The sequence below is a fragment of the Mangifera indica genome, chromosome 14 (genome assembly GCF_011075055.1).
Source record: "Mangifera indica cultivar Alphonso chromosome 14, CATAS_Mindica_2.1, whole genome shotgun sequence".
In the NCBI taxonomy this organism is placed as follows: domain Eukaryota; kingdom Viridiplantae; phylum Streptophyta; class Magnoliopsida; order Sapindales; family Anacardiaceae; genus Mangifera; species Mangifera indica.
Genome location: NC_058150.1, coordinates 14,375,201 through 14,438,172, shown reverse-complemented (window position 1 = coordinate 14,438,172; position 62,972 = coordinate 14,375,201). Strand labels below are relative to the sequence as shown.

General features: G+C 32.2%; 6 protein-coding genes across 6 annotated transcripts; 2 read left to right on the top strand and 4 right to left on the bottom strand.

The window, feature by feature from the left end:
- Positions 1-6,315: 6,315 nt before the first annotated feature.
- On the bottom strand, positions 6,316-7,565 carry LOC123195700. The gene is made up of 2 exons (XM_044609508.1): positions 7,086-7,565; positions 6,316-6,652 (listed from the first exon to the last, which is right to left on the bottom strand). Exons 1-2 carry the CDS (start codon positions 7,406-7,408, stop codon positions 6,316-6,318), a joined length of 660 nt encoding a protein of 219 aa, XP_044465443.1. The 5' UTR covers positions 7,409-7,565.
- Positions 7,566-22,847: 15,282 nt separating this feature from the next.
- Positions 22,848-23,427, bottom strand: LOC123196915. Its single transcript, XM_044611061.1, has one exon. The coding sequence runs from the start codon at positions 23,319-23,321 to the stop codon at positions 22,980-22,982; it is 342 nt and encodes a 113-aa protein (XP_044466996.1). The 5' UTR covers positions 23,322-23,427; the 3' UTR covers positions 22,848-22,979.
- Positions 23,428-28,400: 4,973 nt separating this feature from the next.
- LOC123195699 lies at positions 28,401-30,347 on the bottom strand. Its single transcript, XM_044609507.1, has one exon. The coding sequence runs from the start codon at positions 30,345-30,347 to the stop codon at positions 28,401-28,403; it is 1,947 nt and encodes a 648-aa protein (XP_044465442.1).
- A 3,343-nt stretch (positions 30,348-33,690) lies between these two features.
- On the top strand, positions 33,691-37,238 carry LOC123196487 (probable uridine nucleosidase 2). Its single transcript, XM_044610549.1, has 9 exons — positions 33,691-33,926; positions 34,024-34,139; positions 34,301-34,360; positions 35,025-35,210; positions 35,298-35,402; positions 35,736-35,832; positions 36,389-36,496; positions 36,588-36,723; positions 36,897-37,238. Exons 1-9 carry the CDS (start codon positions 33,878-33,880, stop codon positions 37,003-37,005), a joined length of 966 nt encoding a protein of 321 aa, XP_044466484.1. The 5' UTR covers positions 33,691-33,877; the 3' UTR covers positions 37,006-37,238.
- A 1,798-nt stretch (positions 37,239-39,036) lies between these two features.
- LOC123196488 (MATH domain and coiled-coil domain-containing protein At3g58340-like) lies at positions 39,037-44,544 on the bottom strand. The gene is made up of 7 exons (XM_044610550.1): positions 44,266-44,544; positions 43,824-43,867; positions 42,028-42,139; positions 41,416-41,585; positions 40,123-40,396; positions 39,866-40,032; positions 39,037-39,369 (listed from the first exon to the last, which is right to left on the bottom strand). The coding sequence occupies exons 2-7, from the start codon at positions 43,861-43,863 to the stop codon at positions 39,218-39,220; spliced, it is 915 nt and encodes a 304-aa protein (XP_044466485.1). The 5' UTR covers positions 43,864-43,867; positions 44,266-44,544; the 3' UTR covers positions 39,037-39,217.
- A 3,427-nt stretch (positions 44,545-47,971) lies between these two features.
- On the top strand, positions 47,972-57,465 carry LOC123195698. Its single transcript, XM_044609506.1, has 7 exons — positions 47,972-48,163; positions 49,008-49,070; positions 49,522-49,596; positions 55,008-55,079; positions 56,028-56,217; positions 56,708-56,802; positions 56,962-57,465. The coding sequence occupies exons 1-7, from the start codon at positions 47,972-47,974 to the stop codon at positions 56,986-56,988; spliced, it is 714 nt and encodes a 237-aa protein (XP_044465441.1). The 3' UTR covers positions 56,989-57,465.
- Positions 57,466-62,972: the final 5,507 nt, after the last annotated feature.

Below are 62,972 nucleotides of genomic sequence, written 5' to 3'. Positions count from 1 at the left end.
AGTACAAGAATCTTGAGTGTCATCATTATGGCAAAAAGAGGCACATCAAGAAATTTTGCTACAAGTGAAAAAGAGAGAACAAAGGCAACAAAGGTGATGATAAGCAAGAAAAGAATAATACAAAGAATAATGACTAAGTTGCTACTGTTAGGCCTAATGATCTTATTATTGTTTATGATGAAACTGTGGTTAACATTACTTCCTAACATACTACTTGGCTGATAGATAGTAGTGTTTTTTTTTCATATTATATCCTAAAAGGAATTCTTCACATCTTATACTTCTTGTGACTTTGGCACATTAAGGATAGGCAATAATGGTCAAGCACATGTTTGTACAAGAGATGTCTGCTTGGAAACTAGCATTAGGACACGGTTGATACTTAAGGATGTGCAACATATACCTGATATCTATTTGAATTTGATTTCAATTGGTAAACTTAAAGATGAGGGTTACTGTAACACCTTTAGTGAGGGTCAATAGAAACTTAGCAAAGGTTCTTTTATTGTGGCCTATGGTAAGAAATCTTTTAATTTGTACTTGATGCAAGTCCTTATTGTTAAAAGCACAATTAATATGACAGAAGATAAAAATTTGTCAAGACTATGGCATCGAAGACTTAGTCACATAAGTGAAAAGAGACTTGACTATTTGATAAAGAAAAATCTACTACTTGGAGTGAAAAGTCTAAGGTTGAATAGGTGTGCACATTGTTTGGTTGGAAAATAAAGAAGGGTCTCGTTCAAAAATTATCCACCCTTCAAGAAATCTAACTTGTTTAACTGGTACATTCATATGTTTGTGGTACATTAAAGGAAAAGTCACATAATGGTACACTATATTTTGTCACCATCATTGATGATTGTTCGAGAAAGGTATGGGTTTATGCTTTAAAGACAAAAAACCAGGTACTTGATATGTTCAAATAGTTTCAAGTGTCAGCAAAAAGATAAATAGGAAAAAAACTAAAATGCATCTGATCTGATAACAATAATGAATATGGGGTCTATTTGATGAGTACACTTCCTAAAACTCTTCAATTGAACGACATGGTAGAAAGAATGAATAAAGCATTAATTGAGAGAGTAAAATGCTTGTTTTCAAAGGCAAAGTTACTACAGTCTTTCTAAAGTGAAGCTTTGAATACAGTTACATAAGTGATCAATCTATCTCCTACTGTTTCCTTGAAAGGTGATGTTCTTGTTAGAGTTTAGTTTGCTAAAGATGTTTCTTATAACCACTTGCGTATTTTCGATTACAAGGCATTTGTGCATATTCAAAAAGATGAAAAGTCAAAGCTAGATACTAAGACTCGCTATTGCATCTTTCTTGGTTATGGTCAAAATGCGTTTGGGTATCGACTATATGATCCAGTTAGGAAAAAATTTGTTGGAAGTAGAGATATGATATTTGTTGAGGATCAGACTATTAAAGACATTAAAAAAGTACACAATATAGTTCCTCAAGCTAGTGATAAGCTAGTTAATATAGATCTGACTACCTCAACATATTTGCCTAGTTCAGTTCATGATGGTATTCAATATGGTACATATGATGATACTCATACAGATGATTATGATGCTCATGTAAGTGATGTTGATGATTTGCAACATGCACCTATAGTTCTTCTAACCGATTCACTTTGAATGTCAACTAGACAAAAGGATACCATCTATAAGATATTCTTCTAGTGAGTATGTGTTTCTTACTGATTAGGGAGAGCCAGAGTGTTATGAAGAGGTTATAGAAAGTGAGCAGAAGCGACATTAGATTAATGTCATGAATGATGAGATGAAATTTCTATATGATAACACATTTGAGTTAGTAAAGTTTCCTCAAGGTAAAAGATCTTTGAAGAACTAGTGGGTTTACAAGTTGAAGCAAGATACAAATACTTCAGTTCCACAATATAAAGCTAGATTAGTTGTTAAAGGCTTTAGTAAGAAGAAATAGATTAATTTTAAGGAAATCTTTTCTCCAGTTGTGAAAATGTCCTCTATCAGAGTTGTTTTGAGTTTAGCTTCTAGTCTTGATTTGGAGATTAAGTAGATGGATGTGAAAACGACATTTCTTTATGGCTATTTGGAAGAAGAAATTTACATAAAGCAGTCTGAAGGTTTCAGGCACCAAGGAAAATAGAACTATGTCTACAAGTTGAAAAAAAGTTTGCATGGCTTAAAACAAGCTTTGAGACAATGGTATAAGAAGTTTGATATTATTATGCGGGAGTAAGGTTTTGTGAAGACTACTTGTGATCATTATGTCTTTGTGCAAAAGTTCTCTGATAATGATTTCATCATATTATTGTTATATGTTGATGACATGCTAATTGTTGGTTATAATACTTCTCGTATTGACAGGTTGAAGCGTGAGTTAAGTAAGTCCATTGCCATGAAGGACTTGGGGTCAACAAAACAAATTCTTAACATGCAGATAACTCATGATAACAAAAGCAAGAAGTTATGGCTGTCACAAGAGAAGTATATTGAGAAAATATTTCAGAGATTTAACATGGACAAGTCGAATCTAATAAGCATTGCTTTTGTTACTCATTTTAAGTTGAGTACTAGTCAAAGTCCCTTCATAAAGAAAGAAAAAAAAGATATGCATAAATTTGCTTATGTTTCTGTGGTTGGTAGTTTGATATATGCAATGGTTTACACACATTTAGATATAACTCATGTTGTTAGTATAATTAGTCTGTTCCCCTCTAATCCTAGTAAGGAACATTGGAAAGTAGTAAAAAGGATCATAAGATATCATCGAGGCACTTTTGATTTGAAGCTTTGCTTTAGGAGTTAGAAGCCTATTTTTGTTAGGTATACAGATTCATATATGGCAAGAGATATTGATTTTAAGAAGTCTACTTCTAGTTATTTGATTACTTTCATCAGTGGAGTAGTATCTTGATAATCCAGATTATAGAAATGTGTTATATTGTCTACTATCAAGTAAGAATTCATTGTTATAACTGAAGCATGTAAGGAGATGTTATGAAGGCAAAGATTCTTGCAAGAGCTTGGCTTCATGTAAAAGAGATATATGTCACTTTGTGACAGCCAAAGCGTTGTTCATCTTGGTAAAAATTAAACTTTTCATGCAAATCAAAACACATCAATATGAGGTATCATTGGATATGTGGTGTCCTTAATGACAAGTTGATTGTGTTAGTATATGCCCTAGGAACCATTTTTGTTGACAGTTTCGGGGACATTTTAATCTTGTATGTATATTTATGTGAATTATTAATAAAAGAAGTAGTTTTTTTGTTCATATGCATAAGTTGTTTCTTTTATTTGCAATGATATAAAGTATGTATGTAAACTGTTCGGATGACTCACTTAATATACAAACTAAGTCATCGAATTGTTACTTACGAACATGACATAACTTGGACAATTATATCACATAGAAGGCATATTAAATACCTCCATTGAATGTCATGAAATGACATTAGTGAGGGTGACGATGATGATTATGCCATTATGTATTGGTATGGATTAACATTTAAAAAACCATTTTTTAAACATGATTGTCGTGTCACATGGTCATTAAATTGTAGTCAATGACTTATCATAAGATCATACTAATTTATGAAATAATCCTTTGACCTGAGACGTCATGGTTAGATCCGATATGGATACGTGTGATTCATGTGGCATATATATACAAGGTTAACCATATCTTGTAAAACAAGTCATATTGGTCATATGTTATTTGTATGTGGAGAAGAATGATGGTCAAGATTGGATCTGTTGACTTGAAAAGTATTGGATTCTGAATATCTGCTAATTCGATTCGAATCTAAAGTTTAAAGCGAACATTAATAAATATTGAAAATCGAATCTCTAGTCAGAGTATAATGTAAGTCATACGAAAGTGATTCATTATGACATATTCTGAATATTTAAATCGATGATTTGTACAAAATTGAAATTAGGACTTCGACAATCCATGAGTCAAAAATCGATATAAATTGGACAATAGAAGAATATTACCTATATTAGTTTCGATGGAGTATTTCTTTATCATGGTTTAGGAGCTATGACACATTACTAAATATTTATCACAATTGTTGAGTTTTCGATGCACCTTCAGATTATCTGAAAAAGGACTCACAGTTGTACCACGATGAACCTAAAAGGTCACACTAATAAACCAAGCTTTCAAAAAGGAGGATTAATTATCCAAGAATGGCTAGCACCTTCCTAAGGATAATGAAAATCATATAAAATGTTATATAGGAGTAAAAATAAGATTTTAAAATTTTAGATGTTAGTGAGATGAAATTAAGGTGGCTAAGGTATATATTTGATATACATGTATGGTAAGACTTCAAATTATGAATTTGTTAGGGCAAATAAAAATTTTGAAATTGCAAAATGGGTCACCATTATAAAAAGTGTATTTTAGCTCGTTTTGAACTAATATAAGCATTCTTGCAGTTTACTTTCTCTTATAAAACAAACTAAAAGCTCTCCCCTCTCTATAAGATTTGGCTTGGAAGGTTCACTCTTTTGAAGGTTCTTCAAGTGAGGGGCTTAATCCATCATCCTATATCCTTATAAGAGGCAAAGGAGTAGGTAAAAGTTTCATCCTTCTCTTATATGCTTTAATCATGCTTTGATTCTTGTTTTATATACGTGCATGGCATTCATTGTATCTCCTTCTTCACCTATCATTTCCATATTGAACTTGAGAAGATTCACACTGATGGTAATGGTTTCGACATGTTGATGAAGTCATTACCAAGAGAGAAGTTTGAGATTCGTCATGTGATCGTCTGATTGGCATCTTCCACCACATAGTTAGGAATGGGAGAATTGTTGAGCTTTTGGGTCCTTTCTTATATGAAGAAATCCAAATTTATTTAATGAAAACCCCAACCCACTATATTCATAAATTAGGGCAAAAGAAGGGGCAACATGCACATATAAATAATAAACAGAAGTCAGAAAAAAAGAAGAAAGAAAAAGAGACAAAAATGTCGTCTTGGGTTTTCAATGCGCATATGTGGGAGATTTTCTTATTCTCTCAATTTCACCATTGGATCTCTATGATATTTGGAATTCTGGTAAAAGACTCACCATTCTTCATTCTGAATAGTGGAGATCACGTTTTATTTTTCAAGTAAGCAGTTATTTATGTTGGAACGTACTAGTTGTGTTGTGTAGTTCTATTTAGATGACTCTTAAAAAACTGTCTCCTTCTCTTTCATCTACCGTTGGATTTCTCTCAAATTTTGACCTTATTTTAGGAACATTTGGATTTATTTTTGGGATGATGACTTTTATTTTTTAGTTGTAATATGAGATATAGGCTTTCGAGTTTACTATGATATTTATTATTTTTGTACAGTTGTGTTATTTCTTTGCTTTGTTGCTTTAGAGAATTATTTGGGCAAAGCTCCGTGGTTTTACTCTTCACATTGAAGAGGTTTTCACTTTAAATTGTGGTGTTCTTTTCTACTATATTTGCTTTTGATTTTTGGTGTGATAAAATCATATTTTGATTGATAATTTGCTGTCACATAATTCAATCGAGTATGGGAGAGTTCGTTTTTGGTATTTCTAATTTAATTGTTTTCTTCTCAATAGAATTGTGTGTTTAAAGTGGACAATTATACTGATGAGCATTCCCATTCTCATTCCCTGCCCTCTTGTAATCCATGCTAATATAGTAATCCCTAACATTGTGCAACTTCCATTCTATCATTGACTATTAGGCTGGTGGGAACACCTTCTACTACCAAAAATTTCTTTGGACGTTATTGTATTTAAATATTCTCAAGACAAGATTATCTAGACCTTCAGGTCTGTTCTATTATCAAAGAACTCCACCACTGATGTACAAAATTTACTTCGGATATTGTAAGGTTGAATTCAACACCAATATATGATCTTAAAATGATTTCTATTTTTATGACTAGTCCTAAAACCAATGCACGCATGATAAAAATACATCATTATAAATGTCGTTACTTTGAGTGTATCTAAAAAAGAAAGACCAATTTTAGCAATATTGATAATTGATTAGATTCAGAAGTGATTATACATCAACTATGGTACAATCAGTTTTGTCTGATTTCCTAATCTATTAATTTTAGTATTCTATAACTTGTATGTATATAAATCAAAAGTGATGTTAAGGTTAGATTGATTGATTGCATGGATAATTTTGTGAGAATTTGTGTAGTTTAAGATTTAAGAATTTTAATTTTAGACCTCAAATAAATTCTTTACTGTGTAATGAGTATATAACATTATTCAAATAACTAAATTTGCTCTATAGCTGACTTTGAATACAATTCAAGAATTACTCATTGTGAACACCACAGCAACAGAAGGCTTTGTGGTAATGGAACCGGAAGGCAAAAAGCTGGTTAACATTTGAGCCATCAAACTTGCACTCAGCCACACCAACACTCCGTTTATTTTTCCTCCATGGAAAAACTGTCAGGCATTTTCCAGTACTGCCAGAAACCCAGAATCGGAACCCACGATGGTTCAGCTTCACCGGTGGATTAATGGACTTCCAGTCAGCCTCGGCCAAGCTTTCCAGGGAGCTCAATGATCTCAGACTCACCTTTTCGTTTTTGTCCACAGTGAGGTAGCTTTGCCCACCAGAGCACTTGTCCATGTAGTTGCTAAACCTGTAAAAAAAAATCAAGACCAAGCTCCAGGTTTTATTTTTCCAAATTTCTTTTTCAGATAAAATTACTAATTTAAATATGCTCTTTTAAACAATCCTGAGGAAGATTTTTGTACATATATCTGCTCTTAAGTCTCCTTACATAATATGATTTTGTTCCTTAACCTAACAATTCTATTTCAGAACTAAATCACGTAGATTTTCTTATACTATTTAAAACGAGTATCACAAATATATTGAGTTGGAATTTGCAACCGCTATGACTATAAGGCACTGCATAGACGAGGTCTCTGGGTGCGAGCCCCGCTTCCCAGCGAACGGATGGAAGATAGGACGGTTTTGGTTTAACCTATGAAAAATTGTTCTAGGATTTCTCCTAAGGATAATAATCCTGCTATATATATACATTATTCTCTTATATGAAAAATCCAAACCTGTGGTAGCCAGAAGCTGAACCAGAAGTAGACTTCCACCCAAAATAAGAATTATATTCTTCAGACTCACCACCTTTGACATCCGGAACTGAGTAAACTCCCCTGTCGTTCGCTTCCACATAATCCGACTGCAAGGCGCCCACAATGAGACTGTCATCGAATCCTGTCATATGGGGATAAGCTTCACTTGCAGGACATTTACTTGAATCACATTTAGAGCACTGGCTGCAAAGCTTGTCACTCCTCAATGCTTCAGCACCTTTAAAATGGCAATGGCTCAATAACAAGCCAACCAAGCACAGAGACAGGCAGAGCCTGAACATGTTTATTTATTATTGAATTTGTTTGATAAAAGTTTCCCTTCTCTGGTTAAATAGACTGAGGTTGTTGTTCTTGGTTTCATCAATTTCTTTGTTGGCTAATTGAGAGAATAGAATTTAAGTCGTTGATTCTGAAGGGGTGGCGATTACTTGTAGTATTGTTCTTCGTGGTTATTATCATTTGGTTTTGTTCTTTGATAATTACAACATTTTTTTTCTCTAGCAGCTAGCTAGTTTTGTTCTTATCATAGTTAACCATTCTTGTTTATTAATCTACGCATAGGTAAGGGTGTATCCAACTTGAGCTCACACATATCAAATCCATGATTTGACTCGAATAAATTGATCTCAAGATCTTTGTTTATCTATCCGATTACATTATTTATTCTATCAATAATATTATTCATTTTTCTGACGATATCGTTCACCTCGTCAACAACACTCTGGTGACATTGTATTCCAATATAAATAAACTCAAATTTGAACTCGAATTGAACATTTTATTGTCAAGTCACCCTTATGACACTGGAGGTACATTCTTTACACATGTACGGCAACAAGAATCTGAAGTCACATTCTTTTGTGTCTCTTAATTTCTTAAGATTATAATTTATAAATGTTTTTGTAGTTTTAAGTGTAAACAGCATGTTTGTAAGGTTATAAGGCATCATTAACCAGCAGTGTAGCAAAATTAAAATTTTTAAAATTATCACAAATCTTAAAACCTATCTAAGATACCCGTTTTTTGCATAGATTCATATGGGTATGTAAACAACATTATCCAACCCTCTTGAGGCGACGCCTTAGTATTCATGTGGAGCACGAATGAGAGATGATCCAGAAAAAAGGTTGTTAGGGTTTCTGTCAACTAGATCTTAGAAATTAGATCACGATAATAAAAGTTTATGTCAACAAGATTTTAGGCATAGAGATGTGTGTTTAGGATGTATGTGTTTAGGATTGCTCTTAAAAATTTTGACTTAAACTAAACACTTTTATTTATAAAGTGTGCATGAATCCTAAATTAGTTAGGACTCCAAGTAGTCCAAGAGTTCTTATTAAATTAAGGCTCTTAATTTATTGAAAATTTTAATACATAGGAATCCTAATTAAATTAGGATTTCAACTCAGTCTAAACTTTCTATCAAACAAAGACTTTGAATTTATTGAAAGTCATAATACATAGGAATCCTAATTTAATTAAGATTCCAACTCAACCTAAACTTTCCTCTCAAGCAAAGACTTTGAAGAATTCCTTGTTTAACAAAAACACCTTACTCACGAGTTAACTTAGCTAGTTGACTCTCATTAGTCATTTGACCTTGCTCGGTTGGACTCCTAAGTGGGTCTAGCTAAAACCATGTAATGCATTTGCACAATGCCATGCGACACCGTGCACACCAAATAATTTCAATCAAAACACATCTATATGTTTATCTTTTTCCATGATCTTAGGATTGTTGTCAAACGATCTTTGCCTTTTGGTTTGTATCAACCCCTTAATGTATATAATCCATAAGCTCTCTATTGAACCAATAGTGTCTAAATTTAGATCAAATTCATACATAAACCAAGATTGGTTTCTAGTAAAGTATCATGGCCCTCCGGAGGACAGAGTGTCAACAAATATCTCTATAAGCTTTTACAATATCACAGTTACGTACAATTCAATTATTTTGTCAATCGATATCTCTCAAGACTGAGATATAGAAGTGTGTCTATCTTAGTAATTCCTCAATATGAGCTAATACATATTAATAACTTACACAAATTATGCTACAACCTCATCCTGCTATGATCACAAATTCAAATAGTCATAAATATCTTTCAGCATTTCCATATGAGATATCTTCTTATGTACTCAAGAGTGATGAATCATTTGTTGATCAACCATAGTCTCCATGTATCTCACAATATGGTCATTCACTACCTTTATGATACCCTTATTACGACGACATATTAAATAATGTCAAGTCATACCGATCTTTACATGAAACGGTCTAGCAACCTCAAGTCAAAGGATCACATGCACTCGTGGTGTTCAGAGGATCTATTCCATAGACATTGAAACAACCATTCATATGGATATCCTAAGGTAGAGTCAGTCTAATGAACATATCTATAACGTGCATTTATGTATTGTACTAAGTCATCAACAAACAATTTCAACACGTGAGAACTATCACCACCTTTCTGTGCGGTCGCTCAACACTATAATAATTCTATCACCATTATATGTGTCATTGGTTATTATAATGTCGAGATTATAAACATTTCTAGAATGGTCTTTTAATATGCACACAGAGTTCCCATAGTTAATTATTTAATCCTCTCGTTACAATTATACCATTTTAAGCGCATATTATTTATATAATCATATAATAGACAAATATATTAATTGAATAACTATAAATTATTTTATTAATTAAATAAATAAATTACAACTATAAATGTCAAATCAATTGACTTCAGGTATTTATCTGAACAATGTTCTTTGTTTTAGCGGTAAATTTGTTTGTCTTTTATTTGAACCAATGTAAATCAGTTATTTCCTTTTTCTGAATTATATCAAGTACGCAGATGAATCTAAGACATAAAAGGCAAGTAGAAGAGATTCTGTTTTTGAAATCAAGCACATAAGCATGATATATACTTGATCAGGTTTTTGATTCTGGTACATATAAGAATTAAAAAGAATAGAATGGAATATTTTTCAGGGTTTCCATAAATTGATTAAACACAAGTGACTAACTACAATGTTTTTAGATCCAGGCCTTGACTTGATCAAAGGGCGGTCGGTAGGTTGAGTAGACTGATGGTTTCAATATAACATAATTAAATTTTAAAATGAGGTTTAATCACGTTACCATCATTATAACAATAAAACCAGTCTTGTTAGGTGAACACGGACCTAAAGCAATTCGCCTGGTCTGATCCTGATCATGACTCAGATTAGATTATCACCCATTTTCAATCGGATTTATCCGATCAACTAGTACAGATTTTAAAACAGTAACTGTAATGTTATGTTTAAAAAAAAAGAAATTAATCCCAAAATTCGGTGGTGGAGATATCAACGTATGTGGGACACTTTTCTTTTTTACAATGAACAAAGCAAGCATAACATCAACAAATCTTTTAGCATTTTTGTCTTCGCATCTGATTTTTTTTCATTTGTTTGAAGAGCAGAAAATCAAGGGTACATACATATGGGGATATTGGATGTAATGGTTTTGGGCAAATTTTGGCACAAAAAAATTTCCACGGTTGGGCCTATATCCTGATGGATCTTACCGTCTTCTTGGCCCAATATTACTAACTCAGAATAAATATCCTTAGATGAGTTAGAGCTTAGTTCAAATAACTGTTAGTTTGAACTAAGTTAGAATTCAAAAAAGACAATTCAAGATTAATTTGACATTGATTATATAAAACTCAACTTGATGCGAAAACAATTTAACTTAGTTCAAACACAGGATTTAATTGAATCTTGAGAGGAAAAACAAGAAGTAAGAAAAAACAAACATGAACATTTAGATGAAAAGAGACTTCTTGTCTAGCAAAATGGTTCATACAAAGAAGCATACGCAATTGTTCACATAAATTCTATTGTTATGAAATCGGAAAAAAAAATTAATAATATGAATGAATACTCCACACAAAAATACAAGATTTATGTGAAAAATCTAATACAAAAAAAAAAAAATCATGGACCAAAGTAGGAGAAATTTTCACTACTGTGAATTAATGATGTTGGAATGTGAAAGATACACTTTCTATATATCTTTTCATGCAGTTAATACAACTTTTTATATACAAAGCTTAGTTAGCAAATGTTTGACACATGTACTTGCAAGTAGAATGTCCACAAAGGGAAGCACCTTTCCTACCCACATGTCGCACCCACTTCACCAGAGGTTGTTGCTATTCTATCCGTTGCCAATTGTGTTTACTTGGGTGTAATGTGAAATTTATCTACCAAGTCATTTGGTCTATATTGTGCAGGTGTCATTAAATCCCTCGCCCTCCATAAGAGATTAATGGGGGGCTATTCTCTCTGCTACCACCACAAATCTCCCTAAAAATCCACATCTCGAAACAATATTTGCCAAATTCGAATAATCCTTTACAGGATTCGGGTCTCCACTAAACAACATCTATATGGATCGTGCTTACCTCTACAAAACTTAAACAAAGTCTAAACACAAGAATAACATCCCAATAGTCCCTTTCTTCCTCTCTCTCTCTCAAATGTTGAATATTCAAGCTTGTAATTTATCCACTGCTCACAAAATAAACCCCAACTCTCCTTCCTACCAACCAGTCAATAGATCAAGAAAGGTTTATTCTCAAAGCATATGCTTATTCAAAGGAATAATTCCAACGCATATTCTCATTATATCAACACATATATATTCATAAAGACTTACATCTCTTCTTCTTCTTTTGATTCGAAACTTCTTAATGATTAAGCTTTGCAGCTTTGGATGTGTTTGTTGATTGTCATCTACTCAATTTTATGTCTTTCAGATTGTCTTTTTGTGAAGATGGTGAAGGACTATTATATGGTTAGATGACCATCAACAAACATGTTCATGGTTATTGCATAAATATTTGTTAATTCTCTTGTTTCTGTATTTTAAGAGGTTAGTTTTTGTTATCTTATTTAATCTTCCCCCATCTCTTTTATTTTTTCTTTTTCTTTGTTTTTTTTTTCTTGATTAATAGGTGAATCTTATGTGCTTCAAGGTCCATTGGATCTTTGTTTTAATGTCTTTCAATGTTTATGTTTGTATTAGTTTTGTAAGATTGATATAGTTAAAAGAGCATGAAGAGACAAAAATTTATATTCGTTTATTGAAAAGAGTTGTTTGATCAAGGTAGATTCAAGTCAACTTAAACAAGAGTTAATTTAATTTTAACTTAAATCCAGAACAACCAACTCAAGATTGAGTTCAACTCATTTAAATTCGTGAAAAAGAAGAAGATTCAATAGAAGGAAGAAAAAAAAAGTCTATGACAACACTAACATGGTGAGAAAATTCAAATTGAGTTAAGCTTGAATTACAATTTTTTCAAGTCAAAGTTGACTCATTTGAGTTAAATTTTGATCTTGGATCGAATCCACCAGCACATTTGATTTATAAAACCAATGAGTTCCATAACTATATAGAAATATATGATTTTATAAAATTCACCTTTGTATCATTGGTCATATGCTTGATTAAGAAGTGATTAAAAAAAAATTGGGATGCATGCGAAGAAAATTTAACTTTTTTTTCTTTACAGTTAGTAATTATATATTATTGGAAGGGAAAATTAATCAGTTCTTGAATTAGACAATACAATATTGCAATATGAAATTGCATCCGTCTACGGTGGATTCTAACTAAAGCAATCTGAACAAGTGTCAACTCAAACTGGCTTTACTTGATTGGTAACTAGTAACACTAAAAAAAACGAAGAAAAGTTGTTATAGAAAAAAAATAATTACCAGAAAAAAAGAATTTTTAGAGAAAATACAAAGAGTGTCGGCAAAGTGAACTCTAGTGTAGCAACATCGATAAAATGTTGAACTTGAGCTATAATTTGTTCAACTCAAATTTGGCTCGTTCGAGCCAAACAACAAGCCACGCCTAAGTTGGCTTGGATCATGTCCATCCCCAGATTGGCCTAGATACCTACATATACACTCATACATATATTTATTTAATTACTTAATAGCACATCATCTAAACACCCAATTAAATACTAAAAATTGAATATATGTAATTTTATTGAGTTAATTAACAAGAGAAACCAGTATTATTCCAGCGTTTATTAGAAAAGATAAATATTACTCGAAATTCGAAGTCTTCATGATATTCATAAGCCAAATGGAGACCAAGACCATGAATGTATTTTTAATAAATAGGTAAAAACAAAATTGCATTCATTATTCTTTACATAAATATAATATATAATATGTTATCATATAATTGAATATTACTTTATATTTAATTTAAAATCATCAAATTATATAATAATATATTATCTATATATTTAATTATATACCAAAAGTTTATACACATAATTTTATTGTTATTTAAAAGATTATCACAAAGGAAAAAAAAACACCAATTTTCTGCCGATGCCTCTAAGTGGTTGCACAAAGGATCATGTTATAATTTGTTACTGAAGATCTGAGAGTTTTTCAAAAATGTGGTCCCTTTTATAACCATTATAAAAACGTACAAACATTGAAAGTTGTTGCACAATATAATAGTTTGTAAAAATTATAACACAAATCATTGAAGATCAATTGGGCCCGGCCACCGAAGCATGAAAAAAAACTCAAGTATGACAAAACCTGGCCTGACACTGTAAAGTATCGGGCCAGACCCATGGGTTTATCGGGTCGGGCTTAGAGCTTTAATATTAGACCCATGGATTGGCTCGATCCGACTTAACACTGTTTATAAAATAAAAATAAAAATTTTTTTTTTTTTCTTCCTGCTCTGCTGCGGCAGAAGCAGAAATCTGATTCTGCCACTTGGCAGAAGAATCTTCTGCCACCAATTGGCAAAAGCTGCTTCTACCAAATAGCAGAAGCCAGAAGTTGTTACTTAATTATTTTTTCCAAATTTTTTTAATTAATTTATTTTTTATTTATAAAAACCTATTCAATTTTTCATTTTCACTTTCAATTACAATTATAAATTTTTGAAACTCTCAGTCTCTGAAACTCTCAGTCTCTCAAACTCTCAATCTCAATCATTTTATTATATTTTTAATCTCATTTTATTTTAATTTTATTATTACAAATGGATCCAATGTCAAATGAATTCAATCTATTTGAATATTATCATGCTAGTGCTGATGATATTATTGATGATGCACAATGTGGAATAGGTGGAGCACCAACAGGTGAAAATAGTACAGGTACAAATTCGCATTATTCGACAGAGAGAAAAAAAAAACAAACGTCAATGATATGAGAGCACTTTGATAGAATAGAGAAAACAATAGACGGAAAATTAATTCGTCGAGCAGTATGTAAACACTGTGGTTCATGTTTAACATGTGCAAATACAAGTGCATATGAAGATTTGGATGTAGAAGATGAGTTGATAAATGTTATATAGTAGATATATTTTATTTATGTTTTGTAATTTATACATTATGTAAATTAATTTATTTATACTATGTTATCAATTTATAATATTTTTTATCATGTAACCACAGTATTCCTCCGCCACAAGTGAGGGATTATAAATAAAATATTCGGAGTATTGTCCTCGGTTTTAACAATTGAAAAATAATTTATGTTTAAAAATTTTAATTAAATTTTTTTTTAAATATTGATTAAATGGGTCGAACCGACCCGATTAAAGCTCGGTTTGGCCCAATTAAAGCCTGTTATTATATAGGTCGGGTCTTGGCCCTTTATATTTCAATGGGTCGGCCTAACCCGAAGGCCCATTACTATTTGGGCTTAGTCTGACCCATTAACCCAATGGGTCGAGCCAGAGCTAGCTCGACCCAACCTATTGACATCTCTGAGATGGCCTCTAAATTGTTGCACAATATAATTCGTATTTTTACTTATTATTAAAGTGACCACATCTTCGATAAAATATACAAACATAAAAAAGAGAAAAGAGATTTTTTTCAGTATTTTTTTTTTATTGAAGATAGCCAACCAATACAATTAAAATTATTTGTTATAATTTGTTTTAGAAGCAAGATAATTTTAATAACTTGAAAATGAAGTTTAGTTATTTTAATTAGGAAAATTGAAAGTTTGATTATTTTTATAAAAAAATTTCAAAATTAGTGCCTTCAATCAGAAAAAAAAAAAAAACCAAGTTTGATTATTTCAAAAGGAAAAAATGTGATACCTGAATATATTAACTCTTGTTATCTCGTAGGAATAGACCAAAAAACTATGTTCAACCCAAGGTTTGTTGAAATTATCAATTCCCACTTTTAAGTTTGAAAAAGTTGATTTTCACTCATCATCTACTTTCATTAGTGAAAGGGTATAAAGGTCCTTTTGCATTGATTTTTCTATTTTATCTATTTTCTCTTATTTTATCTATTTTCTTTTTTTTTATTCTTATTTATTTTTATTTTCCTCATTATATAATATATTTTGACTTCTCAAAGTTTTAGGAGGTAAATTACAAGTTGTAAAAATATGAGAGATGTTAAGGAAATTTTAGGGGGGTTTTGAAAATTCAATAAAAGTTAGGGTGTTTTTAAAATTTTTAAAATACCAATATATTTTTCCATGGTTTCAAAAATAACTATTACACCTTAAAAAACTAACCAAAATACAACACCTTAAAGTTTGTTAGAGTTTTAAAATTTTTTTAAATTAAGTAATAAAGAGTAATATTATCCGTACTTATTTTGAGTATATAAATAGATACACACTTATATATATCATTATATGATTAGATGTTACTTTATCTTTAATTCAAAATTATTTAAATCACAATATAACATATATAAATTTGTACCCATTTAAATATTCAAAACAAATACACATAATTTTATTATTTTAATAAAAAAACAAAATAATCATTTCTAAAAAAAAACTTAACAAATTCATTAATAGAAATAAATGACAAATAAGAACTTAAATTTTTAAAACTTAAATTATAAAAATTTATTGTTTCATCAAACCTGAGTGGAAAATGGTTACAAATTATACAACTGTTAGCTCCATGTTCCATTTAAGCATTATTATATGTGTAATTGAATCTCAAAAATATATTCATATAATTTGATATGATAATTTTAATTTAAGGATTTTAAAATGGATGAAAGGCAAACAATTTTATTCCCATCCACACGTCGTAAGCATAGTTTTGTTCTATTCAAATTTACTTGAGTTTGTCTCTTTTCTCTGTTTATTTGGAACTTCGTAAAGGACAAACTTGGTGGGCGAGCAGGACCCAACATCAAAGAGACGTGAAAGCAAAACAATGATATAATAATAATCAATAATTAGCGAAAAGCAGAGTAAATTTTAAATAAAATGATAGAGGCAGTCCAGATTGGTGATAGAATAAGTCATAAAAATAAAAATAAAAACTAAAGATTATTAGTGAGAGACACGTCAATTGGGTTGGCCTAAATAAAGGCTCAATCTAAAGTACGGAATTTAGGACTAATCTATGGGCCTTTTGGTTTTGGGTTAGATTATAAGTTTTAATATTAAATTAATAGGCTGGTTAAACCTGGTTTGATATTGTTTAAAAAATTAAAAATTAAAAAAATGTTCACAGTTGTTTTTGCTTGTGGCAGAAACTATCGAGGCTTCTGACATAAAGACAAAAATCTTCAACGCCTATTGGCCCAAGGCTAATACCCATTGTTTATTTTTTTTTAAACCAGTCCAAACGACCCTCATTTTTTATTTTATTTATAAATCTTTCAATATCTCAATTTTAAATTTTTTTATTATATTTTTAATCTTATTTTTTCCCATTAATTCTCTTTAAAAAATTATCTAAATTTATAAATAATAATTCTTTATATTTATAATTTTATTTTTATTTCAATTTTATCATTATAAAATATTATAAATAGATCTAATATCAAATAAATTTAATTTATTTAAATATTATTATATTCACATTGATGATATTATTAATGATATATAAGATGAAATAGGTAAAACACCAACAGGTAAAAGTGGTATAAATACATATTTGCATTTGACAGAGAGAAAAATAAAACAAATCTCAATAATGTGAGAATACTTCGATCAAATAGAGAAAACGATAAAGGAAAAATTAATTTGCCAAGTATCATTTAAACACTGTAGTTCTTGTTTGATATATGCAAATACGAGTGACATAGGATATCTTCACTGACACATTATTGATTAATGTAAAAAAACTTCATATACGCTTAGAGGAAAAAAACAAATTGCATTCATTCAATCGCAATCTGTTGGTCCTGATGCTAGTTCAGTAGGAGGTCCAAGCAGTTTCAAACACATAAGAGAAATGTGAACTTTCACATACGATTAAATGAACATCGAGACTACACAACAGGTATGTAATTGCTTCTGATCAACTTTTTAGTTATATAAAAAATGAAATTTTAGAATTGATGATGCGAAATAGTGTTCAATTAGCATTTAGAAAAATTTCTATGTTAACTCTTAGGTCAGACATTCTGAAAAATTATAAATTAATACAATTAAAAGTTATTGAAAAATTAAGTAATTTTAATAGTATCATTTCAATAATTTCTGAGTTATACAATATTAAAAATCAAGATATAGAGTATCTTTATTCAACTTCTTGTTATATTAATTATGATTAGCAGTTATGCAAAAAAAAAAATATTACATTTGAGAATTTAGAATATCTACATGATGCTCTTACAATTTATTGTACATTAACAAATATTTTTTAGAAATATAAAATTAATAATTATATTTTTTAAATAACTTTTGATAATGTCAAAAATAATGATAAAGTTAATGAATATATGTGTAATAATTTATCCTTCCTATTTAATGAAAAATTATTTCATATTAGATGTGCATGTAATGTTATTAATTTAATAACGCAAGAAGGTTTGAGTTTGACTAAAAAACATATGCAAGTAATTAGGCATGTCATTGCATACATTTCACAATTCCTATTACGAGTACAAACATATCATCAATTATATAAATCAATATGGTTGAGAAGAAAAAAATTAAAAATAGATACTAAACCTTGGTGGGATTCAACATACCTTATGTTGTAAGCGTGTGAAGAGTATGAAGTTTCTATGATACGACACTTCGATATCCAACCAAAAGATTCAACGAATCCTTTTTTTTTTCATAGATCAAAATTGGGTGATAGATATGACTCTAATGAATATGTTAGAGTTATTGAAAACAGCTACAAACCATTGTAAGGTATGTATAATCCAACAGTTTGTTCAATAATATAGAATATGGTAAAAATAAGTGATATTTTTAAAGAACATGAGTCTTATGGCTCTCATTATACTTTCTAAAATATATCTAGGCAAATGGAACAAAAATTTTAAAAATATTAGAGTGATATTCCTTTATTTTATTCTGCAGTTACTGTTTTAGATTCTAATACAAAAACTAATGGACTGCAAAATTTATTTGATGTTATTAATGAAAATTTGTCAATTAATAGCAAGTTAATTTTGTTGAATATGTTCAAGATTTTTTAATTGAAACATATAGCATTTATAAATAAAAATATAGAAGGACTAGACAAAATTTTATTTCAGAGGTAAGTTCTGGTAGTTTAGGCAAAAAAAAAAGTCGCTCATATGATCTCTTTTGCACAAAGATAAGCAGTCTGTAAGTTAAAATACAAATTATGGTCAATTTTATAATTATATTAATATTGATTATTATTTAGAAATTGTTTAAAGATATAATACTAAAAAGTTAGATGTTTTGGCATAGTGAAAAGATAAGGTAGAAACTTTTCCTTTGCTTCATGTCATGCTCGAGATTTACTAATACTTCCAATGTTCACTGTAGTATCAGAATCCACTTTTAGTGCAAATGAATGCGTGTTGGGTGATAAACAATCTAATTTACATCTAAATATGGGCAAAGATATAATGTATATGAAAGAATCTTTGAAAAATTTAGAGATTTTGATGTTGAATATGAGTAGATAAATAGTATGCTATATATATTTTATTTATGTTTATAATTATACTGTATATAAATTAATTTATTTGTACTATATTTAAAATTTTAATATTTTTCATCATGTAATCACTGTATTTTTCTATCACAAATGAGAGAGTATAAATAAAATGTTCAAAATATCGAATTAGTAAAATTTATTCAACCCACATTCAACTGGAAAACAGAACCTAATAACAATATTATCCTATATCTGAATCATCTGAGAAATGGCTTCCACCCCTGAAGACAAAAAAAGAAACCCATCAAAGAAATAAAGTTGTTGAACCATGCTTAGTCAGCAATTGAATTTTCATAGCCACGTGAACTTTTTAAGATAAAAAGACTCAAACTTTCCAACTGACTTACCTAAGGAAACGTTTTTCAACAAGTTAGCATCAAGCTAATAGCATAAAGATCCATTTTCTCTGAACAAGGGTACAGAAATAATCAAGAATAATCCAACATTGTTCTGACACTAAACAGTGTAGAACTCTAATGCTGTGTGAATGGTTTCAAATAATTACAAGGAATACGCAACTGAGAAACACTAAGAAAAAAAAAAAAACGAAATGATAAAAGGAGAGAAAGGACTCACAACCCTCTTCTTCTCCTTCATCTTCTTCTTCTTCTTTTTGTTCTTGAGCTTCTGAAAACCCTCACTAAACCCTGAGCTCAGCTGCTCTGTTCATTTTCACTTTGAACTCTCTGAGTTTTAATGCAAAAACAAAAATATTCCTGTGGTTTTTGAAATTAAAAAAAAAAAACCCCAACTGTTAATAGACCTCATCGACAATTAGAATTTACAGTATTATGACCCTACCCTATCTCTTATTTTAACACCATAAACTTGTTCTTGAACAACTCGTAGCCGAGCATTCCTTTTGCACTATTAGGGAGTTGAAATTAATAGGGAACATTGGATTCAATTGGCCACTGCTCCTATGAATAGGATTGACTACAGATTCAAATCATAGCACATACTTTTATAAACCCGTACAATTCTCTTGATCGAAATCAGACAGGTTTTAAATGAAAAAAAGAGAGAAATCAAAACCAAGTCAAGGTTATATAAATGAATCCCTTCCTCTTAGGCCAAAAGATTTTAACATTTCTAAAGGAACTTAAGTTATTCACTAACGACTTTTAGCAATTACATGAAGGTGGAGAAATAAGCATCAAATACTTGCTAGTTCCTTAGAAATTTTCTATTTCTGAAAAACTTTGAAATACATTACAGGAAATGGTTAAATTTTCATTCTCTAAGTTTTTATACATATATTCGACAGAAATGGTGAGAGCAAAACCAGATAGGGAAGACAAAACAAAGGATTTCTTTATATCCTTGTTCAAGCAAAACTCTTGGTCGAAACATTTGATTTTGTTTACTATTAAAATACTATTCAATTTGGACACATATTTCATCACCTTTTTGTTAGTCTTAACATCCTAATGAATGTGGGATGTCTACCAAATATCCCTTCCATATTTTGTTAATGTAGGATATATCTATAGGTGTTACACTTCACCACTTGGCAAGAATGTGAGACTAAATTCTTTATGTTTTCTCAACTCAATTCCCCTTCTTTAAGGAGCTTAGTTATTATTTCTTTGTATTAATCAAGGTGAATCGTAAGAATAGAGTGATGAAATCAACCTTACTTCAATTAAATGATGTGTCACCTCGGCTGAATGACCTGAAAAACAAAAAGTCAAATTTCTATGCCATTGATCTGTCGCTGTAATCAATGGGATAGGATGGAGAAAGTTGAGGATATTCGAAAGAATTAGCACATGTTACAACAATAAAACAAGCCTATAGATTATAGGCCCAAATGGGCTACAATGGCCATCCCAGCCCCAGCAATGTAAAAACAATTTGACATTAATTTTCCTTTGAAGTTTTTCAAATACAAGGAAATTTTAATAATTTGGAATGATCAATAAGTTGTATATACGAAATTATTTTAAAAAATTGTTGTATAGTAAAACTTTTCATTAGTCAGATTCATGAAACAACACCATAAAAGATAGTAAACCACTTTAAAGCGATAAACTATATGACCAATGATTAAAAAATATTATCTACATACAAATCAATTTGACAAACTCATAAAACCCAACAACAGGAAGAGTATAATTTGGCACACCCAACTTCTTACAATACCTTTGATGTGACAAACTCAATCTCTTTTATGAAGAATATTATTTGCATGTTCCATCTCTATGACTATGTATGAAAATAATCATTTCTTATCATATATGAATCATATAATTATACTATTTTTCTATATGAATCATATTTCTAATCTTATTACTTTTGGTTGATAACAAATTCTATATGAAGCGTTTTAACGTAACGAAATTGGAGTGAATATTAGGTGATTTGGAAGACTTTTACATACAATAAGATAAATGATGTGTTTGTGGCTAGCAGGCCAGTTGCGGTAGTACTTATTTGACCAAAAATGTTAATTGAAACATATAATAATAGATTTGGTTAACTAATTGATGTGACATTTTTCAGTCTAAATTAGAAACATTCAAAACTAATTGCTCTTGACTTGAGTGTACTCTTTTACCATGTAGAGTCCAAAATGACTACCACATAAAATTAATTTATAATTTTACCAAAAACCACTCTAGACTTTGCCCTAATTTTCAACTGATAAAAATGCATTTACTCTTTTGTAACTTTTTTACTATAAATATTAATAGTGGGTAGAAAGTTATCTGACTGAACAATGTAAAAACAGTTATGTCATCTTTTCATACTTCAAATTTTAATATTATTGTAACTGAAATTTCACTGAGACTATTGAGTCGTTGGTGTAATTTTTTTATGCCAACAAAATATAGGTGGAATAACCAAAAATATAGGGTATCAAGTTAAAGACAAAGTATTTGAGTACAGCTTGCCAAGAATGATCTTGTATAATTTTTTCTCTAATTTTTAAAATTATTTTTTCATTCTTTTTATTAGTTTTGTGTTTATTAGGAGAGAACGAACACAGTAATTTTTGTTTGAGACAAATTAAAAAACATATATGAAACTCTAAAAATAAATAAATAAATATTTATAAGTTAATAATAATATTATAAAATTCAATAAATTATTACAATAATTTTCTCTATTTTTCATTTTCTAAAGTCATTGCATTGCATTGCATGATAGATTTATTGTCAGTATTTGCAAGCACGGCAATGCGATAAAATTAACAAGTATTTTTTAGAGCCCACAAAAATCTTGGTTGGAACCACGAAGGATTCAAAACCAGCTACAAATAGCTGGCAAATTTGACCTATTTCAACCTTTAAATAGAAATTTAAACCGTGCATAACATGATAATTCATTATTAATTATTTATTTTTAACAAAGGCAAATCCAAATTGAATTAGTTAGTTTGAGTTTAAAATAAATTTATTTTAAATGAGTTTAAATTTGAGTTTAAACTTAAGAGTTTTTATACTATCAAGTTAAAACTCCAATTTAGGGATATTCAATTTATCCAATTTGTGAGTATTGAAAATTTTGATTAAAATTAATCAAAATGATATTATTTTAAACAATTTTAGTTTGATTATAATATTATACTAAACTTAATTTAAGCTCATTTTAATATTATAATCAAACTCAAACTAACTTTTAAGCCAAATAAAGCTCAAATTGATCCAAGCATAAGTTTCGCGCAGTTTGAATTCACTACTATTCTTAAGCATTTACAAATATCCCATTACAATTAAACTTCCAACTATAAAATTCCAAAATTAAACCAAACAAAAGATTGCTTCAAAACATTAATTTGAGACCATATACAATTACAATTAAACTGCCAGTTATAATATACCAAAATTAAGCCAATCAAAACATTAATTTGAGACCACATATTAATTCGAGAATTAACCTTTAACACAAGAAAACATTCTATGGCTCCTAAACCTCACGAGTTGCTTTGCCACCTGAGGAGAACCGCCACTGCCACCGCCGCCACCACCATCATGAATTCCTCCAGCATTGCCATAAAAATCTCCAACTGACTTGTGTCGCCGGTGATGTGAGCTCTCCTCAACCTTCGCATAATCACTTGAATGTTCATTGAAATGCGCAGAATTTTGTGTAACATAAAAATCAGCTATGTTGTAATTACTTTGATCTGGTTTTCCTGAAGAAAGACACTCATATTGACTCCGAATTTTGCTCTTCTTGATGGCCTTGAACACCATTGGAATAAGCCCCTCCATGAAAGAAGAAGAAGAAGAAGAAGAAGAAGAAGAAAGGAATTGAATTATTGAAGCAAAACAGGGAATGAAGACTTTGGTTTAATGGGTTTGGTGGGTGTGTGAGGGGGATATATATATACTTCTCAATAATTCCCTCAAAGTCTTGAACACGTCATGTTGTTTTTTGACTTTTGTCACATAAATATAGAGGCAAATTCCACAATCTTGAAAGAGATTATGATGTACAAACAACATAAAACAAGAGGGCAAATAAACTTTATTGGAGAAACTATTTAATTTGAGCAAATGGTACGAGTTTAATTTGGATTTTGTATTTGTTTATGTAGAAGCAAACAATCTGAGTTGAAGAATTAAATATACATGTAGATAGAACCTGTTGGAATATGTATATAGATATTATAGAATGGATTTAAGTCAAGCCAAAACAACTATCAATTCGAACTTGTAAAAGAAAAAAAATCGTTGGAAAAGAAAAAAATAATTGTTAAAAAAAACGAGAATTGAAACAAAAACGTAATTGTTGACAAAACAAGTTCCGTAGTAATAGTATTAGCGAGATGTCAATCTTGAGTTAGATAAATTAATTTTTTTTCAACTCAAATTTAACTTATTCAAGTAGAACACCAAACCGAACCAAGTTAGGTCAGTTTAAATCTACCCTAATCTTACTTTCAAAAATTAAAAAGATTTTATACTTAGATATAGATGAAAACTCTCTTCAAATACGTTTGTACTTTTATTTTTTTATAAATATTGGGAAAAAAAATCCTTTCTATCAATTATTTTATAATTATTAAAATAAAATTTCATAAATAACAATATTTTTGCCGGAATTTTGAGAATATGTATTATCAAGACGACACTTTAAAAAATGAACCATATAAATTATATATTCTTATCAATAAACCAATTGTTTTGATCAATTAACATAAACTTTATATTAATTTTTTAAAAGATAGTGTCCTTTCATTAATAAAGTGTAATTTCTATAAATTTTTTAATTGTTCACTAAATAATGATACCTTTTTGCAAAAACTCATTACAAACACTAAAATTAGTCAAGAAGAAAAATTTTAATTTTAGAGTTAGAGAATTTATGATCGAATTAAATAGATTTAAATGTATATTAATGTTTATTGATATATTCGTATTGAAATGAGAGATCTCATGCTTAGACTCTACCAAACATGTCCCCAAAAAAAAGAAAAACTTTATTAATTGGAATAAATAATAAATAATATATCATTTTCAAGGTCAAAATAATTAATTAATTCTGCAATGAATAATTTTGGCTCCCGTTTTTCAAGTCCAAGTTGAAAGTTTGGCAACAATTGAAAATTCTTTCAAGTTTCATTACCGTGAACTTGAGGAAGCTCACCTAATTGCTTCATTATTGATGAAGATGAAGACTCAAAATAGTGAAAATTAAAGTTAATATTGAAATAAAAATAACTTCTAACATATTAAAACTAATTCTAGGTTGTTATTATTACAATGTCAAAATTGTACTATGAAAATTCAATTAGTAAAAGTCTAACAGAGTCAAAATTAAAAGGAATTGACCCAAGTCCTTAATACTAACGTCTGACGCCGTTATATTTTATGTCTACGTTAATTCTTGCATGATAATTATAAGGTGAATTGTTGTTGAATTAGATGATCAACCACATTCTTGTCTAGTAGAGATGAATTCAAGTCATGAAGAGCTTGAATAAGAATCAATTCGAGTTTAGTTCAAATCTAGAATTATCAATTTAAAGTCAAACTTAATTTCTTGGATTGATGAATGGTAACATGAGTGAAAAAAAAAGTTAATAAAAAATAAAAAAAATAGTCGAAGAAGAAGAATTTATAACAAGATGAGCTTTGGTATAACAACACCACCAAGACATCGATCTTGATCTAAACAACAATTTGAACTCTATTAAACTCGAATCATGTCCACCCTTATCATCTACCAAAGTAACTATAATCATCTAAATTATCTGTTCAATGCTCAAATCTAAAACATGCAAGTCAAAATTGAATTTGGTTCACTCAATTAGTGAACAATGACACCCAAGAAGAATCACCAACCAAACAAGATCTAGTGTAACAACGCAAGCAAGATGCTAATCTAACTTAGATTGTATCCAACCTTATCATCTACCAAACTAATTGCGTGCCTCTTAGACTTTTAGTTAGATGCTTAATGCTCCAATTTGCAGCAGTCAGTAGACTTTTTTGACAAAAATTATACTAAAATTCTTCTTAATTAGTTTTGGCAGTCGGTAGAATGTCTATATATATATAAAATAAGAAGAATCATTTTGAATAGAGTTTCTATAGGAAGAAGATAATCCCACAAGAAATTCTTTAAACATATTTTAAATATAAGAAAATAATATAGGATATTCTTAAAAATGTAACGATATTGACATCCTAACAAGATAAATAGTATTATATATTGAATGTTAAATATATATAAATATTTTAAATTATTTGAAAATGGTAAAAGAAAATAATTTTTTATATGAAGAAGATAATCCCATAAGAAATTCTTTAAACATATTTTAAATATGGGAAAGTAGATATTCTTAAAGATGTAATGATATGGACATCCTAACAAGAAAACATAGTATTATATAAAGATGTTATATATATATATATATATATATATATATATATATATATATATATATATATATATATATATATATATATAAAACATTTGTTATGGTTTGAAAATGACAAGAGAGGATTTGTTAAATAAAAAATTAATAGATTTGCTTCGTGTTTTAATCTTCTAATTTTCTTTTATTAACAACTAATTATTGTGTTATAGTTTATAAGATTAATATTTTTTTTTAATCAAAAACCTCATCCAACTATGTCAGATGAGTAAACTTTAGAGTATAGTAATTAGACTCATAACAAATACATCGGATAAATCAAGTATTTGTTTTGTTTTGATACATCCCTAATAAACTTTAAACTATTCTTATTCTAACTTTTCACATATAAAAGATCATGTTATTCGATTTATAGTCTTTCATAAGAAAAACTTTTTCTCTTCACCACATAGGATAACCTCTGAGATCTATAAGATCAATATTAGAGTAGAAGAGATTCTTAGTAAGTTTGAGTTTTTTTATCCTATTAATTTTATAATGATGTTGACATATGGACCGGCATGACTTTAAAAATTGAATTATGATTTTACATAATTTATTTTATTTAATTTATAATTAATTTGGTTTAATAATTAAAATGAGTTTTAGTAATAATTTGAATTTGAATGATTATCAATTTTTGATGATTAAAACTAGCTGATCCAATCTAGGTGGCTTTAAAAAACTTAGGGAAGCATAGCCCACAAGAATGTTATACAGGTTGCTTGTAGTGAATTTGTATATCTAGAGATAAAGAAATGACGAGGCAACTACTCCAATACAGATAATCCTGAGATCATCTTAAGTTTGTCAATTCAAAATTGCATATATTTTATTATTTATGAAAATTGTTGCCATCATTTTGCCACGCATTGTTGTTTAAAATAATTATTATTTGGTATATATTTATCATTAATCCATATTCCATTTTATGTCATCCAAGTTTTGCTTTGCTCTTCTCTTATTAAAGTCAAAACTACATCAATCACCTTCTTTTTCCCATAATTACAATGATCAAAGTTGATTGTTATGTTATTAAGCCAAACCCACCTAAAGTTTGATTAAATGACAGATTCCTATCCTTTAAATTTAAAATATATATATATATATATATATATATATATATATATATATATATATATATTTTTCTACCCATTTGTCAAAATTCACTAATTTTAACAAACAAACAAAATTTATATTATTTTGCCAAATATTATAATAATTGTGTAATTAACTATCATATAATTATGTTAATTCGGGTTTTTAATCATTGACCCTTAATCCTAACTCAATTTAAATTATAACGTGTCAAAATCTGTCAATGCTAACCAAACTTAAACTATATTCGAATTGACCTTACACAATCTAAATTGATTTATAATTGTCCACTGTTTCCACTCTTTCAATGTTATTAGTGTTTAAATTTTTACCTCATATTACCCTAATCAATTATTAACAAAAGCACAAAACATAACAGTTAGTTTTGCTTACAAATGACCCAACATATTACATACCAACACTCTTTAACGATTGTGTTGGACATTGCATCTTTTCACTGCCTTTCTGAATTGACCAAATCCTAATCAAACCAAAAAGAACAATCAACCTACTGTCATTCTAATCCCTTTCTCATATGTGCAAGCATTCATCAGGAAGCTTGAGTGACATGCCTAGAAACAACTTAGCATAAACAATAATCACTCATCTTCAATGACAGAATTGATCTACCATCTGTGATTCAGAAATCTCAATGAAATCTCTTTCTAGGGAACTCAAAAATAAATCTATCCTTTATCAACAACTTTCCCACCATTTAGTTGTCAGTCATACCGTACAACACACCATTTATGAGGATAGACAAAGCAATTTAGCCAATTCAATAGTGTATCCTACCCAAGCCTCTTCTCTGTGTCTCACATCTTCATCAGTGTCAACATCTTTCAACTGTTAAAGTCAAAATAAGAAATTTTCTATAGCAGCGTTTCCATCCCGATGAAAAGTAGTTGAGCATATAACATAGTGAAAATTCTAAAATCTTATGAGAAAGAAAAACTAACCTAGACCTTGCAAAAAAGGGAGAAACCATTTTTAACTCGATGCTTGTTGGAACTAAGAATTGCTAGCACTTACCTCTTCTTATGCAATCCGCAAAAGTTATCGAGGAATTGCAAAGCATGCGCAATGGAATTGCTGACATTATTCCAGTATAAGTTAAATATAATTCAAAAAGCATTCCATCGATATGAACAGAAAGATCTTAAATGAAGAATTCAATTAAACTGAGGTGAAAGAGTAATAGAACAATTAAAATACATGAGTGGTATTTAATTGATGATTTTTAATGACCACTAAGAAGAATCACTTTTGATTCAAAGGTTAGTTCGACTTAACACCAGTGGATTGAATGAGTACAAGAGAAGAACACAAGTCATACTTTAAATAACTGGTTCTTATAGCATAGAGTCCAATCCGAATCACCTGAAGCTGTGAGGCCACCTCCATCCGTGCTAATAGACTCTGCGCATGAACAAGATAGTTGGGAAGGTAGTCTTTCTTCAAATTTCTCTCTAGTTTTCAGTTCAGTATCAACAAATTCAGCTGATCCAAAACCATGTTCAACATTGAGCCCTAGATTCTGACAGCAATTCAACCGATCATTGTGATTCTCACTGGCGTCTTCCTCTTCATCTGATAAGTATCTGCAACTATCAAACTCATCCATCTCAAAAATCCGACTCACCAATCCTTCTCTCCATGATATCCTCATCTGTGATTGTGATACATTCCCTAAAGTAGAAGTAGACACCCAAGACGACCGGTCATCCAATACTTTCTGGAAGTGGGAAAGATCAACAGAATTGGAAGCTATTGCCAAAGAATCAAACTGAAAACTTGAACCGGTTGGATCCCATATTGATTCATGGCCCTTGGAAGATAAACTTGTCCTCTTCAGACTTTCAGTGATCGGATCAAGTTCAGAATCAAATTTATGTGGTTTACCAGCTTCTGCTTTTAAGTGCAACAAACCAACACATCTATCAGAACTTGAGTCAGACTCTGGAGTTTGAACAACATTTCTGCTTCCCAACACATCCATGGAAAATGGAGAATTCTCTCGATCAAAATCACCACAGAGCTTCATCTCTTCTTCCAAACCTGCACCCTTGCAACTAGGTGTACAATTGGGAATAGACAAAACAGCCTCACTGTCATGAAAAGGCCACAAGATTTGTTCACCTGAAGAACACATAGAATTACTCTTCTTCCAAGCACTAACACAAGCACTGCTTCTAGTATTGCTACCATTACATAAATCTGAAAAATTAAACTCATCACCGAACACACTTGAATTAGGAGAGTGAATCTGATATGAACATGACCCAAATTCAGAATTCCCCTTATGATCCTCTTCCACCTCATTGCAAGGAGACAAAAGCCAATGCATCGAAGCCTCAGCAGGTAAAGGCAACATAAGATCACTAGAAGAATTATCAACAACTCCCGGAACATTCTCTTTATTGCTAAAATCATCTTCATTAAAACCACTAATATCCTTAACTGCACCAAAGTCTAGCACATTATTTTCTCCTACAGTAAGAATTCCTCTAGGCCTACATTTTCTCTTGTCAGTGACACCAGAAACAACATATCCAGCCCCATAACAAGCGGGCGTGGTAGCTGTAGCCACTGTCGATGAGCCACATTGTGTTTGAATCTCTGGAGACACAGAGGCCTGAATAGGAGGAGTTTTGTTTTTGTTCCCACTAGGGTTTGACAACTTCTCATCATCATCCAGATCAATTTCTTTCTCATTTACCTTACACAGAGGAGTGAAATTCACATCATCAACATCAAAAACCCTAATCTCAGAACCAGATGACGCTTTATTTACTAGACCGCCCCTGGTATCCAAACCGGAAGAAACTTTAGATTTTGACCCATTTCCTGAACTGGGTTTTCTCCCAGACTGCCATTGATACAAACAAGGCGGGTTTTTTCTAACCTTATCCCCATTCCCTGAAATGGGTTTCTGCAAAACACTACGTTTTAAAGGTTTTGAAGGGTTGGGAGCCGATTTGGGGGTGGTTTTTCCGAAAGTTTTGGTTTTTATTGGCCTATCAATGAAAGGGGTTTTGGCATTTGAATTAGAAGAAGAAGAATTGGAAAGAAAGAACCTGAGACAACCCTTTGGAGCTTCAAAGCTACTGTTATTGCTGCTGCCGCTGCAGTTGCTGTTGCTTGGAGTGACAATAGTGGTGTTGAGACGTTGCAATGGGTTTCTGGAAGAGAGATTTTTCTTTGCTTTTGGGTCAATTTTTGAGCTTGTTCTGTAATGGGGTCTTGCTGATTTTGATGAAGATGATGGTGGGTTCATTTTTTTGTAAGAGAGACAACAGAGTGAGATCTAGTGGAGGTTCCCATCAGATTTGATTTGAAATTCAATGAAGAGGGAAAGGGTTGATGGGTTTCTATTTACCCTTTTTGTTAAGAAATATTATCAGTTTTACCCTTGTAGTTGCTTTTTGTCTCCTTCTTGTTTCTCTTTTAGGGCTTTAGTCTTGACCAATTGCCCATGGACTGATCAAAATTAGGTCCAATTTATCATCTATACATTGATCTTCATTTAACAATCAATATATTTAATATATTTTAAATAAATTATCAGTATTATATTAATTAAACCACCAAGGGAATTTAGTGTGAAAATATGAGGAGACATGAAAGAAAAGTAGACAATTAGTTTTTAACATGATTTGGTCGGAAATCTCAAGAGCTTATGCACACAACAATGTTATTATCTAAGTAATGTAAGTAAGAAATTATATTACAATGTTGTAATGCTAATTGAGAATTTGAAGTATCTCTCCCTTTAACTTTTTCATTGTCTAAAATTTATGTTAGTGAATAGTAAGATTAGATATACAATAGTTATATAAAATGCATAAGTTTGTGGTTTAGTAGACACTTTCATAATCCTAGTGTAATAAGAGAGTAATTGTACTATAATTGTATTTGTTGAAATTAAGAAAATTGATTTCAAGACAATAAAAAATTATTATTTAATATTAGACATATTGCAAGTATCATCACTTATATAAACATGTGTTTCTTATTTGTAGATTATAAAAGAGATAATATTTTATTTAAAATTTTTTCGTGACTTATGGGTCAATGTGACACTTATCTAATAGTCACTAATCATCTTCACATTTTGTAATACTTACCGGTTTGATTAAGATAGAATGTTGATTGCATAATATAAACATATATGTCATAAAATCATATTTAAACATATATGACATAAGATCATGTTTGAATAGACCTAGGAATTACCTAAAACAAATGTCATATTGCAAATGTATAAAAGACAAAAATATGGTGATCTCTCTTATTTGGTTTCTCTCTTTTAGTGAATGTTTCTTTCCTTTGGTATTAAACTTGTATTGTTATGTCAATTTAACAGAATTCCAATATATTTCAAGTCGGCATTTTCCCAAAGATGTGGATAGTTTTATTTGTTGAGGTAAACGTGTCTGGGTTACTCATTTTGAGCTAAATATTGACTTCTTCTCCCTCAATGAACCCACATTTATGAAAAACCAAACCAGTCGGTTCGAGGTTCAAGGGCATGTTAATATTAGCATGCTTTTGTCATTTGTTGGGTATGAGCAATACAATCAAATCACAAATTTTATTTGTATACGAACTTTTGATCTGATCGACATCAAATCCAATTATTAAAATATTGAATTTTATTATCTCATATAAACGTGTGTATAATTTCTTTAAAACCAAAAAATAAGATTAAATCATTTAAAAATTATGGTTTGATTTAGTTTGTAAAATAGTTTGATTTGAGTTGATAAGTTTTTAAAAAACAATTTTGAGTTTAGATCACAATTTGAGCAAATTTTTCAACTGAATTAAACTGTAAAATATATTTTTTAAAAATAAATATATATAATTATATTTAGGAGAATTTTCAAGCAACAATTAAGTGTATAACTTTTTTTTTAAATATTTACTTTGTTATTTTCTTTATATGTATATTATATATATTTCGTATTTATTTTATATGTTTATATCATATTATAAAAAACTATAATTTAATTAATATTATTAAAAAATTTCAATATATTCAACCCATAATTCAAATTGAACAAGATCATATTTTTTTTTAATTTAATTTAACTTGGTTTAAAATTTAAAATAATTTAATTTAATTTAAAAATTTTTAAATCAATTTTTTAATTTGATTTGAAATAACTCTCAAACTATGTAAAGTCGCATCATATACACTCCTAATCTCATATTCCCCACAAGACACAGAAGGTTAGAATTCAATTATTAAACAAAGTTATGCAAGTAACTTGTGTGAAGAAGTATCTTAAATTATTTTTGTTCTCTCCTTTTAGCACATGTTTCTCTTTTTCTTCTCTTTTTTTAAATTTCAGAGAACTCGTAATTATGTTACTTTTTCATCGGGGTTTGGAGCCTTTGTCTAATGATTGAAGAATCAATTGTAACAAGATACATAATTTGTACACAGATCAAGTTAGAATAAGAATAAAATATTCATCACTCATATATATATTTAAAAAAACTCCATTTGATCATTTAACCCTATAACACCTACAAAATTATAGTTTTATTTTATTATATGTCAACAGAGAAAAATTATCGTAACATATTATATCAAAATTATGAAATCAATGTAATACTCTATTGATAGATTTATAAAATCATATTTGTATCATGAATATTTTGATATAATATCCACATATAACTCTATATATTCATTGAGATTGAATTGTGGTAGGGGACAGACCTTGGATCCTTATCATAGACTATAGAAACACTTATTAAGCTCCTTTTCAAGATACTACTATATAATTTAATATTTTGTCGAAAACCTTCTTGGTGATAAATAAAATCATCATGTATTAGGTTTTTGAGTAATGGGTTAAAATACATTGAAAACTTATTTGTATCTCATTCGTTTACATTATTATCATTTACCCACATCATACAATTGATATAAAATAGTTTCTATCGACTTTTTTTCACCCCTCTTATATAAGAGTTAATATTACCAATTTGTAGTTGATGTCCCAAAATTTGCATCAACATTCAAGAACTTTGTTTTCTTATATAAATCCTTATACCATTATTCAAGAATTGGCTAATTATGATTTTCTAATATCAGGAGAGAAAAGCTGCAAAGGGAGGTCACCATTCACCAGATTAGTTAGCCAGATTTGTTTTCCAAACCTAAAGAAGGAAAAGTAAATTTTTTAAAACTTAATCTTAAAAAAATTATTAATTTTTTAAACTAAAGAGAAAAAATGAGATATAATTTTATTAATTTTAATTTTTTTGTAAAATAACAATTTTAACTTTAATTTTAATAAAATATTTTTAGATATATGAAAATAGACTCAATCTTATATAAATATTTATGTTTTTAAAATCTTTCAAATGAGTGTTTACTTTTATTTCAAATATAGGAATAAACCTTCTGGCCTATAATTTATTTATATTATTAGTAGTAGAACTAATACAAACTTTTTTTTTTTTTTAGTAAATTAACAAAAAAAATAATTTAACTCTTAAAATTATAAATTAAAAAAAAAAACTCAAAAGGGCGGAAAGTAGTGTTGTCTTATCAAAGTTCAGGTGGGAAATCAGTCATTCGTTCGGCTATCTGAAAAATGGTCCCAATATCCTGACAACAAGCATGAGACTGCACGGCACAATTTTCTTAGTTGCTTTTAAGATTTTAACTGTCAATCGACGACTCTGCCATCTGAGTTCTGAGTCTGACTCATCAATCACAAAACCTAAATTAAAATATAACCATGGCATTGTTTTATCCACTTCACAAGAAAGAAAGAAAGCACAAAGATGGTTGCAGAACCGAGGAAGATCATCATTGACACTGACCCTGGTATTGGTAAGTCAATCTTCACCATCAAGTTGTTGTTGTTCAAGGTCTGGGTACCCATAATTTTTATCATGGAAGCAATCGTTTTGACTGCATATTGTTTCAGACGATGCCATGGCAATCTTTTTGGCCTTGAGGTCACCGGAAGTTGAGGTCATTGGACTCACTACCATTTATGGCAATGTTTACACGACACTAGCCACAAGAAACGCCTTGCACTTGGTAGCTAAACTGTGCTAGAACTCTTTGTTTTCTATGTTTTTTTTAAGTTTGGTGTTTTCATGTGTAAGTTCAAATGAGTTGATTTGAAATGGGTCAGATTTAGATTTTTTTTGCCTGGTGGGGATTTAATCTTTTTGCGGTGTCCTGTTTTTGTGGGTTAGTTGGAGGTTGCTGAGAGAACTGATATTCCAGTGGCTGAAGGATCTCATGTCACTATCACTGTATGTGTTCATCTCTTTATTCTTCAGCATTTGTACTTTTATTTAGTTGATGAATACAAGGTTTTTATGTTGAGCTTTTGTAAAAGCGCTTTTTATTCTATAACAAAATGCTGAGCTTTTAGTTTATGTATATGAAGTACTTCTGGTCATGTGCTGCTGGCTTAATTCGAGGAATATTTCAAAATAGAATCTTGGTGAAGCTCATGATATTCTTATGTACCCGTAAGTCTTATGGCTAGTTGTTACTGTAGGTGACATAGAATCTCTATAAGGAATATGAAAAAAGAATGTTGAAAAATTGTCTAGAGGCCTTTTTTACACATTTCAGCTTTTGTTTTGTTCCTCAGAAATGGAATTATCTTGATTCGAATGTTCTGGCAGTAACTTTTAGGTATCCTCCTGTTTGCTTTGTTTATAGTTTCTTTAGTTTTCAGTCATAAAGGCAAATTTTCTCTGAAAATCGATGGGTAGTCCCAATTTGAGGGATTTATTTCTGTCCTCAAATCCAAGTATTTTGATTCATCGGATAAGTTGAACTCATTTCAATGACATATTTATACACTGTTGTTAGAAACTGTTGGTGTGATTGAACAGCAGCGGCTATGTTTTTGTGTGATTGAGTGTTATAGTTCATCATTTTAGTGAAATACTGTTTCTTGTAAAGAAAGGTACGAAACTTCGAATTGCTGATTTTGTCCATGGTGCCGATGGACTTGGAAACCAAAATTTCCCTCCACCAAAAGGTAAGGCAATTGAACAATCAGCAGCTGCATTTATAGTTGAGCAAGCAAAACTTGACCCTGGGAAAGTCACTGTGGTTGCGTTGGGACCACTAACAAATCTTGCACTGGTCAGTCAGATTTTTCTTTATCTGGGTTGGTTTTCATTATGAGTTTCATCTAAGTTAATTACTGATATATATTCTCTGCTGATATAGGCTGTTGAACTAGATCCTGCATTTGTAAAGAACATTGGACAGATAGTTCTCCTTGGTGGCGCTTTTTCGGTAAATGGCAATGTAAATCCAGCAGCAGAGGCTAACGTGAGTTCTCAAATCTGATTCTTCAGATGTCAAACTGTCTGCATATTCAAAAAATTTATGTTTGAAGTGATTATTCTTTATGTTAGATCCTGTAATAGTTCGTTAGATAATATATTACCGTGCTTCTATATGTATCTAAAGTTTCTTTGACACATACTTGAATTAAGACTTCTCTCATTTGATTGTGTGAGTTGCCTTAAACTTGAATGAACTACGCAATTCGAAGTAAGCTCTGGAAGAAAAGTTTCTGTAGCAGTCTGTGCAACCGTTCTCTTTCTCTCTCACTTCGGTTTTACCCTGATATTCTTTCTAATTCCCGGACTGAATGGGCAGGTTTTTGGTGATCCAGAAGCTGCAGATATTGTATTTACATGTGGAGCAGACGTTGTGGCTGTTGGTATTAATGTCACTCATCAAGTTGTTATGACGGGTACTTGTTCGGTAATCTTGTGTCACGTCATGTAATCGAACAGTTTCCACCATTTATCTTCTTCATGCATTTATGAGAATATCGTATGCCATGTTGCTAAATTATCCCCTGATTGTTTTGGTCAACAATATGAATACCATACTGCAGACCATATTTTTGGTAGTATTGTGTATCTTACAACTCAGTACTCAGTAGCAGCCCACCGACTTGTTCTGATTTTTACTTTAATGTTGCATGCCTGCCTGCCTGCTTGCCTAACTCGTAACCATGGAACAATATGATCTCTTGATGCCCTCAGAGAGAATTTTTTTTTTATGTTCTTGTTTGTCAATTAGAGAACACCACTCAAAGAGCCTTAGTGCAGCTAGTTGGGGCTGCCTCTTAAATTCTTGCTTGAAGCCTTTATACTTTTATGGGTGATACATTTAGAATATACAATGGCTCAGTAACTTATAACCTTGCTATGAGGCATCAGTCACAATTGTAACTGGATATTGGTCAGTTGATTTGACTCCACCACTTCGATTCTGTTTTGATATGTTTCATAATGTTTTAGATGCTGATCGAGAGAAGTTGGCACAGTTTAACGGAAAATTTGCTCAGTATTTAAGCAAAATCTTAGAGGTGTACTTTGCTTATCATCGTGAGGCATACTCTACAAGAGGTATGTTTGCCAGAATGAGATTGATATAGCCCAAGAACTGGAAGAACTGTATTCTGCCAGCTGATGATAGTTTTTACCTAAATGTAAATAGGAGTTTACCTTCATGATCCAGCAGCTCTTCTTGTAGCTGTTAATCCTTCCCTTTTCACTTATACTGAGGGTGTTGTCAGAGTCCAGACCACTGGCATCACAAGGGGACTCACAATATTATACAACAAACAAAAGAGGTATGACCTTTTCTTTATGTAAATTCAGCAACCTGATCATTAAGAGCTCTAGAGAAACACATGCATCTTTGGGATTGATTTGACCAATGTTTTTCAATCATGCTTCATTGTATGTTCTAATGTCTGTCACAATAACTTCATTGTTCATGTACTTAATCTTCCATTTCGACCAGATTTGCAGAGGTCACTGAGTGGTTGGACAAACCTACGGTGAAGGTAGCAGTCACGATTGATGCTCCAGCCGTTGTCAACCTACTCATGGATCGGCTTATGGACTCATAGAAAGAGTCAGACTAGAGAACCTGCCCTTCATTACCAGTTCAGGATGGCCCCATGTGAACCAATTATGGAGCCCTTGTTGAATTCAATCATAACTTATGATTGCAATAAAACTATTTCACGTAATTATCATGTACAAATAATGTAACAATTTGTTGAGCAACATCATTTGTCTCAAGCATATTTGAACAGAACCAGTTTGAATTCAAATAAGCATTCCCAGAAATTTAGCGACATATTCCTACTCTACTTTTGATGACTCCAAACATAATTTCTGCTTAGATGATGCAAGTGTTGTCTTCCAAGAAACCCTGTTTTGGATCCTGGAGTTGATGCAATGATATGAACTTTATGGCACCCCAAGCCAGAACTGGAAAAAACACATGTTCACCTGCAGGAAGGAAAAAAAAAAAAAACTATAATAAATTTACACAAATGGGAGTTAGAATCCTTGCAGTAGCAAGAACCAAGGCAAGAAAATATATATATTAGTCATCTGAGGCAGTGGTTTATAGCAAAGAGATATAGAAGGCATTGCGTATCAGAAGAAAGTTTGTATCAGTTACAGTCTCCACATTGTTCACACATAAGTAAAGTTGAAAATCTAGTGATTTTCCAAAGATGGTAACATGTAGCAGGTTCTTTGAAATAATTTTGACAACAAAAACCTCAGCACCAAAGAAGGTATCCCTTGAGAGGGTTGTGAAATGCTTTCAGCTGTATGAATTTGGTGATACCCCATTTGGATTTCACTGCATGGAAGAGCCTTACTCTTCCATCTATAACTATAAAGTATAACAGAGTTCTAAATTTAGGCAGTCTCTTTATTGTCATTCTTGCCATATGGTTTACCCCATCAAATCAAGAGAGAATATGCGGTACCACAAAACAACAGATCCTCATATGAACTTTCTAGTTAATCTTAAAGCAAACTTTACATTGGAGACTGCCATACTTGTCTTGAAGCTGATTGTATTTTAGATAATTGAAAATCACATTGATTTCCCATCATGCAAGAAGAGTACTTGTCTCCTTCAATTCCAAGTAAATGGAGAAATGATTTTCCCCCTTTTTGCAAGAGATCCCATTTGGATAGATAAGCAATCTCCTCTAAAACCAGGTCCAATTATTAGCCGAAACAGAGAAAGAAGGCCTTGACACTAAGCTGGCAAGTAAGCATTCATTAAAAAAGCAACTGAAAACAAATAAAAGTGGTTAGTTTTATAGCAAGACCATTTGATAGAAATGAGGACTCAAATTTGAATAAGTAATGACCAGGTAGAGCATACCTTCCTGGAAGAGGATAAACCTTATTACAATTGATTAAATTCCATGAATTCCCTCCAGAGAAAGTATATAATTCAATTTATGAAAGCAAGTGGACAATTCCAGTGAAAAATCTTCAGCAAATAACACCATTAAGCACACTAATCAACATCGTACAACTCCCAAAGCACTGGGATGAAGAATGATGATTTTTTATGGTATATATGTGTGTGTGAAAATTCTAAGATACTTGAAGTTCTAAACAAGCAAACCAAAGACCGACTACTTTGATTTTTCTATCTTGTCTATTTATGATGATGGCAAGAATATACATATGTATAATTAAAATAATGTACCTCCTAAGAAGAGAAAAATTTGCATGCTCAGAAGAGTATTAAATCTGGAAGAATATGAGAATTTCGGAGCACTGCCAAATCTGAATAGGCGATCTGGCATGAGACAACTTTAATTTTTGAGTTTTCCCTCTTATTTGGTTCAAGTTTGTAAGGGACGTTAAACATGATTCTACTTGCCCAACAATTAAAATGAGACTGTCCATGCTCAGTAAGCAAAGATTGAATCTTGACCTTAAAAAAAGGCACGCTTATCTCAATTATCTTATCACCTTATAATCAAGTGACATTATCATATAAAAGTTGGGTATACCAACTTATATATTTAGCATTACTCGTCCACAATCCTGCCTTCATGCGTTAAAAATGGCAATCTTTACTAACTTTTCCTCATAGTCTTTAAACAAGTTTCTGGTTCAACAAACACTAAGTTCTCTTTAGTAACTATTGAAGGGAAAACAAAGTGTTTGGAAATAACAGAACCAGTTTTAATTGAAGTATAACAAAATAGCAAGCGTGTCTAAAAAAGTTAAAAAGCATGAATATAAACCAATCATTCTAGCTAAAGTACTCCGAGAAATTTAGCAACAAATTCATCACTCTGTTCCGATCAATCCAAGCACAGTAACTTCTGCTTCAATGATGCAAGTGTCATTCACCAACAAACCCTGCTTTTGATCCTTGAGTTTATGCAATGATAAAAACTTTCTGGAGCCCCAATTCTCGCCTGGCGTAAACAGCCTTGTAGCTGGTGGGGAAAAAAAAAAAACACATATAACCAAGTTTATAATCCTTCCAACCACAAGATCCAAGGCAAAAAAACTATCAAACTAATGTAATTTTTATACTCAAAATTCTACACTGACATTCTGAAACTTTTTACTTGCAAACCAAAGGTGAGTGCCTAGTTGCTTACTTTTGAATTTAGGGTTTGTGAAGTGAGCATCTAGACGCTCACCTTTTGCCTGCATATTAAAAATTAATCGAAGTCCACATTCAAGAAAAACTAATCTGTATTTGCTTCCAAAAGATTCTTATATGCAAGTTAAATGGCAATCTTTAATATTCACCAAAGAGATTTTTAATATCCAAAGCTCTAAACATAAATCTTAAACTCTTGGCTTGAAATCCAAAAGAGTTAATGTGTGATTAAGTAGTTTCATAGTTTTTTAAACATTTTGGTAAAACTATATTGTCATGAACTCTAATTGAAGAAGTTGTACAGTAAGAATTCTTAGTCTCACTTTCAAATTCAACGTGCCCTCCATCCATTTGACCTTTGACATGCAGAGTGTACTTAACAAGCAATTTAGTTGTGCCATCAGGGACACTTGAATTTGGCAGAGTTAAAAAAATTGAAATGCTGTTGTCCTTGGCTTCATGACATCCATTAGGGTAGAGCAAAATTTTCCTGCATAATAATTAAAAATTCATCAAATCCAGTAAGTGGTAAATGGCAAAGAGAAATAAAAGCTATTCCATATCAGAAGTGTAAATGTACCAGTTGTAGTCTCCAAAAGGTTCAGATTCATAAGTTTCATTTATTAATTTTGAAAATTCAGTGATTTTCCATAGATAGTAACATGCAGCAGGTTCTTTGATCATTGATAAGCACTCCCCTTTTGAAACACATTTGACAACAAAAACCTCAGCACCAAAGATACAAGTGTCATCAATAAGGTATCCATTGAGAGGGTCATGAAATGATTTCAGGTCTATGCATTTGGTGATACCCCATTTGGTCTTCATTGCGTGGTATCGCCTTACTCTACCATCTACACCACAAACATGAATGTAGCTATAAGTGTGGAATCATTACAAGTTGTAAATTTATCAACATTATAGACAACATAATAATATGACTTAGATTCAATAGTTGAAAAATATTAAATAATAAAAAGAATGATTGATTCATCTGGCTTTAACCAGCATTTTTTCCCAAGACCTTGAAAGGGTTCCAAAAACTATCCCAGAAAAAAAAAAGAAATAGACCCTCAAGCTACAAAAAAAGAAACCCTAATCCTTCGCTGATGAAGCCATAAAAACTTCCCAATCTCAATGAATAAAGAAGACTTCCTTGAACGTCGAGCACATAAACGCCTAAGATATATTTAAAACTTCATTTTATCCCACCAAGAGAAAACATCCCTTTTCCACAAATATCTTCTAAATTTCTCCCATTCTATCCAACCAAAAAATTAAAAAAAAATTCATGAGTAAAGCAGTCTATTAACACACTGTCGTTCTTTCTTTCTTCCTAGCTGTGTGTCTTCCTATGAAAGGTAATGCAAAGGAAAATTTATACTCCATAGCCAATTTGTTCTGTAAACAGGTAGCCATGACAAGACATAGAAAGAGGGTCAATATTCTCTAAGCCCTTTTTGAAAAAGAATAATAATAATAATAACCAGTTCAGACTACAAGTCCTCCACTTTGAAACATATCATTATACCTTTTTTTTTTCAAGCAAAGCGGTAAAGACCTTCACTTGGACTTAAAATTTCTCAATCACCCTCTAGAGGGTTTTCTCATTTGAAACATCTCATTAGGAGAGTCAATAAGACTATCAAAGCAAGATTTTGTTAAAAAATTCTTAACCTTTCAAAATCCACTCTTCTAATATCTAAGAAGCTATCAGAGTTTGAGTTAGCATTGTAAGATGTTAAATATTACAAACTTACAAATTCTAAACACAGTTAGGATCAACCAGAACTTTGAGTATACATGCGTTGACATGGCACATAAATTAATGGTACAGTATGTGATTATAATTTTATGTTGTCAAGGACTTTACCTTGGAGACTATCATACTTGTCCTCAAGCTGATTGTATATCAGAAAATTGAAAATCACATTGACTTCCCATCCTACAGGGAGAGAACTTGTCTCCATCAGTTCCAGGTAAATGGAGATATGATTTTCTCCGTTTTTGTTAGAGTCCCCATTTGGGTCGATATGCAGTCTCCTGCAAATCCATTTCACAATTGTAAAGTGAAACAAAAGAAGAATGCCTTGACATTAATCTGGCAAGTAAGCACATTCAAAAACTTATGAAAACCACGACAACTGTTTTCCTTTCAAATTTTACACTAGCTTTAAAGACTCATCTCAAAATTATTTCAACAGAAGATTTGAACATTATGTTTTCTTCAAATTATTTGTTTCTCTTGTTTCTGAGACCAAGAATTGTATTATAACTCTACCCTGTAATGGGCCCTACATCCTGAAACTTGACAAATGCTCAAAAACAAGAGAAGGCTACTTATCTATTTTTGAATCATATCGTACAAGCTAAATGAAAAAAAAAAAAAAAATACTTCACATGTTCTACAAGATAATCATAGATGAGATAATGTAAATAATGTCCACATCTTTAAATATTCAGCAGCTATCAAAAAATAAATTACCAATTGAAACCCCCTGCTTCAAATTGGCTTGTTTCATATATCCCGACTGAAGCTTTTAGTAATGAGAAAGACTTTATTTTGACCAAGTAATGACTAGGCAGAGCATCCCTCCCTGAAAGAGGATCAAATAAGGGGAACAACAACAACAAAGTAGTTATCTTTATACACCTCCTACATTTTGCTTTTATAATAAACTCCAGAAAGTTAGTGTGCAACTTTGATGAAATATTTTCGTATCAAAACATTATTAAGACCACTAATTGACATCATATAACTACCAAAGAAATAGCATGAAGAATGAAAGATGATTTCTTATGGTATTAGAAGCTAAGAAAACTTCCAAATAGAATCATCCATTACTTAAACTTTATTTACACTATAATAACATATAAAGAACACTCTCACCACCTCAGTAATGTGATGAAACCATCTAATAAATCAAGGATTTGTATGTTTTTAGAAACCACCATTCATGAAGATGATTGATGAATTATAGGTATAGTTATTGATAAATGTTAGTGATAATAGAATGAAAGAGATAATTTAGCATCTATTATCTATGTGACAACAAATGCCACTAGGTCATCAACAAAATAAAGTAGTAAAACTATATAATTATGTAAGTTTTTCTCACGGATCTTAGATCCAAACTAATTTATTTGGAGACATGAAGACACAACATTAATTATAAAGTCATGCTTGTGGGTAAAATGAAGATGATTGTGTTACCTTCTCACAATAAAAGTGGTGTTGACGGGTAATTCGGATTCCAAAGGTGACATCCAACTTCTTATATACAACAAGAAGTATTAGTTCGTGTCATCAAATCATGTTCATGTCGTATCAATTTAGGTTTCTAGTTAGATAACCGCAACCAAACCCAACCCATTTTTGAATTGTGTCGAAAGCTTCCAACATTAACTCAATCCAAAATATGTTTGGATTGACTTAACACAATCTGTTTTGACCCGAATTTTGTTATGGGTCACATCGTGTCAAAACACAATCCGTTTGACATGAAACGACATGTTTTGACACAAAACAACACATTTTGTCAAAACGAAATTATGCTATTGCAACTTAATTGTCTGCTTATATAACCTCTTCTCATAAAGATTTAAATAAAGGACTTTTAGCTCAATTAATTAAAACATATGAATAAAAAATTATGTAGACATATAAATATATCAATGTAATTAAGAACCATACCAATTAAGCATTACATTATATAAAATATAATCAAGTAGCAACATTCATAGATATTTAAATATTAATTATAAAAATATTTACCCAAAAGACATATTAACAGACCAACAAACTTATAAGCATATAAAAGCAAATAAACTATATTTGGGTCTTCTTGGGTTGATTTTTTTTTTTAACATTCAGTACAGTTTGGGTTGTCTTCGTATCAATTCGAACATGACCCAAACTATATTTCATGACAAGAAACTCAACCCTAACCCAAACCCTATATTTTCATGTTGTGTTAGGATAACAGGTTATTTCGAAAATTGCCAACTCTAAATGCAACATGATATTATGTTAACTGCATTCTAGTAGTCAGTGGTTACTTCTAAATCCATGAAGCAGATCTTCCAAGTCATCAGTATTATAGGCAAATACTCTGACTATTATATACACCACGCAGAGAAATACATAAATAAATTGAAAAAAAAAAATGTAAATCGTTTAGCTTTATACCGAATCCTGGTGAGATCGTTTAAACGGTATTTCAACCTAAAATATTATGATCAGCCCAAGTGAGTAAAATCCGCACCGCAAATAAAAGATACCTTTGAAGATGGCGACTTCATTGGACTCCTCGGTCTTCATTCATCTGTTGAGAAATAAAACGCAAAATCTAAATAAATAAGCGTTTGGGATGAGAGAAGTCTCTTCATCTTCTTCTTGCCACGCAAGCAATAAAATTCAGGGGAAATTGATTGGAGGCCAAAGAACTATTTCACCCCAAGTTTAGTTGCATTCCAGAGGGCTGGATTCGAGTCGAGCTCCAGTTCGAGCTTGAGCTCGGCTCAAACGAGCCCGAAATGAACCATATGATAACGAGCTCTAGCCTGGACTTGAGCTTTATTTGATATGAAAATCAATCTCAAGCCCGAACTATAGCTTTAGCTCGAACGAGCCCAAAATGAACCATATGATAACGAGCCCAAGCCCGAACTCGAGCTTTATTTGGTATGAAAATCGAGCTCGAACCCGAATCCGAATACTCACCCGAATAGCTCGACGGAGCTCGCGAGCCAAGCTTTTGTATACTGTATTGAAAGAATCAGCTTTAAATTCTTCCAGGGGAGGTCTTCTTCTAGCTTCTGATCCTGCTAAATTTCTTCTGCCGACTCATCCTCTAGTAAATATAAACTGATATAGTGGGCTTTAGCTGGCGTTATCTCTTCTTCTTTTTCGCTTATTTGGCTGATAAACCAGCTAAATCTAAATGCTGTGGAATTTGGAGATTGGTTGGCGAAAGTCAAAGACCTTTTGGAGAGTGTACAAGGCTTTAATGGAGAGGTGCAGTGTGGGGCTGTGTATTCAGTGAAGAATAGCTGTATTACACTTTTTAAATTATTTTAATTTAATTAAAGAAAATTTAAATTTAAATAAATAAATATTTCTTCATAACTTTTTAGTATATTTTTTGTCAAAAGGTTAAAGTCTTTCATTTTGGCTTGTGCGTTAAGCTTTCAAGTTTCAAGTTCAACTTTTCAGTCTTTCACCGTCTCACGCACGCTGTGCATCTTCTAGCTGTTTGTAAACTTTTTATCGTTCAACTTTCAGAAAAACTCATCACTTAGTGCCTCTATCGTTAACTTCAGCACTCAATCAACTCTTTATACCTTTCAAGATTAAACACTTCCTCTTTTCCACTTCCTCAACGCTTCCTATCTTTTTTAGGGACAAGCTTGTGAGGTCGGTTCGCGAGCTCGACTTGTTATTGGGCTTGTTGAGCTTAGGCGAGCCAAGCTCGCAAGCGGATTGCGAGTAGCTCGGCTCGTATGTGAGCTCAAATCGAGTAGCAATTTTTCAAGTTCGTTTCAAATCCAGCCGTATCAATGACATCCGTGGGGTTTAAAAAACCTAAAGTCCCACTCATTGACTAATTGAGGTTAAAATTTTTTATTAAAAGTAGGGGTAAAATTATCATTTTACTAATAATATTAAAAAAATATAAAATTTATTATATTTTCCTCATAAATTTTAAAAACTAATATTTTACCTCTTAAAGTTTTATAATTTTAAAAAGTCACATTCCCCTCACAAAAAACCTTAGAATTTTTTTTTCCCTCTGGCCACTCTCTTCGACAATTTGAAAAGGATAATGACAAAGTTTCTTCATCAACAAAAAGATCTAAGCTCTAGATCTCTTTGTCTACGGCGAATAAATTGCAAATCTCTTTGTTGACGAAAAGTTTGGATTCTCTTTACATAGATCTCTTCATTGACAAAGAGATCTGAAATTTCTTCATCGACAAAGAGATCCAGATCTCCTTATCGATGAAGAAACTTCATCATCGTACCTTTCAAATCATCGGAGATAGTGGTCAGAGGGGAAGAAAAAATTCTAAGATTTTGGGAGAGAAAATATGACTTTTCAAAGTTAAAAAACTTTAAATAAGGGTAAAGTTGTCAGTTTTTAAAACTTATGAGAGAAAATACAATGAATTTTATATTTTTTAATATTATTAGTAAAATAACGATTTTCCCCTGCATATAACAAAGAATTTTAATGGCAATTATGTCATAGGTGGGACATCGAGTTTTTTAAACTTCGAGGGTGTGATTTTGAGAACGCACCTAAACTTGGGTAGGATATAGTCCTTTGGCCATTAATTGAATTACCCAAAAGTTATAGGTGGAAGGCAAATTTGCTCAAACTTTCAATCTCTAAACAAAAATGCCCTATTATACTGTAAAGACGAAATTGCCCTTTTAGTAAAACAAAGGGAAAATCAACGTTTTCCCTTCCTCAACCACACAAATTACATGTTTGCCATCCACGAAATTGTAGATACACCGACTGATTTCCTCTAGAGAATTTTGAGACTTTTCTGGCAACCAAAATGAGTGAAAAGGTTAGTAAAACAAACCTTTCATGTTTTTTTATACATTTTAATGCAAGATTTAGGTGATTGGATATGGTATTTGAGTGTTTAGACTTAGGGTTTTGATTTGAAAGATTTGATAAAATTATTTGATTTGTTGGTGATTTGAATAAATTTTCTTATGGTTTTTATATTAGATTATGTATTCAGTTGATTATTGTTGAAATGAGATTTGAAAAACAAAGTTTGGAAGGTCAAATCTCACCACACGAATTCGATTCTCACCATGCGAATTTTTTGCTCACCACACGAATTCGTGTGGTGAGATTTCTTGAAGACGGAGAGGTTTTGTACAATTTTCAAACTTTTTGAATCACACGAATTCTTGTGGTTGGGGGTCAAAGTGCAAGTTTTTAAATAGTGAATCACATGGTGGGGTAGAATTGTAATTTTAAAAAATTTGTTTACACGCGAATTCTTGTCGTAGGGTGCAAAATATGTTTTTTCAAAGTTTTCCACCACATGAAATTGAGTGATGGATTTTGTGGGGGAGAATGAATTTTTTTCAAAATTATAGGCATTTTTAATACTTTTCATATGAGGAGGTAAATTAAAATTTTTGCATTTTAAAGTTTTTTTATGTGTAAAATTAGAATTTGAGGTATGTTTTTATGAATAATACATTTACGTTCAGAATTGAATCATTTCTAATATGAAAATTGATATAATTACAACTTAATTTTTTTACAAAGAGCTCAACAAAAGAGAAAAATGGATGAGGGAAAGGATGAAATCAAATTCTCTATGAAAAAACACTTCAAGGTTTAAGTTATTATCCGTGGATATAGAGATATGTGAATCGTGATTAAGAAAATATTAACAGAGTGGCAATTACAAATATTTCTACGTACTTGTTTTAAACAGTTCCTAGACCTTTAAGGATAGCTGATTCATTCGAGTTTTAATACACTCCTTCATCCTAAGAGTGGTAAATAAGACGAACTTGAACGATGAGTTATAATTTTGAGTTAATGAGACTGACATCAGGCTTAGTCGTACAAGTTTGCCATAATGACATGCCTTTGATTTATTCAAATGTCAGATATTGACATATATATTTCATCAAAGGTCATAGATCGGATCTAACATATTTATTTCCACAGGCGTAAATCAGTTACATATACTGATCTGAATCATGTTTACGAACAGAGGCCTTGGGGGGACAACTCTATTGATGTAGTAAAGTTAGCTTTGTTGTTCTATTTCACATGAGGTTATTAGAGAGTGATTTGAGGAAAGTAATCTCTCAGAAGGTATTACAATATGTTGATAATTTTGATGAGTTCAATGTATACCTATGGGGAGTATGGGTATGGCAGATGATGTATCGATGGATATGTGATAATATCTCTCGAATTTATATGAATTCCGGCCTTGTAAGGAAGAAGAAAAACCTTATGAAACAATATGGTATCATGGGATTCCCAATAGTGTTCAATTAATTGTGATATTTATTAATTTTAAAAAATTTGTGATTAAAATATAATTGATTGTAATTTTATAGAGTAACAAATTTAAGTTGAAATTGCAATTTTTGATATACGAGACGTTGGACACACTACATGGTAGGTAATATCACATCAGTTTTAAGATTTATCTAGATGTTGATATGACACACAAAAGACTTCTCAGGATAGAATGTTATCCCAACTATCTTCATCGGAGATGTTGTAAGTAATAATTTATTATTGATTAAAATATATATAAGGTATAATAATAAAGTTCACTTAAACAAAAATTTACAAGATGATGTTAATTTCCCACTAGTTTTATCTTTGGTGGAAAACGCTGAAAACTGGTTTGACGACATTGTTTGATACATGAGGATATTAGATAGACAATCTTCTTCATGGACATCATCCCCATCCTTGTCAAGAGATGCATCATCAGGTCCTCTTGACTTTACTTCTCTGGTCGTTGCTCTGCCTCATATCGAGGCTTCTGTTCAGCCTTCTGTTATCGATCCCACTTGTACCATCGAGCCCACTCTTGTCGACGCCCCTATTACGATCGTTATCATCGAGCATATATCATTAGAGCCTTTTGTTGTGCCCCTTGTCATTGAGCGCACATAAGAAAATCCCCTCATCACTAGACAAGATTTCTCCATTCATTACTTTAATGTTGCATTGGCTTGATGGGGTAATTTTATCTTGGATTGGTTGACTTGTATGGAGGATTGTATGACTTGTATGAAGGACATAATGACTTGTATGGCGGTCACACAATCTCATCTCTATACAGATACTCTCATGCAAGTAAAAAAGTTAATGTTATATCAAATATTTCAGTTAATTAAATATGTAACCATGTAAACCCTACAATTATTGTATATGTTGTTACAGTCTCTTTGTGACGATGATGATGGACCATCGATAGGGGGTTAGACATTTACATCTCCACCTATTGTTGATGTAAGTATTAAACTTTTTGAGTATATTGAAAATGATATTTCAGAAATACTTTTAATTTTTTGTTAACTTGTGATTATTAATTTTGTTATAACGTCAGTTTTTTGATGAAGAATTATCGAGAGAGGATCCTATATTGACTTTTGATATGAGCAATGAAAGATCATGACATGAGGTTTCCCCATTGATACCTTCTATGATGGTTCAGGTAATTATAACATTGTTTGTAAATGTTTTATCTTAATTCAACATTCATTTATAGATTCCTCATTAACTTGATACTGTTAACATTGTGACAATGCCCTGATGTTCATAAGGTCGTAGCGAAGGGATCTTATATTGACATCTATTCTGACAATAGAGATATGTATAATGTCGACTATAGACATTGTAATTTTTGTAAAACACTTTGATAAACCAATATAAAATGTTAATATTGTTACAGGATGTAGACGATAATAGATCACCCCATGAGATTTCTTCATTGACATCTTCTGTGATGCTTCAAGTAAGTATAATGTTGTTTGTTAATATTATATCTCAATTCATCGATATATTATTGATTCCCTGTTAACTTGTTATTGCCGAAATTGTGATAATGTCCTGGTGTTGATGAGGCTATATCGAGAGGGAATCTCATATTGAAATTTGTTCTGACAGTAAAGGTATGTATATTGTCAACTGTATACTTTGTAATTTTTGTTAAACACTTTAATTAATTAAAATAAAACATTAATATTATTATAAGATGTTGGTGATGATGGATCACCTTATGAGAATTCTTTATTATCACCTTCTTCGATGGTAGAGGTAAACTGTTAGATTAACTAATATAAATTGTTAATCTTGTTAATATAAATTGTCATTTACCTTTTATTTGTTGTTATAACAGGATATCTGATTAATCTATCTCAGCACCCCAAACAAGGGTAAAAAGGTGATTAATATTGCATTCTCAGGATGATAAGTTGGTTAACATTACTTGTTTAGGGGACGATGCGGTTCAACTCCCAACACAGGGGGAGATAGTTCAGGTATGCAAATTTTATTAATGTTTTCATTTTATCTTGTTCGTATGAATGAAAAACATATTATTTATTTACTGTTTTCATGTATTAAACACTAACCGGTCCAAAAATTTGATATATTCGACCTAACCTCTCTTAAGAATTCCCTAGCCATAACTCCTGTCTTACAAAAGATATTGAAATAAATTTGAAAATCTCACGAATTGATATAATTTTAAATGACATATTATTTGTTTTGATATAGTATTGTTGCACACTTTGTGGTTGACTTGTCAAGAAATGACTATTTATTCGTAGCCTATACACAAATCCATTGAAATCAATGATCTAATAGGCGAGGCCTGTTGTGCCATTATCAAGTATCGGATGCGAAAAAAATTTTCAAAAATGGTATGCAAAACTTGATCTATTCGAGAAATGGGAGGTGTACAACATGAAATGGTATTGATTAACCCTTACATTATAAGCATTTGTATATGTATATATGTTTATCCATTCATATATTTTATACGTTAGTATATCTATATGTTTATTCATTTATATATGTTTGTCCTTTATATAATTACTATAACGATCGGTCAAGTGAACAAAAAACTATTAAAAACGGATATATGAAATCAACATTAACATATATAATAATTACAAGCCGAAATCTTATAGATACATTAACAAGTACAATCACAAGTTTTAAAAATAATATATTACAATCACAAATTTTATATATAAAGTAACAAGTATAATAAAAAATTTTATATCAAAATGAACAAGTACAATTACAAGTAGAGTTATCTTTAACTTTTCTTTGTAGTTGTTGAACTTGATGATATGAAACTAGGTATCAAAACATAACTCTTGCAATTTTGTCTCGTATGTCCAGGTTTCTGACATTGACTACAAGTAAGTTGTTTAACAATTTTGCCTTGTGAAGAACGTCTAGTTTTATTTGCTGGAAGTCCCGCATGACGACGATGGACAAATGATGGATAGAAAACGCGTGCTTTCTCTGCATATAACAACTTTGATTAATCCTTTAACAAATTAATAGCCTTCGTGCAAACTGCACGGTAAAAGATGATGGTATAATAAAGATGCACCCATTGAGCACATGTAGTGAGCTTCATATATCTTGCAATGGTGATGACATACGTGTAGGGAATCTGTGATAGTTAAAATTTTCTTTATGTATATGTCCACTCCACAAGGTCGACCACACCATCGTATTAGCCACTACCCATAATCTCGTATCGTTCAGATGTAATAAGATGCACCTCCAATTTTGAAGACTTTCACACACATTTGACAATTTTTTTCGTTGCCCAACGTGTTACCAAACTAGTGCAAGTATCTGTAAATCATATAAATATCAACATATATGGTAAGTAATTAAGTATAAGTATACATAAACACATTTATAATATGTTATAATATTGAATATGCACTTACTTGCATGATTTCTCATTTCATTAAACCATCGTTGGAATATACCTTTGATGAACTCAATAAGTATAGTAATAGGCAAACCCCGAACATATATGACAAGTACATTAAATGATTTAACGATATTAGTAGTCATTATATTGTACTTATTTCTTTAAAATGTCATTTGCCCACCAACCATAACCCACCTTACACAGGTACATTGCTACATTAAGGTGCATATGAGACAATAACTTCATTATCTTTCAAAATTCATACTCTATGTATGTCTTAGCTGTTTTCCAATACATCTATTCAACTTTTGCATTCTTCTTGTACTTGGATCGCATGTTACAATGATGGTGATGACAATAATAATCATGGTACACACCTGGGAAGACTTCAACTATTATAGAGAATATACTAGAATGTTGATATGAAATCATTGTTAAATGAGATATCTCCCCAAACAATCCTTCAACTTTGTTAAAAACCAACACCATGTGCCATGATCCTCCCTAGGAGCGATGCCAAAAACCAATGGGTATATTTTATTATTACCATCAAATGCAACAACGATAAATAATTGACTCAGACATTTAACCTTTAAGAAAGCAGTATCAATACAAAAAACTAGACAAATATGTTGTTGAAATGCATAGATACTACAACCTAATGTCATGTAAAAGTATTTAAATTGTTCATGTTCATCCGTTAGTGTATATGTCATAGTTCCTAGATTACAACAAATTAAATTGTAACAATACTCTAACTGTAACATAAACAACTCTTCAAGTGTGCTCCTTAATGATTAAAGTGTCAAATTTCTCGTCCGCCATGCTTGTGCATATGATATATCAATTTTATATGAGTTTGCTATGTCCACAATAATCTCCTTTAGTCGATACACGCAATCAACCAATATAAATCTAGTCTTCAAATTTTGCCCTAAAGCTCGAGCCTCTACTTGTTTATGATGAGATAATATTTGTTTTTTAGGACACATATGCTGGCTATCCATACGACGTAGTTTGAAATTGTCACCTTCTCTTATCTTGTTTGCCTATGCATGCCAATTATGTTGTTGATTACAACATTCAACCTTTTAGCTGCGTGTGTCTGATTTGTGCACTTTAAACTAATATCCCTTCTTTAAAGCATCTCGAGTTATTGCATCAATGACATGTTATTTACTTAGAAATAATGTACTAATTTTTGGAGAATCACTATCTCTTTGCACTCCTTAGCTTCTGGATATAGATGGATAGTTAGAAAATTTCAATGATCAATATGAACATTTCCACCATCAGGATTTGTTTATGGAAAACTACTTGTACCTCTAATATTTTTATTAACGTGTGTCCTCTCTTCAAACTCTGATTCCTCGATGGGAATATCATGCATATCCTTTCTATCAAATTCACTCCAATTTGAAAATTATCTTTGTTGCCACGAACAAATTCTTTTACGCTATAAAATACGTCAACATAAACATCATTTAAGTATGCAAAGTCTTTCTTAGAAAATTCTTGTTTTGGATTGATCTCAATATTTTGAATCCCTTCTAAACCAATCTCATGATCTTATGAATAACTATTCGACTCACCACTTTGTAAACCCTCATCTGCTTGTTGAACCTTATAACTATCATTATTAAGTTTAGTTGTTTTAAAAACTAGAACACTTTCTTTAAAAAAGTTATATAGACCATTAAAAACTTTAACATCTTCATCATTTGAAATTTCAATAAGGATGTCATTGTCAAGATACCTTAATTTCATGTTTATCTAAATGTTAAATACCGTTTAATCTATATTACACTTTTTGCTCACCATTTGAATTAATCTCTAGAATGTCACGTGCTCTGAAATTTTAATCAATTTACTATTACTTTCAATATATTTTATTAGATTGTCACATTTTTCTATCCATTTCCGCTTTTTATCTAATTGAAATATGTTTCGTTATTTAGATTAATCCTATAATTAAATATATAATAAACATAAGTAACATGACCAAAAAAATTATTTACATATTTGTGTTATAGTATTTTTATTATTAAGTTCGAGTTTTGTGATTTTATTTATATTACACAATTGCATCTATTCCATAATTGTATTACATATAGTGACTATTAATATATTTTGATTAATTTTAATACTAATTTTTAAAAATATCACTTTACCCCTATATTGTAAAATACCATTTTACCCTAAAATTTTATCTAATATCTCTAACATCCTTCATTGTAAAATATCATTTTATTCTCAAATATTATTTAATGTCTCTAACACCTTTTATTATAAAATATCATTTTACTCCTAATTATAATAATTACAAAATAGCCTTTATAATTTTAATCAATTTAATTTTTACACACAACTTTAATTTATTGTATAAAACATCACATATAATTATATTATTAATAAAATAATAACGACTGAAGTTATAATATGTATAAATATTTTGATATCATAAACTTTTTTTTCTCATTCAAAATCTCAATCACGAACTTCTTTTCTTTCTTTATAAATCTTTTCGAATAATGAGTAAAATTGTATATGTTAATAAGTAAGAAAAGAGATATGATTTATATAGAATAAATAAATAGTAGTTTTGATATTTTTTTGGATATTTAAGATATTTTGGTTTAAATACTTTAAAATATAAGTATTTTTATGTAAACTATAAAATTATAGATAAATTTGTTTATTAACCATAAAAAATGAATAATTTAGTTAATTTCCCAAAATTCAGATCTTTACAAGTTTGCATGTACCAGGACACCAATGAGATGGGCTTCTTCTTTTGGAATGAAAATGGGCGAGCTCAGGAACATAATCACTGAAGAGGGTATGTGTTTTGGGCAACTATTATTAATGTGCTCCAAAATTATTTCCTCAAATAAAAATCATGAGCATGGGCGTAGACCAGTGTCACTCTCAAAAGGATAATGAATTTTAAGTATAAAAAAATATAAGTTTAAATTTTTTATTTATCTTATTTAATAATTATAAAATTAATTATTAGACTTAAAGTTAATTCTATTTGATGTGATTTATTTAATTATAAAAAATGGTTTGATTTGAATAAAATTTTTTACTATAAAAAAAAATGTTAATTGAGTTTAAACTTAAATAAGAGTGTGATTGATTGGATAAATTTGAAAATTCACAATTTGATTTTAATAAAAAATTGATAAGATTCAAAAAATTTTAAATCATACGCTTATATATTTAAAATTCTATTTGAATATTTGAATATATAAATTAATCGGTAAATATAAAAGTTATAAGATTAAAATAAATTTTTTAGCAAGGTTCACTCAATCTAACCAGGATAGGTCACTAAAATTTGACCATGACGTTTGAACATTCATCAAATTCAAATTTGAGTTTAGCTTATGATTGATGTTTTGACGTTGATGCTTCTTCACCAATGATTTTTGCATTTCTTCGATCTATTATTTAACAATTCAATTTTGTCAAAGTTGAACAGACTTTTCTGAATTCAAGGCGAGGTTGAGGTAACCCTTATGCAGCCATGCACAAAATTTAAAAAATAAAATAAAATGCAAATTTGATGGTAAAATCGTCAATTCAGTATGTAAATGATGACGTACTTCGATGCGCGGTGGTTGCAATTTAAACCTATAAAGCAGAGATTGGGATTCTCCCATGGCTACATGTATATCTCGCCATTCTCTCTCTGTGATGCCACAAAAACGACCCTGTTGTTTCAGTTGCGTTCAGCCGAAGCCAAACAGGGAGGCTAAAAAAGCACAAGAAAATGAGTTCCATCGAAGGTGAGTAATCTTCGATGAATCGTTGCTGCTACTATCCGACGCTCCACGTGCAGACGAGTCGTGGTCTCGGCTGCGATCGGGAGCATCCTCTTTGCTTCAGAAGCTCCGTCATTCGAAAATCTGCACGGTACGATTTCTTTTCTTATGAGCTCTTTCCCTCTCTCTTTGTTTTGAATGTGTCGTTGGAAATGAGTAGAATTTTGACATTTACGTTTTGCATTGTTGTTTGCAGGGAGTATCGTATGGTCTCGACTTTTCCTCTGATAAGGTAATTATTGCTTTTATTATTATTTTTTCTATATGCTTAAGCGTAGGTAAATAGAGTTCTTCCTTTTTTTTTGTTTAATGTTAATTTATAGTGTGTGCGTGTTTGGATGAATCGATGAAGTGTTTGTACTTGGAGTTCATGTTGTAGGAGATCTGAATCAAAGGGATAGATTCGAGCCAGCTCGAGCTCAAGCTAGGCTTGAATCCAGAATGTCTAGCTCTAGCTGGCTCTGGTTCCAGCGGATTGACAGTGTCACCAAGGGGCAAGCGAGCTGAACTCGAGCTGAGCTGAATCTCCACCTCAAGTTTGGCTTTTTTGAGCCCAAACATGGATTCCAATTCGAACCGGATCGCTTCAAATTGACCCCGATATTTGATAGGCAACTTATTTCATCTTATTTTTTTTCTTTAAAAGCACTTTTTGCGTAAGTACAGCTATACAAATGCTTTTTTGCATAGCATTTGGAGGTAATTTTTGCTAGTTCTCTCAATGGCTAGTGTTTAGAGTGCTTTTAACGCAATGGAAAATTAATGTAACATATTCTTCTCCAAGAAGTGCTTAATGAAAATGTTGATCAAATTTATTCTTTTCAAAAGAAAGCTTTCAAGTGCCCTTTTCAAAAGTTCTCTCTATGATGGCACTCTCAATGGCACATTAAAGTTGGTGTTGTAAAACATTTTGTGTTTTAAATTTGAAATGTTTACATTTCGAACAATGACATTTTTCTTTGTGTTGACAATTGCTCTTAGTCTCATTCTTATAGCTGAATGCACTGACTGCTGCTTTATTTAGTTAGAGACATCTTGTTTTGCCTCTTGGATCACAGGTACAGAATTTTCTAGTTAATCACTATTGAATACTATTTTTACTGTAGCGTTATGGTATAACGAACTGTAATTTTTGAGAAATACCTACCATAATTGTACTGGTTGCATCTGCTTGATATAGGAGATTGCATTGAAGAGGATTGCTATAGAATACTTGTGTGATTGCTTTCTTTTGGATGCATCTGTAGATGGTGCTGGGAATGAGTTAAACCAAGCTTGGGGCAACAATGGAGGAAGTATCTTGTATGTTGTTTCTGACAATAAGGATGCCTTTCATAAACTTCGCTCCCGTTGGCTGATTATCGTTATGGGTGAGTACTAATGCTGAACCTATAGATCTCACTTTACAACAGGACAATCTGAGTCTTATAGAAGCTATTTGATTATCTATTAAGTGTCTTAAATATAAAAAATGACATCTTGTGGTATAATGGTTGCGTCTAGAAGATCTAACAGATCAAAGTCTGATTTGACCTGATGCTTATGATTATTACTTGCTTTTACCTTTTTCTTATAGTTATGATATTCAGGTTGGGTTTTATTTGTTGGCATCTTCTGTTTACATAGATTGCATATCAATCAATGCTTTAAAGTTCATTATGTACCAACTAATTATTGCATTAATACTAATTGTTGGGAGAATATACTGAATTAAGTTGCTTCCAATGTTTGGGAACTTGGTGCTGTGTTCTAACTCTAGGTTATGCTCACTGATTACAGAAAAATTTTGTATGCCTGCTTGTTTCTGCTACCCATTTTTGATAAATTGATTTTTGAAACTTGATTCTGCTTTCCTTTCAGGTGCTACTAGTACAAGTGTGTCTGATATTTCAAGCATGCTTTATATAAACAAGCCAGAAGAGTTGCCTATGACCATTTGCCAGTTGAACAAGAAGGTTGCTTGAAGTCATCCACCTTTCCGATGTGACCATTTGTTCTTTACTTGATTTTTGTTTCAAAAAGCTATATGCTAGAAATAGGATCTGAAAAACTGAAAACTGAAAACTGTGAAAGAGTTGTGTTGGGAACCTAATTACAAAAGTCTATCACCGCAGGCCCAAAGGAGACAATACAGAAGGTAGCCTAGGGAGTATGGATAATGGCCCAGCTGAGAGCAAAAGGGAAGACCAAATGGAGAAGGACAGTTTGGACAAAACACCTAGGCAGCTGAAATTAATTGAAGCCTTTTTTCCAGAATTCAGAGAAGAGCCTTCAATGGTGGGGTCCATTGACGGTTAGGAGGTGGCACATAAAATAGGAAAAAGCAGGGATGAGTAGCAGATTATGTTGGATGTTATTTTGAGTTACTGAATAGAATTGGAGAGGGCTGGCTCTCAGAACCCAGCATTCCTGAGTTTATTTTTATTTGCTGTTGTTATTGCTGTTATTGTTTTCATTATTATTATTGTTCTTGATGATGTTTTGTGGAGAACCTTGTTGGTTGTGTTGATGAACTTATTATTGAAGCTTGAGCAAGATACTGAAATTTCTGTGATCATGGACATGGAATGAAATAGTAAAAATCTGCTTGACTTTATTCAATAGAAATCTTCCAGTTACAATTATTTGTTACATGCAAATGAGAATGACAACTTAGTTCTAATTGCTTCTTCCTTTGCTTGGCTGTGAATGAATGATTGGGAGATTATTGAGTTGAGTTGATGCTAGAGAGAACCTAGAACATTGAGACTGCAGGAGGAGGCTGTATCTGGAAATCTTACTGGAGGAGCTGTTGTGAACTGTTGGAACCTTCAATCAGCTGGAAAGCTTAGCCATTCTTCCAGGTCTGTATTAAACTTGGTATCAGAGCCGACGAAACTGGGTAATGGTAACAACGAGAATGGAAGGGAGAGTTGAGGAGTTAGAAAAGCATTGCAAGGACTTGGCTGAAAAAGTAGTGTTTATGGATGAGAAATTGGGGCAAACTGAAGCCCTCACAACCTCACGATTTGATAACATAGATGGGAATTTGTATGAAATATGACAATTATTATCAAAAAATGTCAAAGGGAAAGAAGCTGAAACTGTGCCAACTCCCATGGTTGGTCATGCTCAAGCACCTTTTCCATCGGATACGCGTACCGTCACGGGACAAAATTTCGATCAGACCATTCCTCCACCGCCACCTCTAATTCCTGAGGCCGGAGTAGTTTACGGAAAGACTTCCAAAAACAACTACAGGCCACACTATGGTTATGCTGATTACTGTAATCGTCGAGACCACCACCACCGCAGAATGGAACTTCCCTTATTTAATGGAGAAAATCCGTGGGGTTGGATAACCAAAGCTGAGCAGTATTTTCAGATGAACGGAATGGATGAAAGAGAACGTCTACTGGCGGTAATACTCTGTTTCGAAGACAAGGCCATGAGCTGGCTGCAATTTCGGGAACTATGGCAGCCGTTCAAAGATTTGAGAGAGTTGAAGGAGTTATTCCTCCGTTTCAGGTCGACACAAAATTGTACCCCATACGAGCAAATTATTCTTCACCGTCAGACTGGAACAGTGGTCGAGTACTGCGTACAATTTGAACAGCTGGTGGCCATGTTGCCGGCGACGTCCATCGAATGGCTGAAGGGCGCTTTCATGGCTGGTCTAAACCCACGTATTCAGGCGGAACTACGTCTTCTAGCACCAACGGACCTTTGGTCCTTAATGCAGATGGCGGCAGACGTGGAACAGCGCGATTGGGCAATTTATGGCGCAGGTTGGCATCCGGGTGTAGTTGAAGTAGTCTGTTTCCAGTTGGGTCAGGATAATTACCCACACACTGCAGGCCCAACGCCTCACACCCATTTCTTTAACCAAAGCCCTCCACATAATTGGGCTGGACCAAACCAACCACACCCAAACCCAACTTACAGTAGCCCAGCCAGTACCCCAGAAGCCTAAGCCTGCTATCCATACTCAATAAATAACCAAGCCCTAACCCAGCCCAATCTCTCTCCCAACCTGGCCCCGATCCGATCTGCTTGTCCTGCCCAATCCATGGCCCAAAAACCAAATCCTTACTCAAACCTTACCCAAACCCAATCCAATTCCCATCACCCGCCTAACGTTAACGCATCTCCTTCCCCCATTATCGCTCTAGGAACTTTCTCAACCCCAAATCCCAGTCCGCCGACGCACTTGGCCGCTCACTCACCACCAGTAGTGACTACCAACTACCCAGCACCACCGCATTCCAATTCCTACCTAACTAACATGTCAACGCCTTCGTTGACCACTAATTCATACACCATTCCAAACCGAATGCCACCCTTTTCTCCTTCAGCCCCACGACGACTGTGCCAGCCAGAGATTCAAGCCCTAATCGCGCAAGGACTTTGTTTCAAGTGTGGCAATAAATACAGTTCCATTCACCAGTGCCGGTTCAGACAGCTCCGGCTCATGCTCTGTGAAGGTGAAGATACAGATTCAGACCAAGTATTTGATGAAGTAACGGAAGAACAGCAGCCAAAAATACAGGTGCTCGATCTCTCCAGACACTCTGTGGCAGGTATTAATTCTCCAAAATCGATGAAGCTGCTGGGAAAAATTTATGGGAAGGTTATGGTCGTCTTGGTTGATTGAGGCGTCACTTATAGTTTTCTCTCTCAGCATCTCGTTTCTGAACTTAATCTTCCAGTTCATTGAAAGGAATTTTCAGTCACTGTAGGCAACAGGCATAGCATCAAGGGTGGTGGAATTTGCAAGCAGGTTCAGTTGCACTTGGATTCTATTCACTTCCTTCAAGATTTTCTTGTATTTCAGCTCGATAATGTAGATGTAATTCTTGGGGTGGATTGGCTGTCGACACTGGGAATCGTCCACAGTGATTGGTAGTCTCTCACTATATGGTTTGAATGGCATGACCAACAAGTGCTTCTCTAGGGGGGCCCATCGCTAACTACCAAGGAAACTTCCTTTCATGGATTCTATAAAAATTGGAAAAACGGCAGCCATGCCTAATGGGTGGAGTTATCTTTTTCGGCTGTTGAGGAGGACTGCACCGTGCAGCCAGAGATTTTGGATTTGTTATAGCGTCTCCAGCACCTGTTTGAAGAGCCTTCAGGTCTCCTACCTCGATAGACTCAATGATCACGCTATACGGCTAGTGGAGGGCGTCATTCCTCCCAACATTCGCCCTTACCGCTATTCGCATCATCAAAAAAATGAAGTGGAAAGGCAGATCCAGGACATGCTACAGGCAGACATCATTCGCCCCAATATCAGCCCCCTTTTCAGCCCGATTCTACTGGTTCAGAAGAAGCACGGCGGCTGGCGTTTTTGTGTTGATTATCGGGCCCTCAACAAGCTCACGGTTCCAGATAAGTTTCCTATTCTAGCTATTGATGAATTATTAGATGGGTTATCTAGAGCCACTATTTTTAGTAAATTAGATTTGAAGTCGGGTTATCATCAGATTTGCATTGTTGATAATAATATTGAGAAAACTGCTTTTCGAACCCACAATGGACATTACGAATTCTTGGTAATGCCATTTGGATTATCCAATGCACCAGCCACTTTCCAAGCCTTGATAAATACGGTTTTTCGTGACTACTTGCGTCGTTTTATATTAGTGTTCTTTGATGATATATTGATTTACAGTCGAGACCTTGCAAATCACATTAAACACTTGGCTACAACATTGACTTTGCTCTCTGAACACAAATTGGTCTTGAATAGAAAAAAATGTTCTTTTGCCGTCAAGCAGCTTGAGTATCTGGGTCACATTATATCACCCTTAGGAGTTGCTGCAGATCCTAAGAAAATTCAATGTATGGTTGATTGGCCACTCCCTAGGGACATTACTGAGCTTCGAGGATTTCTCGGTCTCATAGGGTACTATTGTCGATTCGTTCGCAATTATAGGCGAATCGCCGCACCCCTCACTCAACTCTTGAAAAAGAATTCCTTTATGTGGTCGGAAGAAGCTACACATGCATTTGAGACTCTTAAGAAGACTATGACTTCGGTTCCAGTGTTAGTAATGCCAGATTTTACTTAACCATTTATTGTGGAGACAGATGCATCGGTTACAGGTATCGGGGCAGTTCTTATGCAAGGTGGCAGGCCAATTTCCTTCATGAGTCAAGCTTTATCTCCAAGGAGTCAAGCAAAATCTATCTATGAGCGGGAGTTAATGGCTATAGTCTTGGCTTTACAAAAATAGCGGCATTATTTATTGGGTAAGCACTTCATAGTACGAACCGACCAGAAGAGCCTCAAATATTTGATGGAGCAGATAATTGTGAGTGGTGACTAACAACGTTGGGATTTGATTTTGAGATACAATATCGATCGAGGGTGGAAAACAAAGTTGTAGATGCCCTTTCTAGATTACCCACTTGCATTAACCTAGCCGTCCTCTCTGCTAGTTCATGGGTTGAGGGTGACATTGTGGCCGAGGAGGTTCATTCTGACCAACATTATCGAGGCATCATTCAGGATTTACTTTAGGACCTAACTAGCCATGCTAATTTTGTGTTGAAAAATGAGATCCTTTTTTATAAAGGTAGATTGGTGCTTGTTTCTCATTCCACTGTTCTTCCTGCTGTTTTGTCTGAGTTTCATGTTTCCCCATTTGGTGGTCATTCGGGGTTTTTCCGCACTTGTAAAAGGATTACAGCGGTATTCTTCTGGATTGGGATGAAAAAGTCTATCAAGGACTTCGTGGCTAGTTGTGAAGTTTGTCAAAGGAGTAAATATCAAGCTATGGGCCCAGCTGGATTTTTGCAACCCTTGTCAATCCCCGATGAAGTTTGGGACAACATTACTATGGATTTTATTGGAGGCCTACCCCGAACGAGTCAAGGAGACACTATACTCGTCATAGTTGACCGATTGACAAAGTATTCTCATTTTTTGTTGCTATTGCATCTGTATACTGCAAAAGATGTGGCTGAATTATTTTGGAGGGAAATTGTTCGTCTTCATGGTTACCCTCGCTCCATCATCTCCGATCGAGACCATCTCTTCATGAGTCATTTTTGGACCGAGTTATTTCGTGTTATGGGGACAGTTTTGAAGTTTAGTACTGCTTATCATCCTCAAACCGATGGTCAAACGGAGGTCTTTAATCGTAGCCTTGAGACATATCTACGTTGTTTTTGTGTTCAATGGCCACGAAGTTGGACCAAATGGCTTCCTTGGGCGGAATATTGGTACAATACTTCCTTCTATAGTTCCATTGGTATGACCCCTTTTAAAACTTTGTATGGGCGTAACCCTCCTACATTACTAAGGTGGGGTTCCATGGCATCCAAAATTGATGACATGGGTGTTTTGCTACAACAAAGGGATGCTATCTTGAATGAGCTTAAAGACCACCTACATCGTGCCTTAGAACGCATGAAAAGACAAGCCGACTTGAAAAGGAGAGAAGTCCAATTTGAGGTGGGTGATAAGGTCTTCCTCAAGCTTCAACCTTATCGTTTTAAAAATTTGGCTAAACGACCCAATGAGAAGCTAAACCCTCGGTTTTATGGGCCTTATGATGTTCTTGAGAAGATTGGAGCAGTTGCATATTGTTTACTCTTACCACCGGGAACCAAAATTCACCCCGTTTTCCATGTCTCTCAGCTCAAGAAGATGGTAGGGACTGAAATTCAATCCCAACCCTTACCCACCTGCCTCACGGATGATTTAGAGCTCCAATTGCAATCAGAGGCCTTGTTGGAAACTCGTTATGCTAAAAATGGCAGCCTGGAAGTTCTTTTCAAATGGCAGCACCTACCCCCATGTGAAAACTCTTGGGAGGACTATATGGAAGTCAAGGAGCAGTTTCCTTCTTTTCACCTTGAGGACAAGGTGCGACTCTTAGGGGGGGTATTGTTGGGAACCTAATTACAAAAGTCTATCATCGCAAGCCCAAAGGAGACAATACAGAAGGCAACCTAGGGAGTATGGATAATGGCCCAGCTGAGAGCAAAAGTGAAGACCAAATGGATGAGGACAGTTTGGACAAAACACCCAAGTTTGATACAGACCTGGAAGAATGGCCAAGCTTTCCAGCTGAGTGAAGGTTCCAGCAATTCACAACAGCTCCTCCAGCAAGATTTCCAGCAATTCACAACAGCT

Excerpts from the sequence above, each read along its gene's own strand:
- LOC123195700 (XM_044609508.1), bottom strand. The coding sequence starts at position 7,408 with ATGTTCAGGCTCTGCCTGTCTCTGTGCTTGGTTGGCTTGTTATTGAGC. Across the intron at positions 6,653-7,085 it reads TCAGCTTCTGGCTACCACAG|GTTTAGCAACTACATGGACA; the intron begins GTTTGGATTTTT and ends TTTTTTTTACAG.
- LOC123196915 (XM_044611061.1), bottom strand. The coding sequence starts at position 23,321 with ATGGAGGGGCTTATTCCAATGGTGTTCAAGGCCATCAAGAAGAGCAAA.
- LOC123195699 (XM_044609507.1), bottom strand. The coding sequence starts at position 30,347 with ATGAACCCACCATCATCTTCATCAAAATCAGCAAGACCCCATTACAGA.
- LOC123196487 (XM_044610549.1), top strand. The coding sequence starts at position 33,878 with ATGGTTGCAGAACCGAGGAAGATCATCATTGACACTGACCCTGGTATT. Across the intron at positions 35,403-35,735 it reads ATCCAGCAGCAGAGGCTAAC|GTTTTTGGTGATCCAGAAGC; the intron begins GTGAGTTCTCAA and ends CTGAATGGGCAG. Across the intron at positions 36,497-36,587 it reads TGAGGCATACTCTACAAGAG|GAGTTTACCTTCATGATCCA; the intron begins GTATGTTTGCCA and ends AAATGTAAATAG.
- LOC123196488 (XM_044610550.1), bottom strand. The coding sequence starts at position 43,863 with ATGAAGACCGAGGAGTCCAATGAAGTCGCCATCTTCAAAG. Across the intron at positions 42,140-43,823 it reads TGAAGTCGCCATCTTCAAAG|GGAGGGATGCTCTGCCTAGT; the intron begins GTATCTTTTATT and ends ATCCTCTTTCAG. Across the intron at positions 40,397-41,415 it reads CAAGTATGATAGTCTCCAAG|ATGGTAGAGTAAGGCGATAC; the intron begins GTAAAGTCCTTG and ends TTTGTGGTGTAG.
- LOC123195698 (XM_044609506.1), top strand. The coding sequence starts at position 47,972 with ATGAGGATATTAGATAGACAATCTTCTTCATGGACATCATCCCCATCC. Across the intron at positions 49,597-55,007 it reads CACAGGGGGAGATAGTTCAG|AATTTTGACATTTACGTTTT; the intron begins GTATGCAAATTT and ends GGAAATGAGTAG. Across the intron at positions 55,080-56,027 it reads TCGACTTTTCCTCTGATAAG|GAGATTGCATTGAAGAGGAT; the intron begins GTAATTATTGCT and ends TGCTTGATATAG.